Raw genomic sequence first — 72,089 nt, forward strand, 5'->3', positions numbered from 1 at the left:
GCATATGAAAGGTTAGTGAATTTGGTTTGGAATTGGAAATACCTCTTTGTAATAAGGTCATGATTTCAAAATATTGCAAACTAGTGCATCTAAGGTTTCTCTTTGTCTGCCCTGCTCTACATTGTGTCTCCTGAGCTGAAAATTTACTTAAAATTAGGTAGCAAATGAAAAGAACAAGATAAACCTATGAGGACCACCAGGGGAACTCTTGCTCTGAGGTCAGTGGCACGTTCCCAAGGAAGTTAATTTCAAAACAAGTCTGTCAGTTATCTGAGTTTCAGCTGACAATTTAATGTATGAATAACCTTCTGGAACAAAAAAATTTGGATTCTGGGCTTTTCTCTGCCATTCTTCTGTCATGCATATCACTGTGGTTGCAGAATACATTTAGCTGGTTGCACTAGTCACTGGGGATTGTGTTCTTATGCTTCTATATGTTTGATTTAATATATGTTTGCATATTCAACTGTGCAGGCAATAAACATCATGTTCATTATAATAAAAAGCTATCTCTGCTTTTACTTGATCAGCTAACTGCGGTACATTGGTATATCTATAAAGAGAAGTTGATTTGTGATAGCAAAATGCAGGACTATTTTATCAGCTGGTTTCTGGAAAAAGATTGATTTTCCTCCATGCAAATATTTGAAAGATATATGCCACCAGCATTTCTATGGGGCATGCACTCAAACAGAACTGAAGAGCTGAGTCTTGTGCTCATTGCAGTCCAGCTATTGACTTTTTTCTTTGGATCAGGCCACACACCTTAACAATGAGGGTATCTGTATGCAATTTCTGGGATTACGATTTTTATGTGTATGGTAATGTATATTAGACTGTGCTAAAGAAATGGGAAAAATAGAATTTGTGCTAGGCAGAATTCACCACAAGATGTCTCATGTCTCACTACAGATTTTTCACAAAGGTAGGGAGCTATCCAGCTAAGTCTGGTGAGTGCAGTGCGAATTACATGATTTAGATTCTTCTGGAGAGTGTGTTAAAAGCACATAAAAATAGACTGGATGTGGAATCCAGACATGACGAGTGTGTTCTTCAAAGGCTGATTAAAAATAAATGCACGGAGACTAACATCACTGAATATTGAAAAAACTCTCAAGAAAGGGAGGAAAATGACCAGTTAAAGCCAAAGTACAGCACTAGAAGAATGATTACTCATTATAAAACAGGGTGATCTAATCTCATTTGTTATTTCATACCACCTCTACTATGTAAGATAAGTGGACTCTGTGGCTGTAAGTGTCCATTACGAGTATTTTCCACCCTTGTAACATTTGGGGTGGGGTGTGTACCTTTAAGTAACTGTTTTATCTGTTGGCTCTGGGGATCCAGACTAGAGCCCACACATGCGTGAATCTGTACAAGCCTTGGGCACAGTTGTCTATTCTTATGTGTATTGCTGTATATGTATTTTAAAATAGAACTCTTTTGTGTTCCTATGTGTATGACTTCTCTCAGCACTGGTGCAGACTCTCCTCTTACTCCAGGGTGTTACTTGACTGAGGATAGATTCAAGGCCAGCTACCAATTTTCTTTCTAGCTGTTAAATAAAAGCTTTAAGTGTTAATTGTTTTCATAGCTATCTATATACAAAAGACTATGTACTTCAATTCCCAGTTTTGGAAGTATTGGGGGTCGGGGTGGGTAGTTGTGGGACTGTAGGGAACTTCTACTGTGGCCAGAAATGAGCGAGAGCACAAGCTGATTGTATAAGTCAAAAGTATTTCATATATCTGATCACCCAAACAAGCAGATATGCTCAGGATAAATGCTATGTATTTACAAGTTTTTAAATATAAATAAATACACTAAACTTTTTGGGTTGGGGGTATGTAAAGGAATCTAATTTTAAACTCTATGATGGACTCTTTTGTTAGCGCGCAACTACACTGTATCTCCAAAACTGCTGCCATAAAAGTCCATGGCAAACCATAGAGCAAAAATGAAGAATTATTTTCTTGTAAAATCACAGAATCACACAGGAATACATGGAGGTGTTTAAGGAAAGACTGGATATGGGAGTTAGTGCCATGGTCTAGTTGACGTGCTGTCAGACCATAGGTTGGATTCAATGATCTCAGAGGTCCTTTCCAACCTAACTGATGCTGTGCTTCTGTGATTCCATGTTGAGATCCTTCCCACCCCGGCCAATAGTGGCGATCAGCGTGCCTGCCCGGGCCCGTCCGAACTGTGGCTGTTGGCAGTGTCGGGGCCGCTTCCCGCCGGCTCCGTGAGCGGACGGGACGGGACGGGACGGGACGCACCTGCGGGATCTGCCGGCCCTGTGCACGCCCGTCGTACAGGTGTGTGTGCCGGTGCACAGAGGGACCCGCGGTGGCCCCCGCCCCGCAGAAGGCGGCGGAGAAAAAGCGGAGGGTTCCTTTACTAATCACGGCCGCGGAGCTGTGCCGTGGGAGCCGTCCGGGGGTCGAGCAACTCCCTCCACAGCCCGGTCCGGCGCGGCCGCTGCTCCCGGGGCGGGGCGGGGCGGGGCCGGGCGCGGTGCCGCCACTGGCTCCCAGCCCCGCCGGGCTGACCGCGCTCCCGGGCGCCGCTGAGCCGCCCCGCCCGCGGTGGATGCCGCCGGGGAGCGGGCGGAGCGCGCCGCCGGGGAGAGGGGCTGCCGCGGCCGCCGGAGCCCACGTACATGCGAGTGCCCTCTCCGCTCACCAGCATGCTTTACTTCCAGATGGTGATCATGGCAGGGACCGTGATGTTGGCTTATTACTTCGAGTACACGGACACCTTCACCGTCAACGTGCAAGGCTTCTTCTGCTACGAGGGCGCGTACCGAAAGCCCTACCCGGGCCCGGAGGACCGCAGCGCCGTGCCGCCGGTGCTCCTCTACTCGCTGACCGCAGGCGTGCCCGTGCTGGTGGTAAGCAGGGGCCGCCCGTGCCCGCACTCCGGTGACTTGTTGGGCTGAGCCGGGCCGGGCCGGGGCGGGCCGTGGGTCCCGGCCGGAGCAGTGCCGCCGGCGGGCGGGGACCCTCCGCGCTCCCGGGACTGCGACCCGGCCCCGGGGCCCCGGCGGGCAGCGCTGCCGCCCCCGGCCCCTGCCTCACCGTGCCCACCGCGCCTCTCAAGTTTATTTTTAGCACCGGTTTATGTAACTGCCACTGCCTGTATTTCCAGCCCCGTGCGACTCCTTTTGGTAAAAAATTATCTTTTCTTGTTCGAAACGCGCGTCGCTTGCAGATAGATGGGCAACCTGAGGAAAACCTGGCCTTTAGAGCCCCTTACTGATGTGTCATCCGGTACTAATTAGAAAATCCCTCTGTCAGTTTTGTTTTCTAAAAGTCAGCTGGTACGTGCAAGAAGCAGGGAGCAGTTTTACTTGATTTAGTTGTCTCCGTATGTTACAGTTACTGATGTGTGGGCAAACGAAACCTGTGTCTCTAATTGAACATGATCTTCCGTCAATCAGTTTTAAACAGGTGTGGCTAAAAAGTGGTTTATTTAATCGATTTTCTATCGGGATCTTTTTTTGCGAAACGGCTAAGGGAAAGCTTTTTGGAAAAGCAGTGAGATTCCTTTCAAGCTGTTGAAGGTACTCTGTGTTGTCAGATAACGAGGGCATTAGCGTCATTCAGTGATCCCTCACCATACTGAGGAGGAAAGACCTAGAGGGGAGCATTTGACTGTTGCGGATGGATTATATCTAGACTTACCAGGTGCATGCACAGCTAGACATACAGAAAGCCCTTGTAAAGATTTCATTTTTATCAACTGTAAGCATTAGAATTATAAAAGAATGCAATAAGAGGCCTTTTAACATAGCTTTTTTTTTTTTTTTTTAATCACAATAATTCTTTTTCAGGAAAATATAACAAAATAGGAGTCAAAAAAGCCTCATCAGAGTAAGGCTGTGGTAATCCCAGATACAATTTCTGCTTTTGTAGCATCATGAAATCTCAGATGGTATCAAATATAAAACCTTATGGTCAGGATCAGCCTTAGTGTTGAGACTTGGTTCTCTTTTTAATTTTTTTTTGTCCCGAGGGATTCAGTCGCTTCATTTGGCAAAACCTGTTGTGTAGCATTTTGGCTTTGTTGGGTTCTTTTGATGTGAACATCAGTTATTTGACCACTTTTTTGTTCTTTTGAACCCCTAATACTGTTGAGATTCAAAAAGGGAATTTTGTTGTGTTTTTTTCTGCTGATGTTGGTTTTTTTCTCTGATGTTGGTGTGTGGTGTTTGTTTTGCTTTTAATTCTATTTCTTTTGTTTGCCTCAGGAAGTTATAAAGATTATGTCATATATTCATGTCGAGCATCTCTTTTTCCTGTTATGTGTCAGCAAGATGGATTGGTAGTTTCCATTCATTTCCTGGGTGCTAGATGATTACGTCAGAGCAATCTCCGTGACATTTTGGGTTGGCAGTCTTGTAATTAGCCTTGCTAAAAAGCTAATAATAGAATTTAATGATACTTAACTGTGTTTCATCTTCCAGTCACCAGTCTTTTGGGCAGATGACATGCTTTGGGATGTCAGGGCATGGAAAACCACATTGTAGATGACTGTGTTTCACTTTTTTAAAAAGTATTTTTATTTCATTTTATTAAAAAAAATTAGCTCCTGGGAATCTCATTAATTCAACAGCATTAAGTCTAATAGTTAATTTTATTAAATGGGTGGATTTTTCAGGTTTTGCGTAGAGTTGTGTTCTGATTTGCCTTGAGCAATCCTCTTGGACTTAGTGTTTACCCAGGATGGCACTTACTCAGTTGTGTAGAACATGTACATTGCCTTTGCTTGTTCTTTTCATTGAAAGGAGTGGTGAAAGTAAGATTTCTTCACCAAAACAACTTGTATGTTTTCAGTTGTAGTAGGTTTCAGAGATTAGGTTCTCTTCCATTTCATTTATTTCTTGTCTATGACATTTTGGACTTATGTGTTCTGTGTAATTTTGTTTCTATAGATGAAATACAAGAAGGAATCATGTAACATAGCTCTATTTTGGTCTCTAAAGACTGCATGCAAATGTAGGCTAGTGAAGGAAATAGATCTCTGTGAATGCAAATTCACGGGTTTTTTCCCACAATGAGTATTGTCCTTGAACATAGGATATTAAATAATATAATTTATGAGGGTTTTTTTTAAAAATCCTTTTTTTTTTCCTTCCTTGTTTGATGTATGGGATTAATGCTCTTTCTGGGGTTGTGAGGTAGAGCAACAGAATCTTTACCTTGGTGTTAAGAGCAACTGAGGTTTTCTTGAGTGATTGGACTTAATTGGAGCCTTAGAGTGCTTCTCTTAATGTGACTCAATTAATGGCTCCATTGGATTGAGTTTGAGTGAAGTTGCTCAAAAATCATAAAAAAAATCAGTTTTTTCTAATGATTTTCCTTTCTACATGCCTGCTAGTAGAAAACTAAAAAAGTAAAGTACCAGTAGCAGGACCTGTCTTGATGAGCATTTCATCAACAGTGGTTCTCTGGCTGCTGTGAGGCTGCCACATGGCTGCTCATCCAGAACCCCTGTACCACATCAGAGATGCTGCAGCAGCCCTGAGTGTCAGGCCACGGGGTTGAGCTGAGTGTCTGCTCACAGGGCAGCCACAGGCATGCGCTGAGACCTAAATAACAACCTGTGTCATCTGACAGGGATGTACTGTGAGTGCTGTGTTCATCCTGGAAATTTTCTGGTTAGTCTTTGAAATGCTGCCTCCTGCTCGTACATTCCTACAGCCCTGGTGCAGCATTGCTGCCAGGCTTCCATTCCTGAGCCAATCTGCTTCCTCAGCCCATCTGCCCCCATGCCATCCAGGGACAGATGCAGCTGGCTGGCAAGGCACAGGTGCTCAGGAGTGTGATCTGAGAAGTACAGTCCCAGGGCAGAAGCAGAGATTGCTTGCTCTACTGGAATGCTTGACTTTTTGATGGGGTTTTGGCTTTTTTGTTTGGTTTCATTTTTTTTGTATGTGGGGATTTTTTTGTTTACTTGCTTTGTTTTGTTGGGTTTTGCTGGTTTTTGTTTGTTTGGTTTGATTTTGGTTTTTTTGTTGTTGAGGATTTTCTTTGGGTTTTATTTTTTTTGTTTTTGTGGTGGCTTTTTAAAAATTTCTATCTTTGAGTCAAGTGCTCTGATATGGAAAAGGGAAACTGACTGAAGGAAAGAAGTTTTGTGCTCTGTACTTGGGACTTACTGGGTTTGTGTATCTGTAGTCTTTGGTCAAGTAATTACCATGTATTTACCAAATATTTGGTCAGCCATGACTTGGTGGGCAGCTGGACTAGATGATTATTGTAGGTCTCTCCTAGCTGAACTATTCTCTTCTAAATATCTGATAGGTTGTGTAGGATCTAGTAAGGAGTCAAATTGTGCTATTCATGTTTGCTGTAACAAATTTATTGTCTGCTAATATGTGTCTGCTTAAAGCCCCTGCAGCTTCGGAGTTGCCTGGAGAAGCTGTGGCAGCTGGCATGTTCCAGGCCAGGCTGGATGGGCTTTGAGCAGCCTGACCCATGGAAGGTGTCCCTGCCCATGGTGGATGGGCTGGAACTAGATGAGCTTTAAGATCCCCTCCAACCCAAACCATTCTGTGATTCACAGGTATTGCAGCAACTGTAGGAAACTTGTAGGGGAATCCAACAACCTTGCTCTAGGATGAGAAGAAATGCTGCTTTTTTTTTTTTTTTTCCAAGCTGGTTTCCTAGCTTTTATGTAGGTTCCATGAAATGAAGATACGTTATTATAATGTTGGTTTTCTCTGGGTTATCTCTAGAGGGTGTAGGCACTGTTTCTTATCTCCCAAATCAATTTTGAGTTCTTCCACTGGAGAGTTTTGAGGGTTCAAACAGTTGCTTTTCTTTAGTCTGTTTTTAAAAAAGTGCTGAAAACAACTGCAGCTTAACATATAATAAAATATATTGTTCCTTCCAGTGTTAGACTTTTATTTGTTGAAGGTCTCCTAGGTCATACTTTTAGGCACAGGTAATGACTTGAATGAGTTGATGTGTTTGCATAAGGAGCATTACGCACACAAGCAGTAAAATCTTTTTAAAATGTGGATGAGGTGGAAATTGCAATCAGAAGAGTGGAAAAGCCCTAATTATGATAGTCTGTGAGGGAAGACTGAGACTTGGGCAGAGGCAGTGCCCCTGTGGGCTCCCTTTTTTGCCTTTGTGACTCAGATTTGGAGGAGTACTACTGGCTCTGTGCTCCTATCTTTCTAGTGTCCATCGCACCCTGAAATCTCTGGTACACTGAGGAATTCTCAACACATGCTTTATTTTTTTTCTTTTTTGGTTTTTTATCTTAAAGTCCAATGTGAAGGTGACAGGAAATAGGTTCTTGATTTGACTCTATTCAAATATGTAATAAGCATAGAACTGCTAGTTGAGGGCTCAGTGCTATTTAAGCCTTTTCCCAATGTGCCAGTTCTTGCTCAGTATGCTGGTTGCTTTTTAAAACTTGTTATGACAGATGTAGCTTGGGAAATACACGTCAGTCTAATCCTTTCGTTTCCAGTAGAGATGTTTTCTAGAACGGTGAGGCTAGTGTCTCATGTTTTCAGAATCTATAGAGTGATCAGTTCTGCATTGTTTCTTTCTGGTAGATGTTAATAATTTTGACCTCTTTAAAATGCTGTGAAGTGCACTCAAGGATTCTTTTAGTGATTCCACATACTGATATGGATTATTTAAAATGTCCAAACTTTTTAAACAATAAGTGGTATAAAATGTGATGCATTAGACCGAAGATGTATGCTAACTGCCGTATAAAAGCCAGGAGGAGATAATGACACATTTTCATTAACATATGTAAACAGTTCAATTATGCAAATGGTGTTTGCTTTTATTTCCAAGTGACAGATATATGATTACACTACTTATCCATAAAATATACACTTCTATTTGCTTAGGCAAATTCCTAGCATATTTGTATTTTCTCTGCAAACCAACTAAAGACTAATTTATTTTAGGATAATACTTCTAATGTCTTCACTGAAAAAAATATTTGCCATTGAGACGTGAAGTATTGGATTCTCTTCTTTTTTTTTTTTTTTTTTTTTTTAAGTGGACTTGGAGGAATCTCTAGATTTGGCACATCCCAAACAAGGAATGGATGTCAAAAATGAGACATTCTGCCTTGAGCTTAGCTTTAGTCAGTAACTTTTTCCTTTGAGGAGGAAATTTTGAATCCTGGCAAAAGAAAGACTAAAGTGAAAGACGCAATATAATTGTTCTTGTATCAAAACCCCAGTACTTAAGAAAATACAAGATCACTCTGTGAAAATTGAAAAAGAGAGGCTACCTTTTGAAGTATGTGCACAGTTTTCCTAAGTCTGCTTTCTTCTTCACCGTCTTTCCTGTTTTAATAGCTCCAGGTCTGAGGAGCTCAAGAGCAGTTGAAGAATATGCAGAGACCTGAAGGAGATGCACCACTTGATTCCAGCACACAGATCTATGTGATGTGACTGGACACCTCCCATCTCAGTCTTCCTGAACTTCTTTCTGAACTTGCTAGTACCTATTTTCCTTCTGACATCTGTAATTCTATGTGCTGTGGCATCAGGGACTGATCAAATTTTATCAGGCTGAGTTCTCAAAACGCTCGTGGCAGAGAAGCTTTTAGTTAACCTGTTGTTCGCTGAAACTATTCTACTAGTGTGTAACTTAGTGCCATACATGAAAAAGTGTTCTAGGTTGTGATATCTGGGACATCAGTTGTCTGTTATAATGTGAGGAAAAGCATAATCTAGAATGAAAGTCCTGAAAATATTTTCTGTGAATTTGCTGTGCCTCATGCCTGACCCGTTTCTTCATTCCTCACCTTAGGAAAAGCCACTACCTTCACAAGTGTTCTTTCAATCTACTTTAGGCTGATTATTTTTCTACTTCATGGTTGGTACCAAGTCACTTTGGTTTCTATGGACACCTTGACAGTATTGGAGAAAAACTAAAGCACAGGGTCATTCCAATTTTGTGAGACCCCACTGGAGTACTGCATCCAGCTCTGGGGCTCCCAACGTAAGATTAACGTGGACCTGCTGGAGGGAGTCCAGAGATGGATCACAAAGGAGATCAGGGGGCTGGAGCATGTCTCCTATGAACACAGGGTGAGAGAGCTGAGGTTGTTCAGCTTGGAGAAGTGAAGGCTTTGGAAGGACCTTGGAACACCTTCCACTACATAAAGGGGGCCTACAGGAAAGCTGGAGAGGGACTTTTCACGAGGGGTCATAGTGATAGGACAACAGTTTAAAGTCAAAGGGTGTGGGTTTGGAATAGATGTTAGGAAGAAATTCTTCACTCTGAGGGTGGTGTGACACTGGAACAGGTTGCACAGGAAAACTGTGGATTCTCCATCCCTAAAATTGTTCAAGGTCAGGTTGGATGGGGCTTTGGGCAACCTGGTTGAAGGATTAAGAACCAGATGATCTTTAAGGGTTCCTTCCAAATGAGGCCATCCTGTGATTCTCAGAATTGAACAGACTTTTCTCCTGGTCTGCTGCTTGAAGAAGTGACCTCTGTGCATCCTGAAGGAGATTGTTTTGTCATTTCTTCCAGAAAAGAATCAAGGAAACTTGATAAATAATGCAAGGATGAACAGTTGCCAGCAGCTGTGTTACAGGGCAAAAAAATCCCAAGGGTATGTAGCAAGGTATTCAAGTTTTCAGTTTTATGTACAACTTACTGAAAAAGTTGTACATACCAGCATAGGTATGCAGCATACATACCAGCAAGGTATGCAGTCTATCCTAGTGATTTTTTCTGGGAACAGTGAACTTTTATTATGATATCTGAACATCTCATGATGCTGTTTTTGATAAGACAATGAGAGAGCAACAGAAGATTAAAGTTTTACATCCTGACTCATATGAGTTGGGTAGTCTAAGCAGCCTCTGAAATCTAATGGAAATGGTTTTGAGAAACTAATTAGCTAATCAAAGAAAATAATTCCAGGATTATTGAAATAGGTTTTTAGATTTATATGCCTTTCTCTTGCTGGCACATTTTTCAGCTGTTAAAACTTTACATGAATAAGGAATTGCCAGTAAACTTTGTTTACTCTGTGATTACATTGTTCTTGCAGGGCTCATTTGATCCCTGCATCATAGCCCTGTTTCAATCTGTGTGCTCAGCTGCAACTTCTTTCCTTGATAGGTTTCTTGTTCCATTCCCATGTGTTTGTAGGAAAGATATAAAACCTGCTGCCTTTTTGTTTTTGTTTTGTTTTTTGAAATATGCAAGTGCTGGGGACTTTGGGAAACCACTTTTTTGGGGGAGGAGGAATACCCTTGTCTGGAATGCAGAAGTTTAAAGCTAAGGGAAAGTTTATTTCATGCTCTTCCTTTGTGAATGGATAATTGCTTTGCGAGTCTACTTAAGAATAAAAAAATAAATCATGCTGTTAGTAATCTGCAGTAACTTTGTGTACCAGATGTCAGCACTGGCCTGTTGGGACACATAGCAAGACAAATACGTGATTTGATAGTCTGATGCTGGCTTTATCTCAGCATTAAACCACTAATCCAACAGAGCTATAACCTGGAGAAACAATTAAAAATTCAGAACCACCGTGTGTTTTCTTGGGAATTCTTCTTTATCTGTCTGTATTCCTGTTGTGCTGTGATGGCTTACATGAGCGGTGCCTGCAGAAGTTGTGTTTGTACTTCCACTGCAATGTATTTCTGCTGTGTTTAGTATGCATGTGATTTACAAACACTAACAATATCGAGGCCATATGCTTCATCCTTTGATAGGTTCTCTGGAAGTAAAGTGGCAAGCAGATGTGAACAAGGCAGGCAGGCTTCTGTTTGCAACAGCTGAATGCCTGCTTGTCCTACAAACGATGCACTTATGTTTAAGTGAGAAATTGTTAATCCAACTAATCCTGAGTGATTAAGGAGTTTGTATTGTTGTTTATAATCTAAAATAGTAGGCTTGAAGTAATAATCAGTTTTTCAGCTAAACAATTCTTGCTCATTTTATATCATGCAGGATTGAGGAGATGGGTGTCCATATGATACATAATAAATGACAGCCAAAGTAGAATTGTAAGTAGCTTTAGCTGTGCTTTTCAGCCCTAAAAGCAAAGTGATGTTTAAAAAGCTTTATGTGCTCTTGCAGCATCTCTCAGATACACTGAAGTGCATGATGGCCCAGCTTTCATTGTAGGTGTTTTTTTATTCAGCAGAGATGTGGTAACCTCACAGATTGCAAGTAAAAAGTCCAGCTGAAGTGGATATACCATATCTCTGGCATTCAAAAAGTTGTACATGAGACATACTGCTTTAAGGAGGACTATCTGTTGAAAACTAAGTGCTTTGTAATTGCACACAGTGACCATGGTGTGGGACAGTGACTAGGAAAGCAGTTCTACCACTTGCTGTCTCTGATGGCCAAACTGCCTTTGCTAAGAGCACTTCTATTTACCTGTGGATCAGAATATATTTATTTTCAATGTAAAAATACCAATAAAACTGCAGTAGAAAAAATGACTGTATGTATTAAGGCTTTTTAGAATCTATTAGTGTAAAAATTTTTTCAATACTGATTCAAAATGGACTCTTAATTTGGGATTCCACTGGGGTATGAGGCACCATAAAAAACCTTCCTGGTTATGCAGTATGAAAACTCGGGTTGTGGATTCCACTTCTGGTTGCCAATCTGGGCAACTTACTGTCTGTAGTTCTGTGTGAATTGTGTAAATGTATCATAAATATCCATTGCCTGATTACTATACATTGTATATTTATATGAAAATTTCATTAACCATATGCACTTGCTAATGTATAGCCAATTATAAATGTAGTTTAGCTATGTTTTAAAAATATTATTTTTCTTTCTCTACTGTTGTTTCTTCTTGCCTCTCATCCATGTCAGGTTAAAGAGTATGTATGAAGGCATTCGGAGATTTTAATTTTCTAAAAAATTATTAAGAAAAAAGCAGCTACCAAGAACAGAAGTCAGCCTAACAGTATTCTGCTATCCAGATTTTATTTTTTTCTTTCTCTGTACAGCATATTGAAACACCTGTTGTTTTAGGTTTAGGTTTCATGCTGTCTCTAAAAAGAATCAGTCATACATTTTATTTTTTATTGTTCAAATTTTGAGTAATATTTTGGGGATTTCTTCAATCAGTGTATAGTTTGGCTCTTTATAGATCAAGTATTGAATATTAGAATCAGTAAGTGGAACTCAGCCTCCCAGTATAGTTATTTTGGGTAGTAATAGGGATTTTGGTGACCTGTCTGTAGCAATTTAGGGCTCAGACATGACTGAATTAATTCTGCTTAAAGATTTCTTAATCACGGGCCAGCTGAGCTACAGTAACCAATGGCATGAACTTGCAGCCTGTTGGGAGCATGAGGTGAAGTATTTGAGCTTGACCTGCTTTAATCAAGACTTAGCCCAGGATGTGTTCATTTTTTGGGTTTTACAGAGTGCGTGCACAGGCTGTCCATGACTGTGCTGAGAAGGAGGAGCCTCACAGGGTGCAATGGCTCATGGCTGAGCCTGACCTACCAAGTGCAGGTCTGTGCAGGAGTTCAGCTCTATGCAGAACGATGTGTGGACATGCCCAAGCTTTGGCACATATTAATAGTACTTTGATCATACTTACATAGATTGAGCTGGATGTCCAGAGCCTCTCCACTGCTCAGGTGCTGCTTTTCCTGTTCCTGTGAGGAGTGTCCTTGGCCCTGTTGGGTGTATCAAGGTTCTGCCATGAGGCCAGGCCTGAGGCTACTGCCATCGTGCATTCAAAATGCACAGACAAGACTCTGAACATCTGAGGGCTCAGGGGAGCTTGGGCTGCATTAGGCTGTAGGCCATAAGCATGTTCCATGTGGATGGTGTGGGGACATTCCAGCTGTTAGCATGGCCCCCTTTGCCAAGTGCTCACGCTTGACTGAAGTCAGCGCTTTAGTCGGTCACAGGGACTCTTTCCAGAGCATTTAGCAAAGGCAGATGAGATTTGTAGGCAGATTGACCTTGGGCCATGTGAGTGGTTTGGGGACATCTGCAGCTGGCAGAAAGAATGTACAGAGCTGGGCTGTGAGCTCTGACAGGCTTTGCCTTGGTGAAGGGATCTGACCACTCAAGCAGGATGGACACATAGCTGTTAATGCCTTGCTGTCAGATGGTAGTTGTGAAATTAGGCTTCTCTGTAAAGCACTAGGAGATTTGTGCATGAACAGTTATACTAGAACTAGATTGTTAATTTATCTTGGTATTGTTAATGATTTATCTTGGTATTGATGGAGTTTAATCACATGTTTCAGTGCTGTTTGAAATCACAAGGCTTTCCTCAGGTTGAGTGCTGTGTGTGAATGAGTTTGGTGCTGATAGAATCTTTTTCTTCTGTACTGCAGCATTATTCGGTATTTCTTTTGTTTCTGAATTGATTGTAATTGTTGTGTGATTAGGGGTAGATGGAAATCATAGAGCAGAGACTCTGTCTTTAAAAAACTAAGTATGTTTACATAGTATGCTCAATGTGTTGCCAGAAAAAGTCATGTTTACATGGTTGACTTGTATCCATAGTTTTGATCACAGGTACTTTTAATCTTGAATACCAATGGCAAAAACGTAATGCCTCAAAGAATTTATTTATTTGCAGCAGAATACTTAAATTGTTATCTCTTAATGTGTGCAAGCACCTTTCATTGCAGAACACATTGAACTGCTCTTTGTAGTAATTTAAATTGCTCCAATAATGAGATTGCATCCAAGACTGGCTAAAAAAGCATGTGTTTGTACATTTACATAATAGCATGTATTTTATATAATATCCTTTATTGTCTTCATACAGGAGACCAAAAGCCAGCTATTATAAATTCTGCCTTGAAGACAGTCAGTATCAGCGCTTCACAAGATCTAAAAATTTTAAATACACTCATTCATCCTTAAAACACTTCTCTCACCACTTGAGCTTTTTTCAAGATATGTGATAAAGCCAGCAGCACATTTACTATTATTTTACAGATCTGTGCAAAGGAGATGATCCCTGTTAGGGTAAACCATTATGCACTATTTCTTGAGTGGAAAGAGATACAGTCACATATTGAAGAAGAGTAGCTGGGTTTGCTTCAGCCAATAGACTTTGCAATTAGTTTTGAGAATACCATTGCATGTCTTAAAGAGCTGTTTTTATGCTCTGCTGTCTTCACAGCAAAATATACAATCTCCCCTCTGTCTTGAAGGCATTTCCTGTACTAGGAAATTTTTGCTGAAATTTCCCACTCTTGCTACTCCTGTTTCAGCTCGTTGGCTGCTGTGCCAATGAGGGCACTTGGGACTTCCTCTTAATTCAAGCACTGCATTGTGTAAACTTCTAAACAGGGTCAGACAACATAGTGTTGCCAGCTGCACATCTGCAGCCATCTGGATTTGTGGCAGGAGAAGTAAAATAGACATTGTGTAGCAGAGTTGAAAGAGTGACAAAAGTGGTGCAAATCATATTTGCAGAAAACCCACCATAGAGAAACTCACCATAAAGAAATTCCACCGTATTTGATCTACAGAATATACAGTATCATTATTGAAAAGGTCTTTCCACTTGTGTATTTATCAAATAAAGATAAATGAGATATACTACTGCTGTGTAATTTCTGTGAAAAAGCTTGCTGCCTAATTCATTCCCACTGCATTGTTAAGAGCAGGGGTAAATAATTATTAAAGCTTCTGGTGCTCATAAACAGGCTCTACCCCCACTTGTATGACATCATTAATATTCTATTTCTAATAAACATCAGTTCAGTATCTTAATTTATTATAATAACATTCTTAAAGAGAAATAATTGCACACTGTGAAATTACCGCTTTCAGTTCTGAGGGAGGAGATGCAGGAGGAATGGTCACCCATTGTTTTGTATCTGGGCTTGCTAGTTGTTTGAGGTGAGGCTAGAAGAGGCACTTCTGACCTCTTTTCTTTCGGATCCTTTCTCCCTGACCAGCATCTCCAGTGACTGTTCTCTGAATAACATAATGAGTTTGCCTGGTCAGTGAAGCTTGGAAAGTTAACTTCTGTGGAGTAATCTCTTTGACTGTGTTACTCAAGTGTCAGTGCAAGGTGCTGTCTCTACTTTTCTTTACTTGAAAGCTTCTATTTGGTCATTTGTTTCCTGGCTTTCAGAGGCACTAGAAGTGTGGATTAATACTGTTACGGTTTGTTACTGAGTAATTTTACTGCTGGTTTTATGCGGAATGCACATATTATGCGCAAGTAACCCTAATGTAAGCTCAGAATAAGTTTTAGTTTTAGACCAAATGCTTTTATGCACGAGCTTTTAAAGTGTTTTAAATTCATTTTTAATGGCACCTGGATTCTTTGCAGTAGTGCTTACAATGTAAAGACAAAGTATATTAGAATAATGACTTACAAGTTAATATGTTCAGGAGTGGGCATTGCATTTTTTGACTTATCTTTCTGATTTATCTGACCTGTTAAACCTCTTTCTCAAATATTTGGTACTGCTTCTCTGTAAAATTGGATTGTCTTCCTAGTTTTATTATTTTCATGGGACAGCATTCATAGCTAAGACCTATTTCCAGACTTTGTATGAGGTATTGATCTTAACTTAGAGTGCCATAGTTTTCACAACTAATCCAGCTCCTGTTGAAGTAAGTGAGTTCACTGCCTTGGAGTTCAACTAAAAAAAGGTTAATCACCTTAATGCATTTAATTTTTTGGCAATTATACTGTAGCCTAAGGTAATGGTAAATGAAGAGGTGCTTATACAGAGGCCATTATTTGTAGGAGTAGAGCTAATTAAGTGATTACAAAGAGAGCTGTTTTATTTTGAAGGTAATTTTTAATAAAAAGCTTAGAATTATTTTCTTGAGGTGTCTACTTAAATTTATCATTATGAATCAAATACTATTTGGTAATAATAAACATAAGTAGGAAACCAGTTGTGTGTATGTTTTGTAGACATATATATTTTGCCACAAAAATCCAGAAGACAATTTTTGTGGAATCTTACAGGTATTGATCTTATGTACAGCATGTTTTTCTCGTAGCTCTATTAAAACACAGGGTACTTGCACATGGGGTACAAGTGTTTGGTCCTTCATTTTCCATTGTTTGATGGCAATGGCAATTCAGTGGAAGTGGCTTTCCTTGAACTGATCTCTGGAATAATATATCTGCAAAACATCGCTGGCCTTGAGTAAATGTGAGCTAGAAGTAAGACACTGGGAAAAGTGAGAAATACAGATATTCTCCTTCTGAGCCTCTGAGAACAGTTGGCTACAGTCATATACTGACTGTAAAACCACTACTTTGTGACTGGAATCATTAAGAGATGCCTTTTATGTAATCAGATTTTATTCAAACAGGGATGAAAGGCCGTTTATGCTGAATTTTGCAATTGAATGTTCATCCTGGGTAGAAAAGCGCACTTGCATAGATCACCTAAGGCTTAAAATACAGTCGCATTGCTGTTGGAAATGATCACTGGTATGAGTGTCAGATGCACTGGTATTGTATTTATCAAGGAATCATGTTTTCAATATGCACAGAAGGGTTAGGACACCAGTGTGCCTCAGCAGACAGAACAATGTACAGTTTTCTTGGCCAGTGAAGAAAAAAAGGGGTTCACCAAGGCCAGGTCATAAAGAACCACAGTCTTCTCTACGTGTGTCACTCGAAGTCCAGTGGAAGACTTCATTGATACAGCTGAGTGCCGAGATGAACATATATGAAATTCATCTTCTAATAGAGAAGATAAATCGTAGAGCTTTGAATATTTTTTTCCTTCACAAATACCGCAGTATTTTAAAGGTTGAAGTTAAGTGCTTGAGAAAAATGAAAAATGAAGATGTAGAATTCTTTTTCAATCTCCTTAATGAAATAATTCTATTTAACAACAACCTTTTTCATGTATCCATCAGAGATCAGGAGACTAAAATCAGTTGATATCTGAATGATATCTGGTCATATTACAACTCATTTTCCTAAGGAGGTGTGTTTGTGGAGTGTGGAGTTCAGAAACTTTACATAATGGCATCCTTGGTTTTTGTAAAAAGAAAATGAGAAAAATTTAAAAACTGAGAATTTCCTATGATAACCTTATCTGGAGTATTTGAGCCTAAAGTAACTTCACAGTTTGAAATGTGAATTTATGCCTTCAGAAGGCAGTTTTGAATTAATTTTTCTCTCTTCCCCTCACCATTTACTAGGGTTTTTTTAGATGTAGAGATTTTTCTCTAGATTAATATTTTTTCTCTAGTTTTTTGATGTTATTTTTTTTAAATTAGAAAAGCTTGATGCATGGGCAAGAATTCTCATGAATGTCTCTTGTCTACTACCTATTGCAATGTGTTCAGCAAGAATACTCATGTCAGTATTGTAAAGCTGCCAGCATTTGGATAGTTTTAGAGCCAGGTGCCAGACACTCACTTGGCCCCCAGACTGCCACACTGGCGTTCCTGAGTGTGTTCCTCGCATCCTGGCCATTTCTAATTGCCTGGAGAGCTGCATTGTGGAGCAGCTGCATGTTCTTCATCTCACAGCGGTACGAAAGGTTCAGCAGCCATGAGCGGGAGCTGCAATGGCAAACACAGCAGGTGGAGAGGACCGAATGCAGAGCTCGGTGTGGAGGGCAGCCCAGCAGGGCAGGCAGGAGCTGCAGTGGCAAACACAGCAGGTGGAGAGGACCGAATGCAGAGCTCGGTGTGGAGGGCAGCCCAGCAGGGCAGGCAGGAGCTGCAGTGGCAAACACAGCAGGTGGAGAGGACCGAATGCAGAGCTCGGTGTGGAGGGCAGCCCAGCAGGGCAGGCAGGAGCTGCAGTGGCAAACACAGCAGGTGGAGAGGACCGAATGCAGAGCTCGGTGTGGAGGGCAGCCCAGCAGCGCGGGCACACCTCCTGAGCTGTGTGCTCAATGCCCTGCCTCAGTCCCAGAGGATCAAGTGCCATGCAAGGCCCTGCTCTCATGTGCCACCGGTTGTGGCCCTCTGGTGATGGCACAAGGCGTTCTCTTCTCCAAACAGCAGGCCCTGGTAACTGTTTCTCTCAATGACCTTTTACTTGCACAACCTTTGCTCTGGCATTGTGTGATTTCAGCCCTGGTGCTGCTCTGCAGGGGCTTTGCCCATCAGACACCTTAGTTGGGCTCCAGAGGAGATGCCATTGGCACACATGATCAATTGCTTAGTTAAGAAAAAAAGGAAGGTCTTAAGAGACTCTGTACTTCAAAGTATTTAATTTTTTTCCTCTCTTGTGGTAATGAATGAAGATAATTCAGTGAATGATGAAGTTGTCCATGTCTCTGTGATTATGTTCTCATGTGGCGAATTTCTGGCTTCCTGCTTAAAAATGCTTGGCTACTGTGTGCCTCTTGCTTTCAAACAGCAGTAAAGTGTGAAGAGAGCAGCCTTTACCATTGTTACATACTGAATATGTCTAGAATGTATTAAAAAGGGAAACAAAGAATATTTGTTCCTATCAAAAGCAACATTACTCTTTAGTATCATATAGCCTTACTCCACACTACAGAGAACTAAGTAATGCAGATAATATTTCACTATTAGAAATGTAATCTTTTACTGCTATTTTTCTTTTTTAAGTGGACATGACCAAATATATTGAATTTTAATCTTTTTCTCAAAAAAATATGGGGGGTACATATTTTTAAAACAAAATTTACAGGCTCAAAAAGGCTGAGTATTTTTTTTAATCTTTCTTTAGAAAAGTAGTTTTCTTTTTTGCGTCTTTTCTGTAGACCTTCAGAAGCTGCTATGCAGTATGGTCCTATATCCTCATGTTGAATGCATGGGAGGATGTTTTCTATTTAATCAATACCACACAGATTTATCTAGGGTTTATTTTTTCATTTTCTGCAGAACTACTGGTCATTTGTTACTATAGAAAATGTACTTCTCTGAAAATTGACCAGGGCATTTGCTGTCAGTTTAAGCAAGCAAGAAGCAATGAGAACAAGAAAAACACAGAGAAAATGGCCTCAAGGGAAAGCTCTGCATAATAAGCTTGAAATTGCTACTGCTGGAAATAACTGTTGCTGCTTTTCCTGCCGGGGCTGTCACCTCACTCAACAATTTTAGCTTCAAGTGGAGAGCGGAGCTTTATTTTGAGCATCACTAAAGGCTAAGGTTTATGCTGCTGGATTTCCCAAACTGAGGCCAGTATGCTCGTTGGTACATGGATGGCATTTTTAAAGAGGAAATAGGCCAGGAATAGCCCATGGTCTCAAAAGTTAAAAAGACATGTTAAAGAGCAGAAATAACAAAGCATATAGAAGCCATATTTTTAGAAGAGATCTGCACCACACTAAGTGGGAACTCATAATTTAAATGAATAGGGAGGCCAGGTAATTTAATTGATAACAGTTTTCATAGAGATATGTAAATCATTCCCAAGATTTTTAGTTCCATTTCCTACCTTCCCTTCTTGCCTGATAAGGAAGAACAAGGAAACTGATTCTAGAGAGAAAAGCAGAGCTATGGACTGCCTGAGATGCTCATTCCCCCAAGGTTATTTCTTCAAGATGGTCTCATAGAAGCCTTGGTTACTGTTCAAGTCATGCCTAAATGGGAGAAACACAATGAATGAAAGGAAGTCAGAAGGGAAGCTACAATGCACAGTATTGTAAAATGTTCTTAACTTGACGAGTTGAGCACATGGATGAATATTTAGTGGTCTTTTTAATGCAGTAACCACTTTTCAGTGTTACTCATCTAAGTGGTTGCTGTAGTTACAGCATAACCCTGAGAATTGGCAGAGAGGGAATTGTGTATTCTGTGACATTGCCTAGCCTGTGTGAAATATTTCTTGAACATTTGTGTAGCCTAAAGTAGGTGGTAGCTGGAAAGGTCTATGACTGTATACACAGAAATTTATTTCCTAATCCCAAATAGAGATTATCAACCTTATATTTCAGGATTTATCTTGTTTAAACATATTCATGTACCTTCAGATATCTTGTCATGCAAGTGAATATTTAAGTCTCACTTAAGTCCTGGGACTTTATAAGGAGTTTTGTGAAATAGATGACAATGTAGGTCATAAAGTAAACCTCATTATTATTTTAAGAAGTGAAGATTTAAGGTCATTTATTTATATAGGTGCTGACTGTTGTAAAGCATAGGAGACACTAGGGGAGGTTTGCTTATGGAGTCAGTTTACTGGAAAATCAACAATGTCAGAGCTGCTCTAGCTCTAATATTTGGAATGAGTCAGGCTTGACATTTCGAGTTGAAAAGAATGCAGAATTTAGAACCAAGTTAAGAATATACTGGATGGAAGGACAAATTAGATTTTTAAATTGACATGCAGTGCTAAAACTAGGCACAGCTTTCCTGGATTCAGAAAAATGACTAATACAGAAAAAACCTGGACTTGGGAGGAAGGAATCAGTGTAGGGAATGTGTGCAAAATGCAATAAGAATCCTGAGGAGAAAGCAAGGAAAGGGACAGGTATTAGGTGGTTGGCAATAAGTGCAGAAAATGTATTATTAATAATATATTAATATGTAGTTAAGAGGTGAAACAAGAAGAAATATTAATTTTAGATCACATCCCTCTCAAATTCTGTTCCTGGCTGTCAAATGGATTGTCACATCACAGACAGGATATGATTGCCATGGAGATGGTTCCAAGGACTTCTATAATTTAATTTTTGCTGGGTTAATATTTTTTATTTGCTTCCATAAGAGTAAATTATCATCTTTGTCTTGCACCTTGTTGCAGCACTTACGTACACTGTTTTTATCTAAGGACTCTGCAAGTTGTTTATGCACATATGTTCTTCAGAATACTGAAGAGCCTGCACTTTGTACTGTTAGACTACAGATGAAAATTGTTCTTTTCCTTATACTTTATGTGCTGTAGCTGTGGATCAAAATGGAAGGATGGCCTTAGGGAAGGATGGCCTCCCCTGCTTTTAAAAACTTCTAAAATGTCTGTGAGCTAAGAATTTTAATACATACCTTTGGGAAAATTTGTACAGTGATCTGAAGTAGTATGACCCTGATAGAATACGGTAAAATATGCTTCTAATATCTTCTCTTTTTCATTGCAATCATATTTCTGTACTTGTACTTGTGTAGTTTTGTCCAGACATTGATGTTGTCAGAACATTCAGATTCTCCGTTGCAATCTTTCACTGCCAGTTTTGGAATGTTCCAAAAACTTTTTGCCCTAAGACTTAGAGAAGTACACAAATAATTTGGTTAAATTAAATGCTGGTTACAACTGGCATATGCAGTGGAAGGGGTAATGGTGGTTCCTGTGCCAGCAGGAATACAGAAATTGCTCTTTCCAGGAATATATCAGGCATGCAAATTGCTGTAAAGTGCAGGGGAGATATTGCTTTCCTTTTCCTCTGCCATGTAGAGCTGATTATTGCCAGTGATGCTGGAGAAAGGAAGGGGAAGGAATTGCACTGGGAAGAAGAATTTCTCCTGGGATTTATTGAGATTGAAAAGGATTTTTCTTCCATTTCTGAAACATCAATAGGCTGATTATTGAGATGAGCAGTGGTTGTGCTGAAGGATGGAGGAAGGAGAACAGCTTTAGCTGAGCTGCCAGTACAGAAAAATAAAGAAGCTGTATTTATTGCCAAATTCTAGAGGGATTCTCTTGAAGCCAATCCACGGAAGTATAAAGATGAATGCCTTGTGTGCTCAATGACTCCTATTACTTCTGACAGTAGAGCACTAGGCCTTCTGTAGCAGAAGTTTGTCTTTAGCTGAGTTCCACATCCTTCTGACCCTTGCACCTACGTGCCCACCCTTAGAGTATTCTTGTTCAGCTAAGAGCTTGAATGCTCCTATTTTTGGAACAGAGGGTTTTCTTCATACAGGTCACCAACAAAGACAGGAAATGTAACAAGGCAGCAGCAAAGATCTAGATGCAGCCCATGAAGACATTGCTGGAAGTGAGAATCTCCTTTCCTATAACTGAACAAGCAGTTCTCTCTTTAGTAAATGCCAGCTTTCCTACCAGGCAAGAAGACAACCTTTATTCTTAGATCAGCAGATTCAGTCTCTGCTCAGAGCTGGAGAGTTGAGCTTGCTGGCACTCTAGGTTTTCTTGCAAAAGGTTGAGTACTGCATCTCACAGATGCTTCCTTTCTGCTGAATTCTGCTCTTTCCTGGAGTTTCAAAATCTGTTAAAATTTTACTGCAATCTCTTGAGTTTGGCAGAAAGAATTAAAGGCAGAATTTGACTCTATTCAGGTTGCCTAGTCCTTGAGAGGAAAGAAAAGCATTATTGTGACTCACAGTAAAAGTATTCGTGTTAGTGTTCTCACCTTTATGAATCACATTAAAACTGATATTTGTGGATATGTTTTTTTCATGAGAGCTATAGGGATCGTTGGGTTGAATTCTCCTCATAATTTGGATGATCTTGAATTCAAGGTTGAATTATTTTTCATGTATACTGATCATTTACTAATTATAGATGAAGAAATTCTACTTCACTAGGGTGGAAATTTGCTTGCATCACAACAGAGGGAAGATATTTGTTAGTTCAGGTATTGAAATTTTTGATTTATCTAAAAATTCCACTAGGATCTGAAGCCAGTCTAAAGTAATTGATAATGACTCTTTTGGTGATAAATTAAATTTTGCTTTTTACATACTTGCCTCCAGACTTATATTTGTTACTTGTGCCACATTATTTATAAGTAGCACTTTCCTCCACAATTTAGCTCAAGGATATCTGCATAATCTACAAACAGCTAAGGAATGTCATTAATTGCATCCTTCCTGTTGAGAACAAAATGTGCATGTGGGCCAGTGCCCACAGATTATTTTATTTATTTTGTAGAACTGTTCAGACCTATTGTGATATATGAAAATATTTATCTTTTCCTGTTTGGGCAAAGGTTTAGAAAGACCTTAGCAATTAATCAGACTTGATGGCATTATTGGTTGTATTTGTGGAGTATTAGGATTTCACTTTGGTAGTCTTCATTCTAGTTGATTAAAGTGTGATGTACCTGTCAATAATTTCATGCAGAGGAGTGGAAGGGCCTTGCCTGTGAGTCCGACAGTGAATCAGGGTTAGAATCCAGTGGTCAGTGTTTGACCCTTCTGCTCTGCTTTTAAATTATCTCTGCCATAAAGCTTCATATTGTATATCTGCTTGAAGTCTTGGCTTCAGCTATCAAGTCTCAATCCACAATTGTAGTTAATAAATTAAAGGTCATGCTTTGTTGTACAGGTAAATACATAACCTAGAGCAGATGTTTTACATTCAAAATATATTTTTTTTTAATTTGGTGATTTTTACGTTTTCTTGCCAACCATAATGTGAACGATATATAGACATGAGAACTTGATACATGCTTAATGTAAAAATATCAGTGGTGACACTTTGTTCAAGCATGATTAACAGAGCTAAAGCCAAACTTGATAAATTTAGCTAGCAAAATGTGAATCAAACCCTGTTAAGTACCTCCTGGCAAACCAAACCTCTGATGTGAACAGGAGCTCTGTTACGATTTTGTCCCCCTTTCTCTCTATCATAGTCCAGAATTTAAAGCTCAACCCTGGAAAGTTCTGGGTATCAGTGAATGCCATGTAGGAACTGAAATGCTGAGCATCTTGCAGGATTAGGCCTTTACTGTGGTCCAGATCTTGTGCATTATGTGATCTGTTGTTCTTGAACTAATAGATCTTTCTCTTTCCCCTCATCCTGAAATCTAGGTTATGTTATATTGACTACAAATCCTGGTTGTAATAATTTATTCTCTTTTAAGGCAAATAAAGTAAAGCAAGCCATAAGGCATATTCCCCTTATAAGAAGATTAATGTACAGAACTTGATTCACTTACGCTGTCTTTTGTGCTGGTTTGGTCTTGTTTCTTTAAGATGAGATGTCTGTCTCTGTAATATTTGTGTGTTTTACTTGCTGTAATCTGATGCACCATTTCTTTCCCCTTTTCTCTCCTCCCCTAAGATTATCGTTGGAGAAACTGCAGTCTTTTGTCTACAGTTAGCTACAAAGGATTTTGAAAACCAAGAGAAAACAATATTAACTGGAGACTGTTGTTATATAAATCCGCTGGTGCGCAGGACCATCCGATTCCTTGGTATGAGCAAAATTACTGCTTTCATTTTCTGAATGGTGAGAGTGATCAATTATGTCTTAATTTTGACCTCAGGAAAATATTCAGATAACCGTATTACATTTCATGTGTAGTCTTAACTCAGGTGCAGTTTTCCTTTTAGGCAGCAAATGCAGCTTTTTGGAAGTTTGGATTAAAAAACAGTTGCAGAAACAGCAGTAAAAGTAGAAGGAGCTGGGACCACTAGGGGGAAAGACAACCAGCAGGCATGAAGTGGGGTGAAGTGGAGAAAGGTGGTATCCTTGGGCCATATCTATAGCTGATAGTAAACACACACACCCCCCAAAGCTGAGGACATTGGGATATAAATGTGTATTTGAAGCCAAGCCAATTCAGCTGCTTTCTTAGCCTGGATATTGTCTTATAGCCTCTAGCAGAAAATTGTGCAAAATCCATGCTACATTGGTTTTAGCTGAAACTCCCCCATTGACTTTAGTAGCTATGAGATGTCATCTTTTCTGTTTAGTTCATTCTAAATGTGTTTGGAAGGAGAAATCCCACCACTCAAAATTTGTATTAGCCATTTCCAGATGCTGCTTTTTAATACATGTAGGGATGCCATAGCAGGGCTCAGTTCTTCTGTTTGGTTCTCTCTCATGGCTGCATCTGAAGGAAACAGCTGGAGGAATGAAGCCTTGGGGCAGCTCATCCTGCTGTGTGCCCCAGTCTCAGGGGGAGGGAGGGCATGTGCAGCTGTGTCTGTATTTGCAGTGTTTGTGTAACAACTGTGCCTGCCTTCCCAGAGTGCGATTGCCCCCTGTAAGGAGACTCTCTTGTATAGGCCTGGAGGAGGTGCAGAGTGATGATAAGGAGCTCCTCCCACTCCAGTTCCTCTCTGTGTAATCAGTGCCTGAGTTTTCTTCCCACTAAGTGGTCCCTTCTTCCTCACAGAAGCAAAAAGAATTTGGTTGTGATGACAGGAGTGAACAAAGGCCTCTCTGCTGTTCCAGTGGGTGAGGCATTGCTCCCCACTATGCTCCCCCAGCGTGACGTGTCCAGCTGTGTTGTGCAGTGCACACCCTTGGGATGGCTGAAAGGTCCTTCTGTGAAGTGACTTGGCCAGGCACAATGTGCTGCTCACCAGAGTCTAGCATCTTGGGAGGAATTAACATTAGTGTGACATGGCTGACCAGCCAGGATCCCAGAAATCAGCCTTGGTCCTCTAGCTTTGCTAAGAAAAATCCTGACCTTTATAACTGTATGTTTCTGTGGAATTATGTCTGCTGTGATGTTGATCCTTTAAAGTCTTCATAGTGCCCCATGAAACTGGGATTTTCCAGAGCTCACCCTATATTCACAGTGAATTGGAGTATGAGAAAGGTAAGGTGATTAGCCCATAGAAATGTAGGGGGAAATCTATAGCTCAGGTGGAATTGGAACAGGCATCCACTGGCTTTGCCTGCCGGTCAGGCTGCTGTGTTTGCATGTTCTTCCAGAGCTCATTTTCTATTTACAAAAGGATAGAGAGGGACCTCAGAATGGCAAAAATCTGTTTTCTTTTAAGTAATCAGTAATTTGCATTTACATTCTAATGAATGAATACATGTGCTTAATGCTTTGCTGATATGTCTGATTAAAAAAACTGTTTAGCATAAGTAGTTCCTCAAATATATAAATCTTTAGCTCACTGTGTTCATACTGTGATTAATATGCTATGCATAGAGATTTACCCAGTAGCAGGCAGATGAAGACAACTGGTGTGTGGCAATATTTAATTATTCAGTACTTTAGATTCTGTACAGCTGCAAGGGGGGGAAAAAAAAAGTTTTTCCAGTGTGTGTTATGACTTTACAAGTTACTTCTTCATCAGGATCTCACCTTAGTTTTCAAGCAGATTTATCGGGTGAAGAATTTCCCTCTGTCACTTCTGTTTAGGGAACATGGGCAAAAGTTAGGTACCAGTAAAGCCAGCTACCCCAAACAGGGGATATGCATGGCTGTGGGGCCCAGGAAAGCAGGCTGCTTGCACAAGGGGTGAGTGTTCCTATGAAAAATGGGAGAGACATCAGGTGTGTGGGTACATTGCAGTGTTCCTGCTGCAGTTTTGTAGGAAAATACCATTTCCAGCATGAGCCGTGCTCTTTGGGTACAGTACATGGGAGGATTTTTCATGTTCTTAAATGGAAGAAGCTGGTCTATTGCTGTGATAAATACTATAAATTGTCAGAAAATTTAACTCTTTGTTTCCCTCTTTAGGAATTTATGCATTTGGACTGTTTGCTACGGACATCTTTGTAAATGCTGGACAAGTAGTAACAGGGAATCTTGCACCCCATTTTCTTGCACTTTGTAAACCCAACTATACAGCACTTGGATGTAAACAGTATACCCAATTCATCAGTAGCGTACATGCCTGCACTGGAAATCCAGACCTTATCATGAAAGCCAGAAAGACTTTCCCATCCAAAGAAGCAGCGCTAAGCATATATGCAGCTATGTATCTGGCTGTAAGTATATTATATTATTTAATAGCACTATATTTTTGAGAGCCAATGGCTGGCACTCTGAGGGGGAGGAGGGAGGAATGGGCAGAAGAAGAGGCCCAAAATTGGCTGGTTTTCTGCATGCAAGTCTTCTGTGAGTTACTGTGAGAATGATTCATTTGGCTTAATTCTGACAAGGTGTAGTGGTTTCTGATCCTTGAAAGCCAAGACAATGCTAAGAGAGGACAAGTTGTCCATAAAGGTTATAATCTATGGATTTAGGATACTCAGTTCCTTGGCTTACTTTTCCCCCATTTCAAGGATGTGTGGGACAATCCTGTGCTGGGTGCTAAGGAGTAAGGGTAGGGATTTCCTCTGACTGGTAGTGGTACCTCTCTGTGTTCTGACCCAGTGCAGATCAGTAGAATCACACATGGCCATATTCTTTGAGGTGAAACAGAAGGGTGAGTTATATGGATGTCTGATCTCTGCATGTTTCTCAATATCCCCGTGTGTCTTTTGGTACCAGAATTGGTGTTTATAGGTACCTCATGCAAAGTCAGCTTGGCTTGTATTAGGCAATAAAGTGGGCTACAGGACAGTCCACCCTTTTTTCCCTCTCTCCTCTCTTTTAAAGGGAGAGATGAACAGCACTGGGATAAAACTTGGTGTTGACTGCATGGATCAGAGCTGTTGTACAGGTTGTGGAAAGGAAGAGTCACCGTTTAGTCTCACTCAAGTAACTCAGGTGTAGTTTGGAGTGCACATCATTCTAGTCTTAAGCAGGAGCAAGCACATCTTGTTCCTTTGCTGGGGACAAGTTCTCCCCAGCAGATGCATGTGGGAGTGTCTTACCTGACCTGTGCTGGTAATCACAGCCCTCTGTAGCCCTTTGGATGAGCCCAGGGCTGCCTTCACAGTGTCAGTGGGAAACTAGGCAGGTGTGTGGTCATTGCAGGAGTCAGCCCTTGTGTTCCCTCAGTGGCCTGCCCATAGGTGTGTGTATGTGTATGTATGCACATGTAGATAGACGTGTGTGAGTGTGCATTGCTTTTGAGCACTTACCAGTTGAGCCAGCTTTTAATTCCTGACTGATCTGGCAGGTGACACTTGACAATATGGCAAAGATCTCGGCCTCAGTGTGTCAGCTCAATGCTTCTACTCAGGATTTTAGAACCAGTGGCTTAAAATCTGCAGCACTGATGGTAACATTTGCCAGGTTCCTTGTGAGCAATGTCTGTTTAAGAGATGTTGATCATCAGTTAGCACAGGCAAGTGTTTGCAAATAAGAGATGAACAATAATATTATATTGTTTAACTTGAGGCAAGTATAAGTCTTCTACTATTACTGTCCGTATTTGGGGAGATATCTAAGGATGAGACACTCTAAATTTGATGCAAGTTATTTTAGAAAATACTCAGAATTTTTTGTTTTAATTGCTCCTATATTTCTCATCTGTCTGTAAAGTTGGATTTCTACTGTTGCCAAGAGTCAGAGTAACTAGGAAACCAGCTATTGAGCTACTGCAAAGCAGAAAGTAAAATAGTATTAATGCATACATTCGAAAAACAAAAAACAGGCATCAGTAAGGTTTAACACCTAATATAAGTGGCTTTTGACATGAGCAAGAATACTTTATGCAAACCTTGTCTGTGGTCAATATACAGTTAGCAATATAAAAAATTAAAGTTGCTGAGATCCATTTCATCACTATTTGCTCTTTCAGTAACTATAGAAATGAATATATCCTATGTCATTACTCCTGCATGGTGCTTGACACTGCTATCATTTAACTAAAGCACTATTAACTACTCTAAGGACTTCTGAGTTCCTGTAGTAGCTCCTTGTTACAATATTGTCAGGTTCATTGTTTTTGGTTTTGTTTTTTGGTTTTTTTTCCTTAAACCCTAAGCATGACTGAATCTAAAAATACTATTTATTACAATCCAAGGGAAAAAAAAAAATCAATGTTCCAGTATTTGGGGTCGTGTCCTTACACTGCCATGATGTTTATCAGGATAGTTGGCCCTAAATAACAATTTTCTCATCACTGTTCACTGGAGTAGAAGATTTAAAACAGTAGCCTAGTCTTTCTATGAGCCATGCCACAACAGTTATTGACAGCATGGACATAAAGACCTCCATATATTACTCACTTTTTCATTAGCATATAATCTTTGGTACAATATGTACTTTCTTTTTGGTTAGCAGAAATTTTGGAGAGAGGGGGAGATTGTTATGGAATCCTCCCTGGTTATTTCAGTCAGCTGGGCACAAAACAAAACCAGCTTAAAGGAAAAAAAAGCCACACAAAGAGCTGATACAAGGGTCCTTGCTCTCCGAGGCAGTGAAGTAAATGCTTTTGGACTTGTGTGATTTCACCAATCAACCAATTTAGAAACAAAGCTTACGCTTTATCTAATAATTCCCTTATCTCATTCCATTTAAGTGCAGCCACGTCCTTATCACCTTACCATCTGTGCATATTGTCTTGTTAACAATAGCTTCTTTTTTCTAAGTTCTTGAGTCTTCCATTTCCCCCTTTTCCCCCTTCTGAGAGTGGGTGGCTGCTATGGTAACTCAGAATTCCCTTGAAAGTACAGTCGTTTTCAAACAGTTGTTTTGCTAGTATTTAGAGCTTTGTAATGTTTGCCTCCATTACTTCCAGTGTCTATCAAGAGAGATTGGAATGGAAATATTGAATGGCAGTGCTGTGGTTAGGTGTTTTCTCTACCCTGTCCAAACACCGATGCATTACCTTTCTTCTTCAAACTTTCAGGTTTATTCTTTCCAGTGTACCAGTGTTTTCAAAACGAGCTACTGTAAATCTGTTATGAAATCTCTAATTAATCTGACTGGTGCCTGGTTTTTCCTTAGGTGTCTGCGCTGATCTCATTGGAGATATTTTGTTTGTTTGTTTTGGTTGAGTTGGGTTAATAAGTTGACTGCATCTACTTTCATTTCTTACTAGCATTGCAATTCACCCTTTCTCAGATGGAACAATATTTGCTGCATAGGCAAACATTGCAGCTTTATTAAACAGTATGTAATTGTATAAGACACACTTTGATATACATAAGCTGACATAGCCTGGACAATTAGAAGGAAGTTTTGAAGCAGCCCAGTATGCACATACTTGGGGTATTTTCTACAGTTGAGACACAGGAAGTGGAAGTCATAAGTGTTTTTTTGTTAGGATTTCAAAGTGATATGTGAAGATCTAGTCAGACTAATCCCATAGATTTAAATTTAAGACTTATGACAAACACTTATCCTTTGGTACTGCAGACCTAGGGGATTGGTCATGGCTAGCTGTAGTTCAAGGGGAATTTTAATTCTATGAAGTTTTGCCCTTTTTTTTTGTTGTTCTTACTGCATTTCACAGAAGCAGTTGGATAGGGTAGTGTTTGAACTTTGTGTTACTACACACATTTCAGGCTTGCTTTGGGTTTGTAGTGATAGAGGAACAGGCTTCATGTCTTGATAGTTGACACAGCCTTTAAGTCTGTAGGCAGCTTTTGTTGCTTTGTACTCTGAACCCTTGGCCTCAACTGTGACTTCAGACGGGACTAGCAGATTGTAAAGCCTACAAATAATTGTTTCCTCTCTGCAGAGCTTTTGTTTGGCCCATGATCATGTTTTCTGCAAGGCTCTTGCTCCTGGCATTTTGCTGCATTGATTTTGCTGTTCAGTGTGTTTATAAGTCACTGGGAAAAGACAAGACAGTCTGGGTAACAGTGCTGGCAGCGTGGTGACATTCTCCTCAGTGTCACTCCTTGATCCAGTTATAGGTGTAGGTGTAGTCTTGCCTGTCCTTTGTCTTAAAGTGCCTATTAGATTCCAGCTAAATGGGCAGCTGGTGAAGGCATGATAGGCTTCTCAGACAGAGTTAAGGGAGTGTTCAGGAGGAAAAGGACTAGCAGAGCCACCTCGCTGAACTGACTTTGTTGTCCATTTTTTGTTAGGAAATTAAAGGATTCTTCTGGCTGCCTTTCAGGAATAGTGCTAGGAATGTGGAATTTCTTCTCAGTATCTGGTGCAGCAAGTATACCTCAGTACTGATAATAAAACATATGTCATGAGCTTCACAAATTGAGTGCATTGGTTTGGTTCAGACCAAATAATAAAATAGTATTACTATTTGAGCCAGGAATTTATCTAAAGACCTCTGTAAATTTCATGTCAGTCACCTCTTCATTACAATTGATATCATCAAAAAAAACCAGCCTTTGTAATAGGTGTTTTATGGTCTTGGTACAGAGAAAGATACCTCTTACCTTCTCCAGTGGTTTTACAGTTACAGCTGTGGGGAGCTTGTAGTGGGAAAATTAATAGTAAAGTCCAGAATTCTAGAATTTCTTTTCCTTTTGCCAAGCTAGCCCCTGACTTTGAAAGGTAATTTTTGTTTAACGTCATAAATAATTAGATCAAAACATATAGAGAAAGCTGGAGGAGGCTTCAAAAACACTAAAAAAAAGCCTTCAGTGGACAGTTGCAGAAGGACCCAGATGATTTGAGAATATGACTTTGGTTTGCTCTAGAAATAGTTTGACGCATTAATTATTACCAAAGGAAGCTTAAAAGATTTTGGATTTTCAAACTGAATTCTAACTAAACACTGAACCTGTTTATAGGTTACAACAGCCCACTATTTTTTCAGCTTTTTGATATGAGTGTCTCTATTCTTATAGGTCTGATGAATATTGAAAATTCCTTGGATGGAACATTTATAACATTACTTACATTACGTAAATAGTTCAAGATAATTTCTTTAATGCTAGCCCATTGTAAAACCAAATGAAAACATGAGATAATTTATGTTTGAAGTGCTGCCTGGGATCAGTGCCTGTACAATAATTTCTTCCTCATTCTTCTTGTTGCCTTATGAGTCATTATTCACTGCCCACTGATGGATTGGTCTTTGTCAGTCTCCCAGGCCATCTAAATCAGGGAGAAATGAAAGAGCAGATGCAGAAGGGATCTTCTTACCTGTGTCCCTGGGCCCCAGGCTGATGAAATCAGCAAGGAAAATTATCTTCCCTCCTGGCTGGAGCACCCAGCCTGATGTGTAGCTCCAATGTAGCTAAAATGGGATTCTGAGACCTGTTACACCTGTGTTTGTGTGCATAGATATTGGTGTGGGTGGGCCTAAAGATAGCTGAAAGATGCCTAGAAAGAGCTTGCAGCATAGCCCAAGAATCCACTTTGTCCTGCACTTCACATACAGCTCCTGTTCTTTTCTTAACATGTTTTGGAATTATTTTATTTGTACTAGATTTAAGACAAACTTCACATGAGACTTGCAACCTGACACTTTTGAAGTACTTTGCCAGTACAAGCTAAATGCCAAGGCTATGATTGTTCCATACACTATGGTGTGAGCCAGTCACACCAGAAACTTCACAGGGAGCTTGCTTTGTCTTTGGTGGTGATGGTGATAATTTCTTTCAAATTGTTTTCAAACCTGCTTCAATTAAAGGTTTTCTTTCAATTTATGAAGTTCTCTTACAACTTCATTTCCAGTATCTTGAAGACTGAAGGTCAAATGTTTGTGTTTTTCTGAAAATCTAGTAAATATTGTTATATTGTGCAATCAGGTAACAATCCACCTCCTTACATGACTCTCTGCCTGTGTCTGCTTACTGTGACAGCTCTCTGTCTTTTAATACTAAAATCTTATTTCAGGAAAAAGGAACAGCAACAGCAGAAGTTCTTCAAGAGAAGATTCACTACAGTTCTGATGTTGCAGGAGAACGTGCAGCCTGCAATATTAATTCTAACTACTGTATCAATCCTTGACCTTACATACAAAATCTCAGCTGTTGGTCTTGCTGTTGACTAATGTACAAGTTTTCTTTCATTGGAAAACTCCTCTCACAATTTTTGTTCTTAAAAGGAATGTGGATGAAGTTGTTCAGTAAACATCTTTAGCCCTGTAAAAAGTTATACTGTCATTCATTCCTACTAATGTTTTAAATCACTGAGCTATTTTCCTTTGTTGATACTGCGTTTAATATTTATTAAAAGTGAGTGAAACATCCTGTCATCTTTTCAGGTTGTTTATTCTTAGTCAATTATTGAGTGTGCTGGTTTATAGTTTTTCCACCAGAATCAAGAAGAAAACAGCTGCTTAATTATATTTTATTCTTAGTGTAGATCAGGTAGTTGACTGTTAATGTATTATACTGGAGCTGCAAGAGGCCAAGTTTAAAAATGGGTATCTGTGAATCTTGCCTTGGAGGAAGCTATATTTGTTATATAGAGTTTTTCAAATACAGACTTTTTGTCACGGTGTTTCAGGAAAGTTTGGCCTGTTTTTATTGATTCTCTTGTATTGTAATATAATGCTATTCCTTACATGAGTAGTACCTGTTCTTTAAAGAAAAGATAGATATGGTACCTGTGCTGGCAGAACCCTCAGGTTATTCTGAATAATGAGCTGGGCATGACAACCATGACTGCTCATATAAGGAGGGGACTTGGCAAATGGAGGTCTCTGCTCATGTGGGGCACAGCATGAATATGTGGTTGTTTTTCCTCCGTGCTTTGAGTGGGGATTTGAAGGACATACTTGGTTGTAAAAACATTCTGAGAATTTTATGCAGAACATTTTTTGGGTTCAGCTTTATATTAAAAATGTTGAAATTTGATTGAAGTACTGCAGAATCAAGTATTTGTACTATAATGTGTTTTGTCTTACTAAAATTGAGATAATCTTCTTGGGCAATGACAAGTTGTTATAGATAAATGAAATATGTCACCATGACCTGCCTTAAGCAAATGTTTCCTTCTCAGTAGTCATTTCAATTTAATATAACCCAATACACAATTAAGTGCAGGATAGCTTCCTGCTAACTCCCCTGTGTCAACTTCACCCAAGCTGTATTTGAAATTTGATTTTCTTATTGTGTATTAAAAATATTCCAGTGTTTTTCCTAGCACCAGCTGTCCTAACACATAGTATGAATGTGGATAATGGTGGTAGTATCCAGTAGAACAATGAGACTCACTAAAACAGATGGTTGCTGTATTAATTCAGTGTGCAGTACTTGGTCTATAGCTTGGAGAAAACCAGTGGTGCTAAAAAGCTGTATGTTAAAATTGCATTTCTCTCTTATTACCTTTCTGCATGGTAAGAGCAGCTCACTGAAGACACCCTGCAAGAGTACAATGAGCTAAGATAAAAGAATAATCAGCATAAAAAATTAACTGTTTCTGAAATGGTCTAGGAAGAAGAGAGGATAATGTGGCTTGAAGATAAACCCCAAAACTCTTTTTTTCAAACCTTTGCTTTGTCTGAATTAGTGGAAATCTTTCTACTAGTTTCCTGTTCATCATATAAAGTACACTGAAGGTTTGTGTGTTGCACTTCTCAGATGTTACTTTAAGATCAAGCTTTGTTTCATCCTCTAAGCCATGGATCTTTCTCTAGTGTTTTGAATAAAATTACTGTTAGATGATACTTGTTTTAGACAAGCACTGACCACTACTTCTTCACTTAATTTATTGTAACTATAACCACACTTTCTAAACCGCTTCTTGGCTGGATTATTGTGGCACTTTGTAAACTGATTCCCTGGTAAATTCCGCTAAAGTTTCAGACAGTACAAAAAAAACCCCAAACAAACCCAAAGGACTGCCCATTTGTTGGCCAAAGAAGCGCTACTGATTCTTCAATGCAGACTCATCTGTTTTCCTTTGTAGTCCAAAGTGATGGCATTACAAATTTGGAATTTCCAGTGAAACACTATAGGAAATACTGGCATTCTTCTGTTCAAAAACTTAAATCCTGTTTAAAGTTTGAAGATTTAGGGTTTCAGTTTAATTACAGAAACATCTTCTGCGGAGTAGAAACTTTTTCTGTCAAAAATCTTATTAGCTGAAGTATAATTTTTTTTTTTTTTTTGGAAGGTGGGGAGGAGGGGTGTTGCAAGTGGTCTTAATGCCGAGATAAGAGAATGGAAAGTCTAATATTTGGTATTAATTTCTTCCATTGGTTCATCAGAGCTTGGGACGTGCTGGGTTAAACCTGGTAGTCACTAATGCACTTCTAGGGCAGAAATGCTGCTTGTTATCAGGCACTGCTTTTAATTCAGAAGTATTGCACAGGGAGAATTAGACTGCAGCAGGACAAATGGATTTCTCAGCCTGATGCATAAAACCTGCAGCATTTATATTGGTTTATGTGAAGCACGGGGTTGTATTAGTTCAGCACTGGTTGAAAGTATTATTATATTCGCTGGTTGAAACTATATTTATGAAAGGGGATGCTGGCATTTAGTTCAATTTTCACTGCTCTTTGACACTGTTTTTTTCCTTTTCACTGATTTTTGACAAATCACTAATTAGTCACATAAAGAAATGGTGTATAAGGAAGAAAGAGAATACATAAAGACCTTGTTTTTATTAGCAAAAGCCTTTCTTACTCTGCCTGGCAGCTTGTAATAGTACTAGTAGTACTTCAGGGTAAATATTTTTTCTGTTACTGTCAACATAGCCCAGTGAAAAATCAGTCTCTTTACTTCTATGCATTAATAAATAAATAGACAGACTGAGAGTAATCGGATAGGATTGTCCAATTTGCCTGGTTTTCTGTAGGCTTTTCAGGTTCATGTAAAATGCAATTTTGCTGTATGGTCTGATTATTTTTCTTTATCTGTAGAAAAAGGGTATGATAACTTTTATCTACTACTCTACCTCCTAGTTTCTTTGCATCCTCCCCCACTCCAGAAGAAAAGCACTAAATACACATAGTCTATTCAAATAAAATATAGAGATTTTATTCACCAATTAGTGGGAGACATCCATCAGTCTTACACTTTCTTCCTTTCTAATTTTCAGATGTATATCACCAACACAGTGAAAGCCAGAGGAACAAGGCTTGCAAAACCTGTTCTGTGTTTGGGTTTAATGTGCTTGGCCTTCCTCACTGGAATCAACAGAGTAGCAGAGTATCGAAATCACTGGTCAGATGTAATAGCAGGATTTGTAATTGGAATATCTATAGCAGTATTTTTGGTAAGTGTGTGTCTGTGTCACTTCTGTTTGAAAAAAATCAATGTATAAGTTTTTCTCTAAAAAAAGAGACAAACTTTTATCTCTAAAAAAGTCTTCAGATAACTAAATAACAAAAGACATGTTTCTTAGGTTTTTTTAAGTAGTCATCAGTTTCCTTAGTAGTATTTACATACACTCAGAAATGTGAAGTCAAAAAAAGAACTGATCCAGTTATATTTTTTGATTTCCATATAAACCAGATTGTAGCATTTGAAACAGTGATTTATGCAGCAAGGCCCACATGCAGGAAGTATATATTCCTCAGAATATCACATAGTTATGATTTCATGAATAAAGTATTAAATTCGATGTAGTGGTACCCACACTGATCAGAGGATAGGTAGCATTTGTTTTTCTGGCTTTACAATAACTCTAATGAATTTATTTCATAGTGATTGAGGTGTATGTTGAAATTTCATATTTTTCTGTATCAAAAAATCTTTGTTTAGCCTTTTCCTTTTCTGGAGCTGTGTTCCAAAACCAGATAGTTAATTGCAGTTGCCCATGACTACTGTCTGTGTCAGAAAACTGTTTATAATCTGTTAATCACCTTCACTAATATCTGCAGTGCAAGACTATAGAATAGAACAGTCACTGCTGTTTAATGCCTGTAGGTTTGTCTGCCTGGCAGCTTGTAATAGTACTAAATACATCTTTGATGTTTTTCCCCATGGAAACACTCTTGAGCTTGACTCTTGGATCACAGGGTCTTGTTCTCAAGATCTTGGATCTGAAAGCATGGCTTGGCTGAGAACCCTGCCAGGGATGGCTGGGGTGGGTGTTTTCGCTCCTCTAGACAGGCAAGGGTAGCTGCAAGTCTCCTTTAAAGTGCATCTGCTTGCATTTCCAAATGTTCCCTTCCACACAAGGTGTCCAGTAGCGTGATATCAAATTTAGTTGTGTTTTGAAGAAAATGTAGTTGGCAAACATTACTGCTCAGCTGAGTGTTGTAATTAGTAGAAGCACAAACTGTTACACATCACATTACAAAGTCCCTGTGTGAGAATCTGCTGCCGAGAGCAGATTTGAAGTTACATTCAGACTTGGGCATGGTCCTTGCCTTCTTGTTCCCTTTTGTTACTCTTCATTTGAGAAAGTCTTTGCTGATCATAACTGAAATGGCACTTGCCTTCCCAGGAGTTATAGGTTAATGCCACGTGATGCTGCAAGACATCTCTTCATGAGATTGAAAATAATTGGTGTTCTATTGTGCAGTTCAGTAATGGATTTTCTTTTAGATAAGAGGGCTTTTTTCATTCTCAAATGATGCGTGTACCAATAAATCACTTGAAAGTCATTTGTCTTGAAATATTAATTAAGGATTTTCTGTAAAACATGAACTTCACATTTCAGTGATTCTACTGTAAAGCTGTGACTAAAGCTGGTGTCATTTCTGCCTAATGATAATTGTCAGGATCAAAGCTTGAAAAAATGAGTTGTTCCTTAGGTATTCTGTTTATCTTCAAATCCCTTCTAGGTTGTTTGTGTGGTAAATAACTTCAGAGGACGTCAGCCAGAACATGAACATTCTCATCTGGATAATCTGACCCAAATGCCCATGATCAGCATACCCAGAGTAGAAAGCCCTTTAGAAAAGGTAATGTCTGACTTTTTAAAAATCAGTTAAATAAAATGTAGCTTTCCTGGAAATCACAAGCTAGCCTGACAAGAGTGCCAAGGTAATCAGATTTAAAATAAAGAAACATGTCAGTGAAAGAGAAAGAAGGAAGGAATTAAATTCAGTGACACTCCTTGGGAGACTCTTCATGTCGTCATTTCACTGACATAGCTGCTGCTAAGCCCTTGAAGTCAGGCTGAGTAGATCTGAGACCCTCTCCCCCCCTTGTGTTCCTCAAGTAAATGTGATTAATACTCTGCCTGATAGTCCACAGAACGTAGAAAGTTCTTAGAATGCTTAGAAAGAAAGTCTAACCCCTGGCCCAAGGGGCTTTGCAATTCAGGTACAAGTAGCAATTATTCTATTTGTTTGTGGTATGTCCTCAGCCTGGTGCAGAGTGTGGGATGCAGTCCCTTCTGGGTCACCCGTGGGGCTTCTGTCATCAGACACGTGCTAGCCCCAGGAGAGGGTACCCACTTAGAAGTGAGAGTAGCAATGGGCCATGCAATGACTGCACTAACCCCATGATCTCTTGTCAGAGCACATGGAATTTTAGACTGGAACATGCTAATGAGAGTCTCCTGGGTATGCCAAGACTTTTTGTTTAAGTATCACAACAAAATTTATTTTACTTTATTGTGATAGCCATTTATATTTTTTGAAGATGGTATTGTACTATGTGTTAGGTAAGATTGTCTGACTAATTTTATGAGCAAAAAACTACTGAAATAGATAGCATAACCAAATACAGAAAATATTTTAGACATTTTTACCAAAGGGAAACTTTGAAGTAGTAATGCAAAGTTTAAAGGAAGGTTTACTTTTTCTAATGACTGTATCTGTCATAATTGATTAAAATCTATTGGGTTATGCCCATATTTGAAGACAGCAAACAAGTCTACACTTGGTAGGACACGAAAAATATTTTTCTGTGGTATTATTTTCATTCCAGATTAATTCTGATTATTTTTTTTTTCATGTTCAACATAAGAAAGATTTCCCAATTTGTCTTAGTCACTTGAATGTGGTAGAAGTTGTTCTTTAGTAAGAATTACTGCTAGTCCTGGGTTTTTTATTCCTTTCCTTGGAGGGAAAGATTTCTTTTCAGAATGGTCTAACATGCCTTTTTTGAACCAAATATGTCTAAACTACTTCTGCTGATATCTTGTCGTAAGGAGGTCAGAGTCACATTTGCTTGAACAAGGGTTTAGATGATGAATGTATATCTTCAAAATAATCCATTCAGTAAGCTTTCTGTAAAATGTCAAAACAAAACAAGCTGTCAGCTGACCTGGAACCACATTAATAAGAACATGTTTTATTTACATGCTAGGCTCTCATGCAATAGAAGCCATTTGTGTGGCTCAAAAGCCATCATAGGTAATATGTGTACGTTCTTGGATATTGAAATTTTAATTTTTTTTCCTAGGGATAAAGACTTCATGTTAACTTCATGTTTCTACCTGGTTTGAGAACCTCTCACTCATGATCAACAATGTTCTTTTCCTGAGACTTGGCCTAGTTTGAGATGCTGTGGGGAAAGCTGTGGGAGAGTGTGGGAGGATGGTGGCTGGAGTAATGTTTGCTCTGCTTGAAGGTACTGCCGTTTGTGAACTGCCCAGGACTCTTATTACATGAATGAGCTTCTTTCCTTCTGAACCCATATTCTTATGGCAGTAGCTGTTTGCTGTCATGCAGCTTCTCTCTAGAGATTAGCTTTAATTAAACTGGGGACTGACCACAAAGTGATACCACTTGCTGAGATCCCATCTTTGTCTATGTTGCAAAGCCTTTCTCCTTTTCAGACAGAGGATGGGATGCAAGGACAATAAGGTGAAGACTCGGCTAATTGCTTGGAAATGCTTTCTTCTGTTTCCACTTCCAGAAAGTTTAAAATTGAATTAGCAAATAATTCATAAATTATTCTTGATAAAGAAGTTACTTAATGTGAGTGCTTTAGGTTTTGAGTTTATATGGATAATTTAAACTTTTTTTTAATGTAATTTTTTTTTTGTTTAATCTAAAGTTTTAGATAGAAGACAGACCCTGTTAAATAAAAGGCATTAAGAACAGTACTTCAAGGAACTAAGGTCTAAATTAAGTTAGGTATTCTCAATTGACTGCCATTGCTACAAGAATTCTTGAATTAGTCTTTGCTTTTTAACTCCCTTCTTATTTTACATCATTTGTTCTCTCCTGAAGAGAGAGATGCTAAATAATTTGTGTGCTATTTGCCTCTTCCTCCTTTAGACACATGAGTTACTTTTCACTACATTTCAGTTAGGACTGTTCCACTTCAATATTCTGAATGCACATAGATTTACATTTTTAAAACTTTTTTCCTTATTTTCAGTCTACAAGCTCCTGTACCAACATTAAAGACAGGATCCATCAGAAATTAGCTACTGGGAGTAGCACAAATCCTAACTGTCTGAAGTTATCAGAGGCTAAGGCAGTGCAAGCTGGAAGCAATGCAGCTATGTGACTGGTACTAAAAAACAGTAACTATATAGGTATCTGGGAGCAAGCAATTAAAAACTCTTGCCTTAAGGAATGACTTCATTAGAAATGCCTGCCGGATAGGACTCCACTCACTGCTATTTTGTAATAAATTCACCTGTAAATGAGTAAGCACATGATGCATCATACAGACCTGGAAGCATAGTACTTTGCTGGGTCCCGGTCTGCTACTGGCTATTCCGGTGCTTTCTCCATGGAGAAGAAATGCTCCTGGCATGCTCACTGTGCTGCCACTGTCTGAGTTCTGGTGGAGGTCTAGCTATGCTTGAAGTGCACTTAAATAGGCATAAGTTCTTGTGATACTCCAAACTGAGCTGCTGCTGCTGCTTAGTGGCAAGGTTAGATCACTGTTGCATGACACTTCTGTTTCATTGTGATGCATGCAGATGATTTAGCTGTTCTGCATGGGTGCCCGTGCAGTCAGGTAAGCTGTAGTTGCAGTGTCTTCTTGAGCAATCCTTGCCAGAGCCTGCTCAGCACTGCAGACTTAGTGCTTTTACCTTAACTATAATCATCCTCAGAAATAATGAAAAGAATGAAAGCCAAGAAACCTCATCACTCACTCATCTGCTTCTTTTTCTTTTCTTTCTCTGATCTTCATCATCTCTTACAAGACAGTTGGTGTTTCAGTTAGCTGGCAGCCTCCTACCAAGAGGAAGCTCTCATCCTACCACAGTCAAGATTAGAGTTCTGTTCTTTTTCAGGAATTATTGAGAAATGGGGATATTCTGGATAGTACCTGTAAGAGTTTGGAGGTTCAGCTTTATCCAAGTGCAGTCACAAATTATGTTTCCTGTTTCAGGGGAGACTGACATTTTTTCATGCAAAAGTTGCCTGAAATTGGCCAGGGCTTACAGAGATCTCCTACCCATCATGTAGTAGCTTATGATTCTGCTAGTCTTATTTATTTTTTATAAGTATTCTAGCTTTGAAAAATACAAATACAACATGGAGCGTTTCAGGACTAATGGAGGCAGTAGATAGAATACTGAGATAGAACGGTTTAGAAGGAAGTGTTGGGTTAGGAGATGCACCATGGTTCATCTCCTGTGAGATTAGATAATTACTGTGATTATTAGTGCTTTCTGTAGCTATGCAGTACTATGCACAGTGGGTTCTTGGCAGTGCTCTGTTTGACAGCTAAACTGCATTTATTCCCCAAGGTTCTGCTTGGCATTCCCTCATACAGCTACTTTTGTCAGCAGTGCCCAAACCTTCCCAAGCACAGGCGCTGTTCCTTGTTGCAATGAAGTTTCTTATACTGCCCAGTAGGACTGACTATCCAGCATGACTGAACTCAAAAGAGAGAGATTGCATGCTCTCTCCTTCTGCCATTTCCGAGTTTTAATGGTCATAAGGATTTGGAATTCCTCTTGCAATATGTGACATTCTTGTTGCCCACCATATTGGTTTTTAGTGACTCACGGTTAACTGTCTCAGAAATCTTCTTGACTTTGACACACTAATTATTGTTCCATTGCGTCTGTGCCAAAGGTGATAAAACATTCTAGCAATAGTAAGTGTAGATATTGCAATGAATTCTGCTAGTGTCTTTAAGACTGGGAAAGATTTCCTGTTCAGAATTTAAGCAGTATAGTTTTTTCTATTTACTCCATCTTGATTATTCACGAGACACAGAACAGCTTCTTCACAATGTCAAAAAATTTTAATTCTCTATATTACTGTTTTTTTCTTGGTCTTACGCATGTTGGTACCAAGTGTTCAATTGCTACGTGCCCTGGTGTGCACACAGCACCATGGCCTAGGGAGCCTGGCCTGCTCCCTGCAGCTCTCCAGGGAGATCACCTCTCACTGAGCTCACAGCTAAAAGGAAAACACAAAAATGCTTTAGCTCATCATACTATGGGCAGATGTGGGAGAGGGATGTGTCCATTTCTGTTGCTTTAAGATGTTTTAGTTGAGAGATCTCCAAATACTGTAGTGCTTGGTGTCCAAAAACCTCCATAGGTGTCCATACTTGTTTCTCCAGGATGGTTTGATGAGAGCCCGTGTGCTTATATCAGCTTATAGGCAGTTTTTGGCATAATCATTCTCTCTTAATAATACAGTCTGTTAAGGTAGATATAATATGACATTGCTTCACACACATACTACAATACCCAGGACAGTCAGCTCATAAAAAATCATAAGCAGTTTTGTTTCAATGTCAAACATTTGAATTTGTATTCATGTCCTACTCTTCTGCTGAAATCTGCTTCTGGGGGATTGTACAAGAATTATTTCTGATTGAATGCAAATGGTGTTCACTATATCTAATGCTCAGATAAACTAATACTTAAACATGGGAAGTGGAACAATATATTCTGTGTGACCTCCTCAAACGTGCATGTTGTAGGTGTTACAGAATCGAGGCGTTAGTCACAGTCAAGAAGATGCTTTGCAAGGAGCCTCTCTGAAAGCACGCATCCTTAGGCTCTTCTCGTGGCTGTGGGGGCCGGAGCGCCGCGAGCCCCTTGCTCTAAGGCAATAACGTATGTGCGCGGCAGCGCAGCGCACCGCGGCTGGGCACAGGCGCTGCCCGCCCGCCTTCTGTGCAGGGCTGCGGGGCACCTCCACCTCAGGGCATCCTGCTGCTCCGAGCTTCTCCAGTGAAAGCAGAAAATGCACTCTGCTGACTCAGAGACTTGTATGATAACATTATTATTATTGTTTGATCAATTATTATTTGCCTGAGGTACTACAGTAGTATTTTTCTATTTAACGAACTCTACTGTGGGAAAAATGACAAATTTATTACCAAGCCCTGTTTTCAAATAGGGAAGAATCATCTTTTTAGGATGGTGACTATTTTTTAATTTTCTAACTGTATTGATAAGAACAAAGCAAAAAAAACTAAAAATATTTAATATATATAATGAAAACTGCAAATGACAGAAAATGTAATGTATTTTTTCAATGCTTTGACATTATAACATTGCTTATCAAGAGAAATTAATTAAAACTTAGCAGAAGATACACAGTTGTGGATCACTTTCCCCAGAAACCTGCGCTCAAGGCTTAGCCCTTGGCTTTATCTTTTTTGTTAGTGGTGTGAGAGCACTGTTATGATGCATGCTTTGCTCACCAGCCTGGTACTGTCCTCTTAGAATGGATGGTACAAACGCTGGTCTGCCTGTCTGTGAGACTGCTGCCATTGAGCAGACCCTCAGCATTTCTGATTCTTGGAGAACTTTAGGGAAAAGAATTTTCCCTGGAGTTGGAGAAGCTGAGGTCTTATGCATGGTTTTTTGCTTGTCTTCCTGCATCTATGTGAATCTGTTTGCTGACAGTAGTTATTGTAGTTAGTATCTCACGTAGTTAGTATCTCACTCTGACCCTTGTCTCAGCAAATCTGTGAGCAGAATGAAAAGAGTTGAAATGTAGTTATTCCAGAGGGATGCTGTTTGTTTTTGTTTTTTTTTCCTGCAGAGTGTCAGCAAGGCTTATTTGTAGTTTTGCCTGAGACGGTAGCATGAAATAGCACGAGTAACCAGACAGCTGCATGAATCTGTATCAGTGATTCTTGCCGTCAGCAAGTGATTAATTTTGACCTAGTTATGCATCGCCCTGCTGAGTCCATTGGAAATGAATGGACAGGCCTTCAGTAGGGTTCAAATCAATAGGTTCCTGATCAGCAGCTTAGCAGTTCTCTTTGAGGGCATTTTGAGGAAGGAGGATTTTCTTCTGTGTTGTTATATCCCATGCCCTGAATGTCTTCCCAGGATGGTGACCTGCTCATTTTGGAAGTATAGCTGGCAGGAGTGTGAACCACATTTTCCTTTCCCTAAATAATCGTTATCCACTCCTGAATTAATGCCACATGAAAGAGCATTTGGTTCTCTGCATCACAAAAAAATGTGTGTCGCTTAGAGACAGGGATGGCACATAGCAGGACTTGAAAGAATTGATTGACATAAAGAGAAATTATTTTTTTTCCCTCCAATTCCTCATTTTTAAACCATCTTATGAAAAAAATGATTAATTTTAGACTAAGGATAGTTTAAGTTGACAGGAGGACTTTTGAGGTCTAAATAAAGAAAATGAAGTAAATACTATGAAGAAAATGTCATCATAGCCTCACAGCAACTCCAGAGTCATTGAGTTTGCCCACTGTATTGTATACTCAAAAGAGAATTTGGCCAGCCAAATAAAATGGAGTTGATTTTTTTTCTAATTTAGGAAGTCTAATTTTGCATTTCTTCTTCAGAATAAAAATCTACAAGCAATAATATTTGTTACTATTTTTTACTGAAAAGGTTTTCATAGAGCATTGCACTCTTTTTTATCTAATGCTTTTTAAAAAAATCTGACCATGGTTTCATAATTGTTGTTTATTTAAAATACATAAATTGTGTTTTGGGAAAGAATATACATAGATGCTTGCTGTTAAGTGTTAAGTAGTATTCTTCTGTGAAAGCTGTCATAAAATACAGCAAGAACATTGCTGGAGCTAAAATGCATATTGTAGGGGAAGTGGAAGAGAGCTTCTCCCCCTGGACACAGAACAGTTAAGTCATAGTGAGAGAGGGAGCAAAGCTGCCAGCTTGGCTTGAGATGGAGGCATAAGGGGTAGCTCTCTAATCAAAGCATTTCTAATTTCCTCTCTCTAATGTGAAAAAGCAAAGATACCTGTCTATCTCTCCCTGCTCACACATAGACAAATATTCAGGCAGATTAAAGAAGAACTGAGAAATGGAAACTTAGATGGTGGACATTGTTTCTCTCCAGCAGTTTTTATGTTGTGATAAGAGATTTTCTGAAAGACCCTTAAGCAAAAAATGGGAGGTCCTGCTCGCCCCAGGTTATCCACATTCCACTCCTCTTCAGCTCGCATCTCCTCTCTTCTTTAATCTGCCTCAGGAGGAAAAGTGATGAAAAAAATTTGCAGTGCTTTACTTGATGTTTTACCCTCTCTGCGTTTTTGTGCTTGGGAACAAACACATGGCTTAACATCAAGGTTCCCTTTACGAATTTCTCCACTGGATGTTTTGTGTAAAATGGTGGCAGTCAAGGGTACAGTGTGCCCACAGGGAAATACACTTCCTCTGGGTCCTGCACATCACTCTGTTTGCTTTCCCCTTCAGATGCTTGCAGAATCACTTGTTTAGGTTTGAATATGAAAAAGTAGCCAAGCTCTTTGGCATGCTGCAGGGTTTTAGAGTTGCACATAGAATGTTCATGTTCCAATACACATCTCAGTGTTCCTAAGAATTGTCCCACTGAAGGAAAGAGGAAAATGTTCTTAGATTGCAACTGGACACTGGTGATTCTGAAAAATAAATTTTGAATAGATGAGTTCTTAACTGCCAAATGCCACTTGATTGCAAGCATTTTGCTACTTGATTCAGTGCCATGGAGCTCATGGGGAGAAAATAATCTTTAAAAAATTAATATTAGAATTGTATTTACACTGAAGTAGAGTATTATAATCTGTTAGAAACTGTCATTTTAATTTCTAGGAATTTTGTTTTCAATTATGAATAACAGCAATAAAAGTACAGATAACTCAATTATTCACATGTAATTTAAAATTAAACTTAATTTAAAACAAACAAAAGCCATCTGAAATTAAAATATAATAGAACCATCACACCTAATTACTTTGTTCAGCATACTTCCCTATCGAGTCTTTCAGCAGTTAAGAATTGCTATGGGAGTGAGTGAGAGCACTGCAGTGAAAACCAGTTTCATTTACATCATCCTTCAATAGTCTCCAAGTACAAGGCTGCCCTTCAAACACAGGGGGCAAAAGTTTTCACAGTGGTGACTGCTGTCTGTCTGTGTGGTTTTGTGGTTTTTATCTGTTTGTTTTTCCTTTAACTCCTAGAACCACATCACGGCCTTTGCAGAAGTCACATGATGTTGACGCTGATGTATATTCACTCCACTGGACTTCATCTCTTTTCACAGCCCACACATGATATTTGCAGAGTATCAGAAATAAGAAATTTTTAGAAGTCCACTTTCTGACTTGATTTTTACATCACTAAAATGATACCAACATTTTGAAGAATTCTTAAATATTAGAGCGTCACTTTACTTTCTAGCAAAAATATTAACTGTTTACTTTTATGATGGAATGGGACAAACTGAGCACTAATTATCTGACATTACCCTCTATTTTGGCTTCTCATTGTTTTCAATGGTTCATGTACCTATTCCAACAGTACTTTGTATTTTGATTTAACTTTGATTTTTAAAATCTACATTTTTAATTCCGCATGAACTTGTTTCCATTTGAGGCAATTTCAATGTATAAAAACTAGACAAATATTATGTTCTGTATGAAAATGCTGTTTGCACATTGTATTACGCTGTATTCCATGTAAGATATCATTCAAACGGTATGTTATATGTAAGACTGGTGCTTCTGCTTTTGAAGAGAAAAAAATGCCAATTTTTACTGTAATAAGTATTGTATCATAATTAAAAGTTTATTTATTTGGATATTTTCCTGACATAATTGTAGTTGAATTGTTGTTTTGTAGTTCTTGAATGTCTTGGATGACTTATATGTATCTAGGTTAAAAGAAGTGAGAATAATTTAGAGAGTTTGATCTTTGATATATTCTTTATTACTAATGATATCCCAGGAAAGGTTAAGGGCTCCGTTCTTAGCTTAGCATATCTGATGGGAAGCCGTGCTATTCATAAATCATTTAAACAAATTACTCAAGGCAGCCTGCATCTTCTCATGGTTGTTGTAACCCCTGATACTATGCTGGGAGAATGGGTGCTAAGATAAGAAGAGGGTCACCAGCTTAGTGAGAAAAGTTCATCTGAGTTTCTACTCTCCATTTTCATGGAAAACTCATGGAAAAACCAAAATGGCTCAATTAATTTTTTTTTTCAGCCTAAGTGACCAGGACAGGCAGACTTTCTCTCTACAAATCCTTTTATCTCTGTGTTTGAGGTTCATATTCTTAAAACAAAAAAGAAAGAAAAAAAAAAGAAAAAAAATCCTCTGCCAGCCTGAATGGTGTTGACAAATTGATTTTTCTTCAACATCAGCCAATGTTACCATATCTCTGTTATTGCTGTGAATATTCAGATTAAGCCCCCCTTTGGAAGAGCCTTGCTGACTATTCATGGTGAAGTTGTCCTATAAAAATTGAGCACCAAATGGATCTGAATATTCTAAATACTGGAGACATTCTTTACATGTACCAGCCAGTGTCCCTCTGGCAAGAGCAGATAAAATGCAGCACTAGAGAAACATTGAGAACACTCTTGGTCAGTGAAGGCTGTTGAGCATTTTAGGCCTTAAATTTTCCAGAGTTCACTGTATTTCCTGTGCATTAATCATTGTTAGAGTATGTTTGAAACACAAAGATGTAGAGTCAGGTGTATTTTTTCTATGATGAATTTTAATGCATTCTCGTATAGTCATCAGATAATGCCTGCTTTTACTTTGTTTTAACCTCTGCTTTCACTAAAATATAACTACCTAAAGAGTGCTTGGCAAACAGGGCAAGGCCAAGTCATCTCTGAGTGCAATAGAGCATATGCCACAAAGTCATTGTGCTAAGCTGAGAATTGAGATTGAAGAAATATATCTGTGGGGAGAAAAAGACCTAGAATAGAGTCCTTAGCTACAGCTAGGTAACTTAGGTGATTGAAAATCCACCTTTATTAGACTATCAACTGTGTTTACAAAATTGTAGTAGATCCAAAGTTTGTATCACCGTGTTAAAGTCACCCTGCTCTTAGTCTAGCTAGTTAGGTTCCAAGGTACTAATGATTTCTCTGTGTGCAGATTTAAATGAAATGTTCACTCATTTTTGCATGGTAGCAAATCTGCATTTTTTATATCTGATTTATAAGATTACCAAGAGATTCTTTTATGTTAAAAGAGATGACTCTTTTTCAGTGTACTGTATATCATCAGCTTGTAACTGGTCTCTTTCTCAGGATCTTTCCCAGTCAAATATTTGGGTTAAAATTATCATACTATCTCTGTGAACCAGCAGTGAGAAAACAAAAAGAGAGACACTCTGCTGTATAATGTATTTTTAAATAAAATAATTTTTCATTCATATGTAGTGTATTTTTTTAGGTGTCTGCTTTACATATATTTTGGTTGATGGTGTGCATGTAATGAAATTGTGATTTTATGTGAATTGCATTTGGTGACATATTCTCACAATTAACGAGGAATCCCCACAGTTAAGGGCCTACCCCTAGAAGTAGTTCTGGTGAATTTGAAAAGCATGAGAGGAAGAGCTGTGTTGCAGAGTCCACAGCCTGTTGGGAAAGGACTCTCCCCATAAAGTGGACCAGCCAAGCTCCAGACATTGCTTTGACTGATTTTCAGAAGTGGCAAGAATTTGCCCTCCCACATCTGTAACTCTCCACTGCCCTGAAGTTTGGTCATTAGCTCTTCCATTCTGGACCCAAAAAAGCTTTGAGTAGGAAGAGTTTGCTGAAACAAAAGTAAGTTGTCACTTTTGTACTAGAATGGCTTTTTGGTGATTGCTTTTAAAAAAAACCCAGTGATGAACAAGCATCATTCCTCATTCAGGGAATATTCTGGTACAAAGTGGTTCCTACTGAAAACACTGTGGTTGAACCATTTCAGTGGTTTTGAATGCAACTGATTTTATTATTCTTGTGCACCTTTTCCGTGTGTACTTCAGTGAAACAGCTCTGCTCTATTTATAAATGAGATGTTTGAGAAGCATCCCTAATGTTATATGCTGCTGTGTTCCTAAAAATGGAATTTCTGAGGCATGTGGGGACACCAGCTGGGCTCCTATCCATACCATTTTAGATTCTCTTATATGGATTCTGCTGTTCGTTTATATTCAGGAACTGCGTAAGACATACGGTGATAGCATCCGGGCTCACATTTTTTCAGCTTTTAAAAATGTTCATTTTAACAGTATGTATTAAAAAAGGATAATCTTGGTATTTTTCAGCTGCAATTTTCTTTGCTGTTTGCTGTTGCCTTCTAATTTTGTTGCTGCCCAAGATCACAGTGAGTGCAACAGTCCATTTGCACATTATGTTAGCGGGGAGCTTTTTATATTCTTCTGAAGTGTAATTTTGGTTTTTCTGAGGCTTGCCATCAGAAAGCAGAGTGCATTACATTTTAGGAGCAGATAAACTGATTTTGTTTTGATCAAATACATCCCTGTCCATCTGCATAGCCTCAGCCTTGGGGACACTCAGGAGCATTTGCAGGCTGAAGGGTGAGCAGACTTCCAGACCTCTCAGCTCTGCAGCACCTCCCTCCAGGCACATCAAGATCATTTTTACCAGGCTCTGCCTCTGACAGCTGCCTCAACCCCAGCATACTGGATTTTCCTGCTGTACACTAGCATGAACAGTTTTTTTCTCCCCTCAAGCACCTCTTGAGAGACTGGACAGATCATGAAGTGCACTACAAGCATGACTGCAGCTGGAACCAGCAGCTGCCTGGTTCTCACTTGGACAAGTGGAAAGCTCAAGGAGGACCTAATACGGCTTCAGCTTTTGGCCTTCTCCTCTACTTTCTCTAGGGCTTTTGGTTTTCAGGGATTTTCACAAAGGAAAGTAAAGCAAAGCAAATATTTACAGTTTCTCTGCCACTTGAAATTCTACTGCATCCCTAGGGCTGTGAAAGCTTTACACTTGCTATTGGCCACTAGGGACTTTCCAGTATAACAGTGTTGCCTTTTTGTCATCCTCTCCTGTGTGAAAATGGCTGATAAAGCTTCTTAGAGTTTCTAGGTTTGACCTGATGTTTGGGGAAGAAGACGCTGGGAACACCCCTGAAAGACCCCTGCCAGGGTGGGAATGGAAGCCCTCGTGTGACTGTGATAAGCCTGCGTTTTGCTGAGCACTTGCCGAGTTGCCAGACCAAGGTATGACCGACAGGTTTGTTGCTCATAATAAGCTGCCTGTATTTGCCTTATCATGAAGCCTCAATCCCCTTTCAGCACAGAGGATTAGGTACTTGGTTCTGTGGTCAGTACTGGAGCTTGTTCTTTCTCTGTAGAGAATCCTAGGAACTACAGCATATCCTGCATGAAACTTGTCCCGTGTCTGCTGATGCTCTCCTAGTCAAGCTGGAGGTAAGTGGGGTGTCATTAACCCCTTCTAAGGTGCTTAGCTTCCACTTGGCTGTAACTGTAGGCACACAGTTTATGGTAACTGGGAGTGGGGCTGGCCCAGCCTCATCCCCAGTGGGTGCAGCTGTGAGCAGCAGGTGAGCAGCACTGGCAGCAATGAGCCATGGAGTGCCCAGGGACACTGAGCAACCACCAAAGGGAGCAGAGGGCACACAGGTGACCTCTGATGAGGTATGGTGTTACTCTGTAATGGAGTGAAGCTTTCTGAAATTGTTTGATGTTACTCTGTGTGTTGTGGCTGTCTCAACTGCGACATGGGCTGTGTTGTATGCTGCCATGTAACCATCCCATGATGCAGGCGTTTGGTGATTGCTGGAGCTGGCAGCACTGTAACCAGCCTGTGCCTGGGCTCTAGCTGCATGTTTTCTGAGAGCTGACAGCCAGTTCTCTGCCTATTGTGTCCTTGAACTCAGTTTCTTCTGTTCCACTTGTCAGCTCTCGATACTACGTTCTGCTGTGAGATGTGATGTTCATGAGGCAGAAGGGGAGCACGGCTGTGTTTATCAGAACATTTTGGATACCCTTTCATGCCTTCTACTCTGGTCGGTTGTCACTGGCTGTGTAAAACATTTGGAAGGTTAATCTAAGTAGGACAGTTTAATTCTGAACAAAAGTTTACACCCAGAGGTTTTATTTGATTCTAACTAATCCACAGAGAATCTCTAGCTAATTCAGATAAACTGTCCTGAATTGTCTCTTGTGTAGAGAAGTCCCAAGCCTTTCTCTTTTTTTTTTCCCCCAGAGTAGGTCTGCTGTTTTAATATCTTCCCCTAGTGACTACAGCCAGAACAGTGTGCAGCAGTCAGAATTACTGAATCTATCCTCTGAATTGGGGGTGTAGAAACCCCAGTAAAGAGCTTGAGTCCCCCAAACCAAATTCTTGGCAGCAGTGTTCTCATCTAACAATGTTCACAGCAAGATAAATAAACAAAAATAAGAAACCAAATCCTTTTTCAGACAATTTTTTTCCTACATACCAAAATTAAAACTAAATACATACTTTTTGCAGGTACAGGGAACTTGTTGTCTTGGTGGCAGTCTTTAATGCTACCAAGCTTTGAATTCCTATGACTGCTCTGAAGTAGGCAAATAATCCTAGAAAAAGGAGTGAACATGTCTACAACTGTAAAAGAAAAACTAGAGGGATGGTATTTCTATATTTTTGAAGTATGTTTTCTTCACAGTAGAAGAAAAAAGCTAACTTTAGTCTGCTGTTTCTGCTAAGAAATCATCTGCTGTTTCATATTCTTTTGCTACTGTTGCTTAAGGAAATGCAGCTACTGTTCCTTCCGTAGCAACCTCTATTTATAAAGTAGGAACTAACGAAGATATTCTGTTCAAGTATTCTAAAAATAAATCTGATGTGATGAGAATAAAGTGCTTATTTAGCAAAACAAAATAAAATGTCCATTCATTCTCTTTGAAGACAGGGGACTGGAAGCTAGTCTTAGTAGAAAACACAAGGAAGGAGATAAAGACCGTTGTCTTTTTTTTGTTGGTGGTGGGTTTTTTTGGGTTTTTTGTCCCCTGAGAATTTAGAGAAAGCATTGTAAGGATGTTGGCTTGGATCATATAATCTTACAAAGAAAAACATAGAATGCCATTGGTTTTGTATTATGTGTATTTTGTGGAGTCCCTCTCAAAGCCAGTGAACACCAGTCCAGTAGAGGAGGAATAAAAAGACTAAACAAACTGTTTCTTGTCAGTTGGAGGGTGAGAGATTTCCCACACTGTGTCTTTTCAGGAAAGAAACCAAATGAGTAGGGAGACTTGATATCAGCTGATTATGTGACAGAATTCTGTCATCCTGGGTCTCCTGTGGGAATGCTGCCTGCTTATAGTTTAAATGTTTCATTCAATTAACATTTTTCTTGGAGCAGATAATTGTGAGATGTTTGAACCTTAGTTCTTTGTCAGATTCAGAAGTTGATATTCCCATGGCATTGGATGCTATGCTGCTGCCTTTTATTTTCTGCCTGGTGACCTGGCTTCCCTCCATATTGAAGGTAAAAGGCTGTACACTGCATTTTAATAAAATGAATAAAATGGACTTTTTCTTCAGGAATCTGGATAACTGTATATAGATCTTAAGAAGATCTCTCTCATGGATGTAATTTCTTTTGAAATTTGGGATTGTAAACTCACTTTACCTGTATACTGCTGTAGACATGACAGTAAAAGCTTTTTATAGTTGAGGAGAAGACTCACCTCTACGGGCTCAATGGAAGAGCTACAAATTTTAAGCAGTGTGGTGGAAAATATCACAAGAGTTTGCTCACCTAGGAATCTCTTTATGGCTCTCGTGATCACACGTGTTTTGATTTTCAGATGTCCCACTCACTGCACTGTGGTTGTGGTTTCAATTGGAAGGAAGGTTGTTGAGAAGCATGCACATTAACACAACAGAGACCAGTACTATGGCTTTCTTCTTCATCCTCATTAGCTTTTAACATACCTGCATGACTGCCTTTTGCTACATGGCTCTGTGCCCAGTGTTCACTTCCTGAATCTGCTTCTGGCATTTTTATTTCTCAGTAGATGTCACATACTGCTGTGTCACATTGTGTAATAACCAGCAAGTGTATTGGACTTAGGCCTTTGCCAGCATAAAATTGCTTTTTCAGATGCAGGTATGAATATAAAAATAGAAAAATGTGGTGTGGTACCAATTATTTTAATGGGAGTAGAGCAACAGCAGAAAATGAGATTTGTTTCAGAAGAAAAACAAAGGGTAGTAATAAAAATTTGGTGTAAATGTGAGGTAACTTCACCTAAAGAGAACTTTCAATACAACTGAGATGTCAAAGGATACAACTTTCAATGACTTTATAGACAGTGAATAAGAATTCCCTACACAGCTGCTAAGCAAATAGATCATAGTAAGTTAATTCCTGACACTGCAGATCCCACCAGGAGTGGTCTAACAGTCCTGTTTATAGGCACAAATATGGCCTGAATTTGTGACGAGCCAAAAACTAATGGGAAAGCCAAGATGTTCAGGACTGTGTGTGTCATACCTTCTGCAATATAACTAGAAAGAAAATTGGTCAAGAAAGGCCTAGATAGTGCTCTTGTTGATTCTGGTTTGTTTAACTCCAGGTGGGAGTTGGGGAGGGGCGATGCTGGTTTTGTATGTTTTTGTTATTTGCAATGTGGACAGTCAATTTGTATCCTCCTGCTTTGAAAGGCAACAACCCATACCCCACCCCTGATCTGGTTTGAGCTCAGATGCAGGCCGCCTGCTGCGCATCCAGTTGTACCTCCTCTCCTGTGCACCTCTCTGTTCTTGCCACAACTCAAGCCTGTGCTTACAGACCATCAGCAGAGCTTTTGCATTAGCTTTGAGGAGGATACAGGAGAGCTGCACCTTCCCCTGTCACTGCTGATCTGTAGCCAGAGTTGAGATATACAGCTGTGCTTCCTCCTGTGGGGTAAAAGGATAGCAAATGTCCTCAGCAGGACAGCGTGCTGTGGAAAGCCATGCTGTGGTGTCAGCTGCTGCTGAGTGTTTGCACATTTGTATTGTTACACTGGTTTTGTTCTTCCTTACACACTTGGTTGTTGCAAGAGTCTGCAAGCTCACATAGTCAGTGGTTAGCCCTGGAATATGGGGAGACTCTTTCAATTGCCAGATGGAGACTAGAATTATGATGAGACTGTATCAGCTGTGGTTCCCAGAAACTTCCAGATGTCCTGGCATAGCCCTTTTCCAGGACAGTATGATATCAGAATAGGCTTTCAGTTTTCCTTACTCCTGGAGATGAGATAGATGTGATTTCTATTCATTCTCTGTAACAGATGACATCTTGTTTTTCATATGCCGGTTTCTTGTTCTTGATTAGTTTTTCAGCTTATTCACTCTTCCATGTTGTTTTTTTATTGCTCTTATTTCCAGATGGCAGCATACATTAACCTGACATAAAAAAATCTCCATTTCCTTTCAGTGCCATTTTTCTGTGCTGAGCATTACACTTCACCAGTGTTTAAGCATTTCATCTTCGTCATTGTTTGATGTCGGTTCGCAGTTTATAATTTCCTAGAATATATCATAGACAAATACATGTCTTCTTTTTGTGCTTTTCAACGCCTGAGCTCCCAGCTCCCTGCAGCAGTGGTGGAACTGAAATTTTGCCAGGTGCTGTATTGTTGGTTGTAAGTGCTGCTTTCAGTGCAGAGGTACAGGCAAGGACAAATGTGACACTTCCCAACAGCAGGAGAGAGCTTGTGGCCTGGGCAGCAGTGTCCTCATGGCTCTTGGGTCTCATTGCTGAGCACAGTATGTGCAAACCTGGAACAGTGGCTATAGCACAAGGATGCCCCAGTGGGTGTGTCAGCTTGAAGGAGCAGCCAGGATATATGCATGTCTTATATTCTGCTGAAGGCTTGAAATTGAGATTTCTGTGAAAGGGGGAAGGCGTAAAAATTAAATTAATTAGTTAAATTGAAAAGGAGCAAGAAATTTATCTAAATATTTAAAGAGATATTTAGATATCAAGATTCTGAAGGGAAAAAGTTGCTTATTGAATCCTGGTTCCAGCTGGGAGAGTGTAAATTTTCTTCCTAGTAACTGTGTTTTGGATTTAGTATGAGAATACTGCTACTGACACACTGATGTTTAGTTAGTTGTGTTAGGAGCACAGCTGGTACAGCTGACCCCAGCTGGCCAGAGGGACATTCACACCACGGAATGTCATGCTCAGTAAATGAACTGGGGGGAGTTGGCCAAGAGCTGCTGATCACTGCTTGGGGATGGGCTGGGCATCGGTCACACACTGGTGAACTGAACAGTTCTGTTGTGCATCACTTGTTTTTCTTTTAGTTTAGTCCTCTCTTTTTTCATCTCCATTCTTCTTTTTGTTATTATGTATGTTTGGGGTGGGGGGTGTTTCTCTTTTTTTTTTTTTTTTTTTGGCTTTTAAACTTAATTTTAATTATTAAGTTATTCTCAGCTCACAGTTTTTACCTTTTTCTGATTCTCCTCCCTAGCTCACTGGGAAAGACAGAGTGGGTGAGTGGATCTGGGGTACTCAGTTGATGGCTGGATTAAACCATGATAAGCACGTCAGATGAAAAATTAGCAAAAAAATCTCTGCCAAAAAGGGAGTTTTCCAACTAATTTACTGAAGAAACAATGTAAGCTCAGAAAAATGCAAATAGATTTCTGCCTTTTCTGTGAGACTGAGCCTTTTGCTGCACTATCCTGTGCAGGAAATTGCAGTATATGATCAGTGTACAAAAGTATAAATTGACTGTATTTATAGATTATAGTTATGTAACAAGGGTTTGTTTTCTGACCCGCTGTTCCTTGAATGGAGCTCATCATGATCACTATGAGCAATCAAGTGGAGTTTTGCTGAATGCAGCAGCAGAAGGTTTTGCAGGCAGGACCTCCTGATACCAGCTAGATAAAAACCAGCTTAGCAGCTGGGGGTGATGGCTACTGAATCCATCATTCCCTGATTCCCTTGTCATGTACCCATGCTCCTACAAAAAGTTATAACCTAATCACTCAATTTATGACTTGACCAAAAGGAGTTTTGACTGTTGATAATAGCATTACAATTTCTAATTAGAGCAGTGATTAGAGGCTTCTAGACAATCAAACTGACAATTTGGGTGCAGTTTGACTTTAGCTATCAGAGTTCTGATGTTTCTTGCTGCTCATTTATTTCTGGAGAGGTCTAGAAGAAACATCTGTTAGGCAGAGAGTGAGGGAACATCAGGAAAAAGTTCTACAGCCATGTGGGTGCATTTTGAGTAATAGTATAGGGCTTCATTTATTGGATAAGGTACTCAGCTTTAAGGGACTCTGTAGCTATGAGAAGGTGTCACAGGAGGATTCACACTCATCATCTGCTGAAGCATTTGGTCGCTGTGGAATCTAAAAGCAACATCATGGTTTTATTTTCATCCTAGTATAGTCATCTGCTCCTTGCCACACCTGCCCAGCTCACAGATATTTCTGAAGCACTTAGGAGACTCCAGAGAAGTGAAAGTTCCATTTGAAGGAACTGAGAATTTTTTTCCTCTCTGTAACAGTTGTCTTCTGCATCTTTTAGTAGCTGTCCTCAGAGTTAACCTAATGAACCCAAGACTGAGAAATAGAAATGGAAGATCCTGCCAAGGGAAAATCTTGGCTTGAGTTGGCAGATAAGTAAACCATTAAGAATTGGAGGCAGAGAGTAAAATTACAGGATATACATTGAATTTTCCTGAAAATTAAAAAATAATGCATTTCTCCTTTCTGTTGATTTACTGGATACTCTTGTGACAAAGACTAAACATAGAACACATAAAGCTGTATTTCCTCAAAACAAAAATACAATTTAAGAGTTTTATTTTCCTGTGTTGTCATTTCTTTCAACTGACACAATCCTAAAACAATTGAAAAAACCCTGAAATGTATGCTTGCTTATAATGCTTAAACAGATGTTTAAAATGAGCAGGGGATTTGGTTGGTCAGATATCCATCAATATGGCCACACGGGCAAGAAGACCACATTACAGTTTGACTTGTTTTTCAGCAAAACCAGCCAGTTTGATCTTTATGCATTAGTTCTGATAGCAAAGGACCTGGTCCTTTGGCAAGTCTCCCCTGACTGATTAAAAACTGCTTATTGCCTTGGGGACCATACTCCTCTGTAAACTTGCTCTTAGCAGCAGCTGTTAGAAATGAGCACAGCTCTTGCTTCTGTGTCTCTCTTCTGGTCTTCATGTCCCCCCCAGCTAGTAACAAAGAAGCAGGATGTTGCAGACAGCAGTAAAGAGATCTGAGCCCATCTCTCTCTTCCCCTATTTTTCAAAAATTGTCTTTTAAAGGTCACCTTAATTGCAGATATGTTTGTAGCTGTCTTATTTCCTTTGCTGAATGGAGTTTAGCCTGATTTGTCATCCAAGATCTTAGTCATTTGGATGAGAAAGTCTGTAGTACATTTTGTATTCTGGCTAAGCCCCAGGTGTATTCTGCCTGGCTTAATTTACTCAGTGCCACCAACAGACTGATAGAGTTTTGGCTTCCTGTACTTCAGTTTGGTATGGTGGTGTTGTGCACCACTAAAGCCAGCAGTTCTAGGTCAGTGGGAAAATGGTAGTGGCTGGAAAGGCAGGCCCTTGGCCAGCCACACCACACCCAGCAGCACAGTGCTGGCTGGTGGTCTGGCCTCACTAGCTTAGTGTTGCCAAGGTCCCTAGAAAGCTTTCACAAGGATGACAGGTGTGTAAAATGTGTCCAGACTGGTTTTTGAACATGAAATTTGCCTTATGTTTACCTTGTTTGGAAAGAGTTTCATAAAGCAGGAAGAAGAACTTTAAGAGAAATATTACAAGGAAAGCTCTGTCTATGAGCAGGAAAATATGAAAGTTAATTTTGAAAGGCATCAGTAGTTTACTAGGTCTCATATTTGCATATTCCATAGCCCACTCAGTGATGCCTCTCAGGGTTTGGCTGAAGTCTGAGGCAGATATTGGTGGCTGAGATTTCTCACACCTTAGTATCTGTCTTACTGTAGAAAATAGAATTAACTGAAGAACAGTGAGGTGAATGCACGAAATGTTATTATAAAGTGTGAAAGAACAAGGGCATAGATGGGTAATTCAGAGTTGGGAATATGGAAAATGTGTTTAAAGCAGGACATTCAGTCTGGAAAGCAGTGCATATAAGAATGAGATGCCTTTGAGTGATGTGCTTTGAAAGTCATTCTTCACAGAGAAATCACATTCTGATTTGTGTATTTGTGTTTTGTATGGAGTTGTTTTTTATTATTTTGTAAACTCCAGAAGGTGCTCTAATGGTTATAAGAAGTTATGTTACTTCTAAAAGAGCTTTATTTTATTTATACAGCTATTTTTGTACCGATAGATCTCTTTTTGATTGCTGTAAACTTGAATTTAGGCCTGAACAGATGGTAGTAGAGCTAGCTTAGGTGAGTTACAGCTGACTGTTGGTAGCAATTTAAATTTTTTCTGTCCGTGGACCAAAGTTTTCAAATGCATTTTAACTTTAAAAGTTAGTCTTTTTTTCAAAGGTATTAACTGCCTGTATTTACTTGAATGTGCTTATGTCTGGATGAAGCAGTCTAATATTAGGCTAAAAACTTGGATTTGGGCTTAATGTGCTAGCAGTTATGAGCTGATGCTGAAATGATCCTACAAAGGTCAGCTTGAAAAGCTTCATTTTTTTGGCTTTATGCAGTGAAGTGTGATTGCATATGATGCTGAGCTGTGGAAATACATTACTATGGGACAGACACAGTAAAGGGCTTCCAGACATGCTGAGGAACTCAGCTGGAGGTTTTGGATTTCTCTCAAGCTCTTGATGAGCTCACTGGCCACAGCCAGCAGGAACTCAAAGCAGTGAGTGCCTCATCACTTAGCTAGTGGGGGCAGAGGTGACCCAAACAGTCCGTGCAGAACAGATTAGCCTGGAAAGATTCCCAGGAATGAAAAGTATAAAAGAGATTATACCTGCTTCCAGCAGGGTGGTGGAGAAGGCAGGCCTTGAATGCCCCCTTCTACCATGTGCTCTAAGGACAGACATGGCAAGGAGTGCTCTCCTGCATGGAGTAGCCTTGCTTCTTCCATCTGAGGTGTTTGTGCTGGCCAGTGTCGAGACTGCCCAGCCAGCTCCTGCTGGGCTCTAAAACAGTCTCTGCAGGGGGCTGTTTCTTTAGGCCAGCAAAAGGTGCCTATATACCATAGCTGAGGGATTTGCTAGAGAGGCTGTAGAAATCAAATGTCAGGTGCTTTAGTTTCTGATGGAAGTTCAGAAGGTTTTTTTATGCCTATTAAAAGCACAGTCTGTGCTATTCATTTGAGAATTTTAAGTGGCAGATTCACGGGTTCTGAAGAGCCCTTTCTTGAAATCATAGTCTGTGGATTTTTAAAAGCTCTTACTTTCCATATTGGAATATTGCTTGAAGGAAAGAAATCTTTGTTTTGACTCTAGTGTGCATTAGGAGATTTCCCATGCTTACAGGAAAGAGCTTTGCAATGTTCTATTTGGGAAACCTAGTTCTGCTGCACTTATAGCACAGGCAATTTAGTAGTATTTCTGCCCCTACTTGTCTTTGAATAAACCAGAAAGAAAACAGCACAAGGCCTAATCTTCCAATATCTCTGATATTGACTTCAGACTTCCAGTTTAGATTAGTATCTTTTGGAAAGAGAAAAGGAGAAGAAAAAGTTTGGGAAGCTGAGTTGTTTTTTGGCATGTAGGCTGAGGGTTGAAGGTATGGAGTTTTTAACCTCTGGACAAGTCACTGGGAACAAAAGCCTATGACTAATCCCACAGCTACTGAGCAGGCATCCAAGAGGAGTTACTGGAGGATGGCTGACCCTTCAGAGGATGGAGAACCCTTCCTGCTTTGCTTGCTCACACATCACAGCATGGATGATCATTCATGTTTTCCCAGTGCCACTTGTTTCTCTTGGTAGTAAAACAAAGCAATGGCTCCTATAGGCAGGGATGGCGATTTTCAGGGACAGATTGGTAACCCTTGTGAAGCTGCTGAAAAGGAAATATTTAACCTACTCTATGGATGTTGACCACCCCTGTGAGTTTCCCTTGCATCCTCAGTGGTTGTCACTAGCTATTAGGATCCAGTCACTGAAAATGTTTTTCCACTATTTAAAAAATACATACTTAAATGTAATTTGTTAAATGAGGTCCCTACCAGTGGTTCTTGAGAAACATGTTTTGGTCCAGGGCAAATTAATCAAAGTACCAACTATAGAATAAACACATTTGAAATGAAAATGCAATGAAGTATTAACTTTGAAAGCACCAATGGTTCTGCTGTAATAAGTTTATCTTGGTGCCTGCAAGCAGTCCTCTAATGGAAAAAAGTATTAAATTGTGTTTGTGACATATTATGGCATTTCCATCATTCCATTGCATAATAATATTCCCATGTTAGAGAAAAATCTCTGTCCTTGCATTTAAGCATGAGAATATTTCTCTGATGTTCAGGAGTTCATTTTAAAATAAAATTTTACAGTCCTTATGACCATTAATTTATTGAGCCTCGCAGGATTTTATTAAAAAAAACTTTCTAATGTATTTGTGTTAATTTAGGCTTCTTTGCCCAAACAATTGAACATGCAATTTAATTTAGAGAAGTCTGTGATGATTGAAATATGAAAAAACCATGCAGAAGCTGCATTTCTTCTGTAATGAAATTAATATAATGAAATTTGTTCTGAGATTAAGGGTAGATCCTGTATCTATATCTCATTTTTGTAATTTTTTCAGGTAATGAACTAAACTTGATAAACTTTATTAAAATAATTTAACTTTATAGAGTTTTCCTGGTTATAATTTTCTGGATTCTATGCAACCTACCCACTGTGTTGTAATACAATGTTAATAATACATGACATTTTATTTGGTAATGTGTACACATTTAAAATAATGGAGGAACAGTTCTCCAGGACTGATCTGTGATTCACTGCAGTGCTGCACAGTGTATTTGCAATTCATTGCTAATATAATCTGCAGCTGTTATAATAATGGCGCATTGTACTTTTGCAGGCTGAGATCACTTGGAAATAAAAACAAGATTTAAAATATTTCCAAGTAGTAAATAAGCAAAGAATGATGTTTCTCATGCACTTGACTGCAGATGCTTTTATAGTTACTTCAAAACACCTCAGGACCTACCTGGTAGTTTATAGGTAATAATATCCAATTAAACTATGTAATTTTCCTCCACACATCACCTCCCTGAAACATTTAGGTGGATGGGGAACCAAACAGAGCATGCAGAGGTTCTGTTTTTGTTGATTCAGTGTCAATAATTTCTGACTGGTAGTGGATTGCTGCCAACTGAGTAATTTTTTTTTTCTTCCTTTTCCCCTTCAGGAGTTAGAAAACAATTTATTTTTTAAGGGGACTGGGAGTAGAAGTAGCTTTACATGCTAGGAATGCTATAGGAAAATTACCCTTACTCAATCATGCAGCTTGCACAATTCTTACAGGTATTTCCAACATATTAGTGAGTATTTATTTTAATGGTGATTGCTGACACTTGTAAGAACTGTGTACTGTTCATAACCACTTGCAATTCTGTCCACAGTGCACCTTCTGTGCGTGTGGGTGTTACCACAGACTTATTTTTAATTCTACAAATGTCATTGTGGGCTTCTGAGAGCTAATTTTTCTACCCTAGTGATTTCCTCTGCCTCCTCCTTGCTCCTGCTGGGTTTGGAAGCAGGCATGTGCCACGACTCAAGCTGTCCCCCATCCGCTGTCCCCTGTCCTGCCGCAGCAGTGCAAGGAGTGCCTGCTGTTCAGGGGACACCCTCCCACTGCTCCCAGGGCTTGGGGCACTCCTGGCACTGGCACTTCCCAAGGAGAAGTTGTTGTTTCAGCAGGAATTGTGGCCCCCACACATGTTCATTAGGCATTTTATTGGGAAGATCTAAAATAATCTAGTGCAGAAATCGCCTGCTGTTGTGAGTAAGAAGGGTTCAGAAAAGTTTCTGATTGCAAATTTCTGAACTTGCAACTGGGCTCTCTGTAGCTGCCAATCCCCGATGTGCACGTCTTGGGGCAGAAGTCTTTGTTCTCTAAGGCTTTTCAAACTAGAGACTTCCCTTGATGTTTATCAGTATTTACAGTTTAAACTGTCCTGATGCAAGTGAGAAAATCAGGAATGTGGGTCATTGTTTCTGCTTTCAGCCTGGCTAAATATACAGACACTTTATTAAAGCAGACCTGTGGTGTAAGCTGTTTTGTTAAAGTGGGTTTTGTGAGTAATAAAATACAAGGTGAAGTCGCTTCATTAGAGGGCAGTAATATTGCAAGTTTGACGAAGATGATTTGTGCAGACAGAAAATCATGTGTGGATCATAAACAGCTAAGGAGAATAACATAACTCATGGAAGGGTATAAGGTAGGGAATACTGCAATTTCTTACATGTTGTTTTCTTTGCCAGACAGAATCCCTTCTAATATTAAAAAATGTGGAAAACTTTTTTTGTTGTTGTTTTTTTTTTGTTTTGTTTTGTTTTTTTCAATAGTAGTGTGAACAGCATGGAATAAAAAAAAAATGATAATACAGAGAAAATCCTAATTTATTGCAGTGCTAAATAGCGAAAAATGAATGATTGTGCAGATTACAAGAACGTGAATGACTGAAAAGCAGTGTGCAGAGACTGCAGTGCACTTAGTGGAAGTGTGGTTTCAGGGCTAGAGCTGTTTAGCTGTAGCCAGAAACCAGGTATAGTGTGAAAGTTTTGGGGTGTTTTAGTTTAAGTTGTATAACGTTTATACTTGTTTCATTTATACTTGTGGAAAGATCCTGGATTGATTTTTATATTGATTAGCAGTTTACTCAGGGGTTTTGACTGCACGAGGCTGATGCTTTTCCAATATTTCCTACATTAAAAGTAATAAACTGCAGTAAATCTGATTACCCCCAAACTTAGCTCTTTGAGAATCAGTAGTATTTTAATAAATTAGATATATTTTTATCTCTTCCACTGGGGTTTTTCGTTTGAGAAGGCATAGCTGTCTGAACACACTGTGTGAACTGAGCAAATCTGACTGTAACATTTTAAGCTTATTGTAGATCATAGTTTGCCCCAATATGCAATGAGATGATGTTTTGGCGCAAACTAAGGAAGTACCTTCCCATAATAAATGCCACAGGCTGCAGAATTCTTAGTGTTGGATGGTGCTTTAAGAGGTGGGCAGCCAGTGAATTAGAAATCTGATCCTCTCATGCCAAGCTGGAACTTTGATTAGTCATTAGCAATAAATATGAAAGTCATACCAATACATCTTCCTCTTTCATAGATAAATATTATGTGTCATGCCTGTCTCTTTTGAAGCAATCCCTCCCTTTCTTTGCAAAAATGACCAGCAGCCAACATGTGGCAGAGTGGCAGCGAGCAGTAGAGTGGCCCATGAAATATTATGTCAATTATGTAAGGATGGAGGACATAAAATAATCCATATATCAAATGCCTTACATCGACTGCAATAGCTGCAGTTTACCTAGGTCAATCTTTTTAATTTTCCTCACAGTGCGTCCTGTTTCCTAGTGGATAATCTAGGCTGTGTCTTTCTCTAAAGCCCCATTCAGCTGTGGCATCTCTCACTGAAGTGAGCAGGCCAATATCAGTGCATTTCCCAGGTACTTTTTCAAGTGATCACTTTGCTCCCACAGGTGGGGCCGGGCTTCTCCTAGGACTGTTTGGCCCCACATGGAGAGCTGGAGCAGGTCCATAGGACAAGGCTTTGAAGTGCCAAACCTCCCCTCAGGGAAGTGCAGGGCTGTGCCGGTGCAGGGAGTGTGACAGAGCCATGCAGGGTCACCCACACCTGAGCAGCACAGGGCAGGAGCTCACAGTGCCCAGGGTGGAGCGGCTGGGCCAGGTGCCTCGTGCCCTCCTGGGAGTGGAAGTCCTGGGGCGTGGAAGGCTGGAAGACAGTGGCAATGAATGGCTCTGCTGGCAAAGAGCGGTAATAGGCTGCATAAGCTTTGATCTTGTAATGACTCCTATAAGTATAAATGAGTTGTTGATCACAGTAATTGTATAAACATTGATTAATTACTTTCATTGTGTTTTCCCGCTATTTTTGTGTTCTATAACTGAATTTTAACAGTGATAACAATGTGAAAAAAAAATCAATAGTATTCTGAACAAAATCTAAATTTGCAAGAGGCCTATTTTTACAGTTTGATTTTAATCCTTAACTGCTTGGTTTACTTTCTATTTAATAGGAAATGCATCATGCTCTCAAAGAGCAAGTACTGTAAATTTTGAGACAGGGTAAAAAAGGAAACCACATCATCCAGAGAAATAATGAACATGAACCCCTGCTTTAAATTCGAAGCTCAATTCAGCCTAAACTATAGAGCTGCAGCTGGCACCTCACAACACTTAAGCAGTCAGTTCAATTTATCCTCAATGTCCACAAATGCAGTTATAAACTTTCTTTAGAGCTTCATTTCTCTTCAGTGCCTGCCCATGGGTTTAGGCCTTTTGCAGAATTCCCAGTACCCTGTTTCCCTGGGTGTGTGGAAAGTTCAGTAGCAAACCTGCAAACACCCCGTGTATTCAGCTCTCTGCAGCTGTGCAAACAGCACAAGGAATTTCCAATACTCTGCTTTAAACGTGCTCATGGATAATTGAACTTCAAAGCAACAGTTCTGCTAATTCTTTTATAAAGATGCAAATTACTAGTGTGACTTCTCACCAGACTGGGGGCTTATTGGAACAATCAGTCTGATCTAAATCCTCCCCAAGGCATGAGCACAGCTGGGGGTATTTCTGCAAACCTAATCCCTACTTTGCTCACTGGCAGGGTGCAAAACTAGTAGTAGCCTGGAGTAAGCAAAATTTTCACGTTTAAATCCCAATACTCGAGTTACCTCGTCTAATAATCTGCATTATTCTGGTATTATGTGCAAGGATCAGGCATCAAGATAAAACTTTAAAGAAGAAAAAGAAACCAAGGTCTTTACAAAGATTTGGTATGGAAAGAGGGAGTGTTTAATCAATTCAGTTTTTTCTTTCAGCAAAACTGTGCTTAATGGTTGCTAAAATATGTGACATATTTGGCTCCAGTGTACATATTTTCTGGTATATTTTTTAAAATTATCCTTAACTTGATAAATGCTTGGCATCTTCTTCTCTGACCATTACCATTGTACTGCCAGCTTTTAAATGAAAGGTTGAAAAATACATTATGTTCCTCAAAGGCAGCCAAGGCAATTTACCATCTTGCTTTCCAGTTCACAGATATAAAAGTGTAACTTCTAGGGATTGAGAAGTCCAAGTCAGAGCAGCCTGGTGGGAGCTGCTCACTGGAGCTAAAAAAGGCACCCCAACCTCATAACTAACCGCTGCCACCTTTCCTCTGCCTCACTGATGGAAACAGGAATACTTTAAACATAATCTGGAATTTTCCCAAGCCTGGATATTTGGTAGGTGAGCAAGAGAAATCTGTGAGTGATAGAAAGCCAGTAAGAGATACGTTCTTGTAGTGTGGGACTAGCAAGCAGCACAGAGGTGAGGAAGGGTGACCTTCAAAAGCTGTATGGAAACCATGATGCAGCTGCCCTCGTAAGGCAGTGCCATGAAAACCAGTCATGTGAGCTAGGGAGAAGGAGATCAAAGTGTGGCGATTCCCAGTGCACTCCCCAGAGCTGGCACAGGGGCAGAACATGCAAGCACACGTGTTCTTGCGCCCTTCTAGGAGTTTATCATACCACAAATTATCCTCTTAATAGAAAGGAAATGCTAAAAGTGAGTGCAGCCATGTGCAAGCATCCCTGAAAGACATGGCCTGCTGGCACTTCTTTAAATCTGGCATTTAAAATTGCTCAGACAGATGGAATGAAAGTATGTAATAAAATGTGACATTTTATTTTATCATCTACATTTGTTAAATGAATTCTTCTGATCTTTCCCACTTCCAGCAGCACTAACTGTGAGTCAGATTCTGACAATTTGCAGTTTGCAAAAACCAACTCCAGGGGTCAGACAGAAAAACAATAAGTAATAATTAATTAAAGGATACACATTTATCCACAGAATCTGGTTATGGTGTGTGACAGCTCAGCCTAACAGAAAAAAAATACAGTTCCAAAAAGTCACAGCTTTTTAGGCAATGATTTGCAGACTACTTCTCAGTGCCATTTGTCTACTTTTTTGTCTTCCTTGTGTATATATTTCTAAGTATCAAGGTTTTACTAGGAATTCAGAAGAAAAAATATATATTGTTTTCCTCTGTCTTCTAAGTTAGTTGCACTTGTTTGCTTTGGTGTGTAACACAGTGCCTTCCCTTGGTCCTCTTCAAAGCACAGCTCCCTTAGATCCATGATCTCTGCCTCTCAGTGCTTCTCTCCCTGCTGCCCTGGACACACTCCCAGAGCCTCTGCAGAGCACAGGTACAGCTGGCAGCTCTCAGACTGCAGCAGATTGCCACACTCATTTCACTTCCAGTTTTATTGCTCGAGAGGAGCAAACCTTGAGGGTCAGCACTTCCAGCTCAGCATTGCTAATGAAAGGAGGTGGAAAACTGACATAAGCACAGACTGAGCCCTGATGCTTCGAAAGATTGCCCCCATCCCTCCTTTTGTGATTTGGTCAGGGACCTCAGCAGCCATTACATCACTTAAGGCTCATTTACTGCTACATTGGGAATATTAAGCAGTAAATGATTGAAATTTAATTTGCAATTAAATTAGAAACAGCCTTCTCGCTGCAAGAGAAATGTCATTGAGAACTAACTTAGTATCTGACAGTATTTTGCAAACAGCCTTACTGTAGTTTATAGGTAACACTTTTATAGGGCCTAGCCCTGACTTTGCAATGAGTACTTGCTTCTGCTACAAATGCAAATAGCCTGCACCCTAGGACATAGCAAAAATACCTGCACAGAGGTAAATATTAATTCCACTGTGGTAGCAAGTAGGTGTTCCATCTTCAGGGCAGAAACTGCTGTGTTCATGCTTTCTCAACAAAACTGAAACATACCTGGGTCTTGAAAGGTGACCGTCTAAGGATTGCAGTGTTTACATAGATGCTTACACAAGTGCCTGGGAAAAACCATGAACTACTACTCAAACTTGTCACTTTTTTATTTCTGGTACCAATTTTTCCATCAAGAAGCCAAAGTAGCCAAGAAAATACTATCATCTGCTTATGGTACTATTGTCTGCTTATGAGTTGTAGAAATGTGACCTCCTGATCCCACCAGGTTTCAAACTCCTGGAAGCTCAGCCCCTCAGTGAGTGTGGTATCCCTTATGCATGTAAACAGAGAGAGGTCAGAACACTCAGACTGCCACTGGTGGCTGAAAAATACATGGCTGAATATGAGTGAAGCCTCTGGTGTGCATGTCTTCAGTCCAGGATCAGTGCTGCAAGGGAAACCCCAGCACTGTTGTTGCTCTTGGTATCAGTGCTGTCTCTGGCTATGCAGAATCACAGAGCCATAGGATGGTTTGGGTTGGAAGAAACCTTAGAGATCATCCAGTTCCAGCTCCCCTGTACGGGCAGGGACACCTTCCACTAAACCATGGTTCCCATCCAACTTGGCCTGGAACACTTCCAGGAATGGGGCATCCACGACTTCTTTGGACAGCCTGTTCCAGGGCTTCACCACCCTCACGGAGAAGAATGTAAATCATCTGTACTGTTAAGAAACTTGTCACTTGGTGTAACCTCTGCTGTTTGATGGTGCTGAGGAGCAAAGGCAGTAAGTGAATGAAGAGAGCATAACAGCCCACTGACTCTCATGTCCTTCCTTTCCAAGCAGTCTAAAGAATATCCACTTATTTGGAAGGTATGGTATTCTGTATCAGAACTTGTGAAGTGACTGTTGAGGAGCATTTTCAAGAAGCCAGTTGAAAGTGGGGACATTTTCAGCAAGCACACCAAACACCACATAGGAAGAAGAGCTTCTATCAGGGGACGGTTGGATGAAAGATTAGGTTTTGCCACTTGGGTTTTTGTTTGCGCCTCTGAACAATACACAAACCAATAATTATTTGCAAAAATTATTCAGTGACACATTTCAAATAATGAATATTTCAAGTGAATTATTATGGGCCATACTTGAATAGGAAAAGAAGGAAAATAGTTGATGAATTATTTATGCAGCTTTAGCACTGATGTAATAAATATTACATGGTGTCAGAGGGAAATGAAGAATTTTGAAATGAAGAAAGAAATTAACTACGAAGGAAAAGCACCTGAAAATTGGAGAAGGTGAATACAAAGATTTGATATATGTGAATAATAATGAAGAGACTTAAGAGGGGGAAATAAAAAGGTTGACAACTCTGAGTCACTTCAAGAGGCAAAATACTCTTCCTCTTTAGTTCTTTCTCTACAGAGAATACACAAACTTCCCAAATCTCCTTCAGGTCTGTCTAAAAACAAAATGAGGGAAACAAAAGAAGACCCCCTAGAGTCAGCCAGGTGGGAACATATCTAGATCTGGCTAAGGGAGTTACATGATCAGAGGTACTGATCTGCAAAAGGGCTGTAATGCAGGAAAATGCCATTTTTAATATCAAAAAAATGTCTTTTTTATTTTGCAAAGTAACTTCTCAACAGCTTAATACTGAAGTAGGAGAACAGCACTGTGTATTTCTTAGGGACAGAATCCGTAAGGCTTTTATTGTGCTTTGGGGACACATTCAGCAGCTTTAGCTGCTGTGCAGCTGATCACATCTGAATGGTCAGGCAAATCTGCTTTGACATACTGCGTCAAGGAGCAACAGCGTTAATTCCAGGTTCGCTCTTCTGGTCAGATGTAGTGTGTACAGATTCTCATTAATCTTATCAGTTGCCTCTTCATTTTAATATTCAAAAAAACCCATTTTTAAAATCCTATTTTAATGTGAGAGAGGAATTTAATCTTCTTTCTCTTCCAAATGCGTTCCTATTGACCTCTCTTTTGCAACAGTAAGCAGAAAATAGGAGAGAAGAAAGAAGCTGAAAAACCCCATCATATTCCAAACAGATTTTGAAACAAACTTGTTTTCTAAAGTAGAAATGGGGACACATTACACATTTTTTCCCTATTGACAATGGACTTGGTCTTCTTTTAACCTCAGGAGCAGCATATTAAGATGAAATGTTTTACGTTCGTCATTTCCGTAAATGTCTCATTTACAAAATCTGTCATGGGCACACCAGTCGCCTCCTCATTGGACATTTACCAGCCTTGGCATATCAATCCATCTCTTGCACATCTGCTCAGAAAATGTAATTAGTTATACCCATATGCTGCAGAAGTACATGATAAAACTTAGGAAACAGAAAAGGCCCAGAGACTTGACAGCCTTTCTCCTTCCTACTACATGTATTTCGTTGAAGACTTAGGAAACTGAGAAGCTTTTCTTGCCCTCTGCCACAGGGTGGGGATATCACTATGTCCTAAGCAACTTCCAGAGCTAAAGCAAAGTAAAGTAGAGTTTTTTCTAGTAGTGATTAATTGGGAGCAATAATGTATGGTTTAAAAATACATAGTATTCCCCAAACAGGCACACCTTCTGTCCCTGGTCATTAAAATATTATGAACATGTCCTTGCAAGGAAATGTTAGATAAGGTGGACAGGGAACCCCATCAGAAGTTTTGACATGGGAGTCCAAGATGAGAAGCTCTTGCTACAGCAGCAAATGATACTCATATGTACCAAGTATGGAGACTCAGCTTGTTAATCACCTTTTTGTCATCTCTGCTCAAGTTTGCTGGCAAGTGGCAAAGGAGGGAGGGACTTAAAATCCAAAATGGAGCTCTGCCTCAGCAACCAAAAGTTGGTTCAATGGCACCTTTGCACCACTGGCTTGTGGATAGAACTATTCCATGTAAACGAGTGCTCAGCCCCTGCATGCACTGGACGTGTCTCTGCAAAGGGGACGAGCAGAGGGCTGGTGTAACTCCCTTGGACTTCATTCAGGTTCCTTTTTTTCCTAGACAATAGTAATTATCTTGCTATAGATGCTGAAACAACAGAGCTGTTACAACTGTGATTTGTCCATTAATCCCATCTTCTTCAAAGTTCACCCCAAAAAATGAACTATACTCTGGACAGTTCCATCTCCATAATATGGGATTTGCAGGTTTTCTCAAAATCTGTTGTAATGAAACACTAGTTCAGTTTTTCACTGATAGTACATTATCAGCCTCAGTAGGTGGCATGTTTAAAACCAAAGATTACACTTCAGTTCTCAAGAGATCTGAGCATTCAACAGGACCTCACAGTATGGATCAGAAGCCACTGGCCATTAGTTAAATAATACAGAACAAAACAAATTCTGTAAAGGCTGAATTCTGTCAACTCTGTTTTCATGTTTCTTACTGAAATCCAAAACAATGTGTCACTGTTCACTACATGAACAAAGTCATGGTGATGTGGCATTACAGAAACACCATTTTAAGTTCATCTCTGACATACCACATTTAGCTGTATATGTTGTTTCATGGCTCCACATTTTTATTTAAAAAAACCCCAAACCCACTTTCAAATTATTAGCATTCTTTTGCTTCAGTAGGGGGTTCACAATCAAAGCTGCTGCACCTCCAGCCTCCACCTTTTCTTTTAGGATTAACTGGGAAAAAATAAAAGCTTTCATAATTACAGAGATTTAGCTTTCTTTATAAACTTGCTATTTTAAGATCTGTTTACAAGATGACAATATGAAACATCATTCAAAAACAGTGTGAATTGATTACATTCTTCTGAAGAACATGTAGCAGTAGAATATGCATTTGTAGCTGTTTTCTACAGCCCTATAATTAAGATTTTATTGCTTCCCTTCCAAACACATTGCCACTGCTGAAGAACAGCTGAGATAATTTAAATGAAACAATGGAAAATGCTGCCCCGTCCCCAAAAAATCACCTTCCATCCTTTCAGAAAAAGGTGGCAGAAAGACTATGGTCATTCCCAAATATAGGAGTAAGACAAGATACTGATTGTAGTTTTCTGTTCCTGTTTCTTTTCAATGAGCTAATTCTCCCCAAATACTATTAATAATTTGAATATTGATCAGTTGGGAGACAGTCTTTGGTCTCTTCATTAATTTCCATGGATCCTGGATCACAGCATGGTGATGGTGTGGTCAGCAATCATATTGGGTATGTTCAGGTACCTCAGAATGAATGAACAAACCCAAAAAACCAAGAAGCACCATATAAATACATTTGAATGCTTAGAATTACTCAGAGATTAATTTCTGCTCTGATCTTACATTTTTTAAAAAACTAAAATTAATACCAATAAATTAGTAAAATAGCTGTGCCACAAATAATGAATTAGAATAATGTAACATCTGGATCCATGTTATTGGAGAGGGACTCCAAAGGAAAATCTTCAAAACCCTGCAGTGTATTTGTTCTGAATAAATACTTTTGATAAATGAGATGACATATTACAAAGCAGAGATGAAAAAGTACTTTTTTCCATAAAGGTCTTCCAGAAGACAAACACTTCTAAGGGCAAATGAACATGTATAGCAATAGCATTTATGAGCTTTGTCAAATTGCAGATGATTTTCCAGGCATGGAAGCCAGAATTCCCATGGCAACCTTCACAAACTTCACATACACATTCAGTGTAGGTAGCAACCCATATAATGTAGGAACATTTCAAGTTAAGTGTTAAAAACTAAGCTAAATATAATTTAAACCATGAAAGAAAATATCCTTCTAGTTGTATCCAAGGTATTCTTTTTCTTCTGCCCTATTTTCTGATTTTCTATTTTCTGAAATCTATGTCTAGATTGCAATCCAAGTGACAGATGCCAGTTATCTTTGTACCACTCCCAGAATCTGAGTAAGAGACAAAGTGCAGTTCCTCCTTTTGCTCCTCAGCATCTCTTGACAGTGGGGTGGCCAGGAGAAAGGGATTGTCCTTGCCCAGCGTGTGCCTGGCTCCCAGCCCTGCACACCCTGCTCTGTGCCACCCTGTCAGGCCAGGCACTGTGCACTCTGTCTGAGCGTGGCTGTAAAGGTCCTTATTAACCCTGGACCAGGTGCTCAGTGCATGAGCAGGAACCAGGGCCAAAAACGGCTTTACTGCCATTATGGAAGGGGGGAAAATAGGGGATGTCTTCTATTGGCATCTCTGCATTTTAACCAGATAGGTTTTTTCAGTTTGCTTATAAGAACCTGGCTGAGACTTGCCAGGTTGACCCAGTACTGCCATTCTGTATTAGATATTCTGGATAGGGATGGTGATCTGCTGTACTGAGAGTCTGCTTCAGCAGAAAGTCACACATGAAGAAAAGGCTAATAGAAATAAAAGGTTCTAGGTTCAGCTTGTAGCAGAAGTGTATTTTTCATTTGCTGTAACTGTATTTGTATATTTTAAAGTTCTTTTAGCAATTATGTGTCACAGTGCACAATGATCATCACAGATTATAAATGAATTGATTTTTCTGCTTTAGAACCTCCCCTTTTATACTTCTCCACTAATTTTCTTTCCTACAACGAGATGGTAACAAAACAGGTGCAATCATAGGAATAAAGGAACAGCTGCAATGCACCAATAAATATTGAACAAATTACTTTACAATGTTAAGCTATCATAATAAATTCATTTATAAAATTTGTCCTGTCAGTGACTGAACACATACTCTCTGAAGAGCTATTCTCATTTAGGTATTTTCTCTCAAACCAAATTACAAATCTTCTAACCTTGCTTTAAATTTACTTTTATATCAGCTGAGTATCTGCCAGGTTGTTTTGTTTATTGCAAAAGGAATTGCTGGTGGACAAAAGCAGGAGAGGATGCACTGAATTCTTTTAATAATTTTTATCTTAA

General features: G+C 39.6%; 1 protein-coding gene across 2 annotated transcripts; it reads left to right on the forward strand.

Moving 5' to 3' along the window:
- The first annotated feature begins 2,546 nt into the window (after nucleotides 1–2,546).
- Nucleotides 2,547–47,722, forward strand: PLPPR5 (phospholipid phosphatase related 5). Of its 2 annotated transcripts, XR_005956471.1 has the most exons (7): nucleotides 2,547–2,896; nucleotides 23,899–24,031; nucleotides 26,264–26,514; nucleotides 35,333–35,509; nucleotides 37,026–37,145; nucleotides 38,596–38,763; nucleotides 45,514–47,722. XR_005956471.1 is itself a non-coding variant. In XM_041483595.1 (6 exons), the coding sequence occupies exons 1-6, from the start codon at nucleotides 2,666–2,668 to the stop codon at nucleotides 45,544–45,546; spliced, it is 945 nt and encodes a 314-aa protein (XP_041339529.1). In that variant the 5' UTR covers nucleotides 2,547–2,665; the 3' UTR covers nucleotides 45,547–47,722. The 2 variants fall into 2 exon arrangements, 1 of the variants encoding a protein (XP_041339529.1); XM_041483595.1 differs by lacking the exon at nucleotides 38,596–38,763.
- Nucleotides 47,723–72,089: the final 24,367 nt, after the last annotated feature.

This window comes from Pyrgilauda ruficollis, unplaced genomic scaffold (genome assembly GCF_017590135.1).
Source record: "Pyrgilauda ruficollis isolate IOZ18807 unplaced genomic scaffold, ASM1759013v1 scaffold6, whole genome shotgun sequence".
Taxonomy (NCBI): domain Eukaryota; kingdom Metazoa; phylum Chordata; class Aves; order Passeriformes; family Passeridae; genus Pyrgilauda; species Pyrgilauda ruficollis.

Coding starts and splice junctions, on each gene's coding strand:
- PLPPR5 (XM_041483595.1), top strand. CDS start 2,666: ATGCGAGTGCCCTCTCCGCTCACCAGCATGCTTTACTTCCAGATGGTG. Junction 35,510..37,025: donor TATCTATAGCAGTATTTTTG/GTAAGTGTGTGT, acceptor AATCCCTTCTAG/GTTGTTTGTGTGGTAAATAA. Junction 37,146..45,513: donor TAGAAAGCCCTTTAGAAAAG/GTAATGTCTGAC, acceptor TTTAACTCCTAG/AACCACATCACGGCCTTTGC.